At 38.5% G+C, this 72089-nt stretch overlaps 1 long non-coding RNA gene across 1 annotated transcript; it reads right to left on the minus strand.

Moving 5' to 3' along the window:
• Nucleotides 1-19999: 19999 nt before the first annotated feature.
• On the minus strand, nt 20000-51825 carry LOC309605165. The gene is made up of 2 exons (XR_014231265.1): nt 51719-51825; nt 20000-26393 (listed from the first exon to the last, which is right to left on the minus strand). It is a non-coding gene; the product is annotated as an uncharacterized lncRNA (long non-coding RNA).
• Nucleotides 51826-72089: the final 20264 nt, after the last annotated feature.

The following is a 72089-nucleotide window of genomic DNA, read 5'->3' on the forward strand; positions in this document are numbered from 1 at the left end:
AGTGGTGGGGAGAAATTCCTGAAGAAGAGCTGGCCATTCTCAATGCAGAGGCTAAGGGGGATGGGATTTACCTTTGGCTGCTAATGGCAAGTGGGAGAAAGACAAACAATTAGTATAAAGGAGGAAAGAAGCCATTAGGGACATTTTTTTGAGAGAAGCAAGAGGATGATACTGTAAAGTGAGGATCAGTAAGCTTTGTAAGTTCCTGTTAGAAAGCCAGGAAACTTGCCATGAAGCCGGGACAGAATAATGGAAGTGACAGACAATGCAGCCAGGGCACAGAGGGGAAAGAAGAAGGTTTTTTTTTTTTTTAATTACAGAGGTAATATAGAATAACCCCAAAGCAGGAAATCAAGGTTACTTATTTTATAAAGATCTGATTGATCAAACAATTCCTTTCCAAGACAATGCAGAAATACTGTGTGTCGTAGGTGTTATAAAACCACTAGAATTCCATGTGCAAAGGTTAAATAGAAAAAAGTGTATATCGGATGAACCAATAATGAGTAAAATTGCACAGAGAACAGCTTTTATGTTGCTGCTAAAAGAGACAGATGCCCAGGGAGCCCTAGAGTCTTACCCAAGGTCCCATAGTTAGGGGTAGATCTTTCTGACCTAAATCTTTTTGTCTTTTTGACTCCAAATCCTATGACCTTCCCACAATGTAGCTGTTAACTCAACCAAAAACTAAGTTAAAACTGATCAAATTCCTAATGCCAGTTGTCTTAAATAATGCATTCAAATATTTTCCACCAAGTGGGGACCCATGCTGTGTCTCTGTAGCATAGTAAGGTGAGCTTAGGAAGGAGTTCCCACACATTCATGCACACACAAGCAAGTGCAGGCACACAGGAGTGGTAGGAATAACCACAGCAAAAAAAGAAAAAGAGTATCTTCTTAATAATAATGAGGGGAAGCAGAACTCATCACATGTACTCTGGTGAAAAATAAGAAATTTTTGATCCAGGTAACCAAAAGATTGTTCTTCCTTTTGCTATTGTTGTTTTTTTTGTTCTTTGGTGTGTGTATGTGTGTGTGTGTGTGTGTGTGTGTGTGGTACGAAGGTTTGTGAGGGAGATGTGGGGCAGGTTTAATGGATATAAAGCAGGAAAACAACAGTTACAAAAAGAATTATGCAATCTTACAAAATGAAAGTGGAAAGAAGAAAAAGAGAATCACTTCATGGGAATCATACAAATGTAGAAAAGAGCACAGAAAAGAACTGAAAGTAGAATATGAGGTTATGAGGATAACCTACTTTGGAGAAGAGAAGAATGAAATCTATTTAAAAAGATATTAGAGAGTCTCAAGAAATTTCTATTTTCTCTGGAAATTTTAATGGGCTATTGTGATGGTGAGGCAAGAGTTGCACATAAATTAAAAGTATTTTTTTAAAGTAAGAATTAAAATGGCTGTCAAATGAGATGATTTATGTGAAAATACCCTAAACATTATGAAATGTTGTTGTGGTGCCAGACATCATTGTAGCTATTACTGCTGTTGTTGATAATCATATTTGATGGTGTCTCCTATGGTACCACCCCTGTCTCACCACCCCAGTGATGTACTGAGCCCCATCATATTTGGGGGCTGTGGCTCCTCTTTATAGATAAAGTCCTGCCCATCCAGCCCTCTGGAGACAGTAGAATGGATGGTGCGACTGAATCAACCACACATCTTACCATGAAAGAAATAGTAGTGGGCTGGCTCTTCCCCACTTTCACCCAGTATGAAATATGAAGAAACGGTCATAAATTACAACAAGAGAGATTTAAGTTTGGAATAAAAAAATAATTTCCTGCTGTTATGCATGGAAAAAGGTTACTGAGGGAAGTAGAGGTATCTCTTTGCTAGAGCTGGTAGAAATAGTTCCCTGCCTGCCTTCGGGTGTTCAGAAGGAAAGCTCTTAGAGGTGGGGCAGGTGTTGCTGAAAGGGGTGATTCCGGGGATCTGTTCAAATCCCCAGACTGTGTTATTATAAGTGGTTGTCAGTTTATCAAGTCAAGATGTGCTGTTGATCTAGACACTTACAGTTGTGCTTCAATTCCATGTATCCTCAAGTAGCCTTAAACAGTTAACGCAATTTTGAAAATATTTTCAGTTCTGGAAATTGTTGAATACACTGGGAGTGAAAACATTGAAAAAAGTTTCAACTATTTCAGGTGATAAAGAAATCAATGTTGGATTTCTCTATTTTGACTTGCTATTTCATTTTTTTTTGCTCTCACCCAAACGATTCTTTGGCCAGGCTGAGGCAAACTCGTTTGCTTTATTCACCCAAAATATAGGATTTGATGTTTCCTTCCGTGTACAACTTCCTACTCACATCACCTATCTTCCCAAAGGCTGTTGAAGGCGTTCTCTGCTTCCTTATCCTTTCAACCCGGCCCAAAGGGTTGTTTCCCCTTTCGTTAAGAGGTATAAAAATGTCAGTGCCGCTGAAAATACAATATCTTTATTCTCATCGTCTAGGAGACAGGATGCGTGTGAAGGTGTTAAGTGTCAGCCATGTCAGATTTCACTTCCTGCTTCATAATCAATCCAATATGGGTCGACCAGGCCCCTGTTATGCCCCAGCCTTTCCAAGGAGATCTTGCTTCTAATCTGACCTGGGCTGCTCTCACTTCAACTACCCAGGGACAAAGTTAAAAATACCTGGCAATATCCCTCTCCTTCATCCACCTCCTGGCCCCTCTTCTATCTTCAGGGTTATAAAAATGAAGGAAATTTGTTACGACGGATTCCCATGGCTTGGGAGTTGCTTGCTGAATGATTTCACAGTCTAGCTATTAGCTATGAAGAAACATAATGCCATCCTTACATATCTGGTTTGAGTTGGGAGGGAAAGGCTCAAATGAAAGCCTCAGAAGAGGCAGAGGGGAATGAAGAGAAGAATTTAGCATTCTGGGGACTCGGTCTGCTGATTTTAGGAGGGTGATTAGGTGGAATATTTATGGCACTAATGTTGGAGTTTGATTCCCCAGTTTCTTACTTGCAGTGTATATGCCAGGGTAGAAAGTGACCCTGGGGAACTACCATCTTAGTCCAGGTGGACGGAGCCCATTGGGAGGGAATGAACAGCTTTTTGACTGGTTAATTTCTCCTGGTGGAGTGTCTAATAATGACTCTGACATCCAAGAAGCCAGCGCTCTTGGGGTTAGGTTCCATTACCACACAGATAGGTGGTCTTGAGGCAAAATACTGTCATGATTAAGAGGTTGGCCCATGAGATCAGGCTGATGAAGGCTCAAACTTTGTGACTTTATGAAAAGGAACCCCATATCCTCAGCTTCCTTAACCATAAAAGGAAGATAATAATTGTATCTAAATGAGAAGATGGGTGAATTGTGCTAAGCGTAGTGTTTAACACAGGAAAACTGCTCAAAATGAGAGACACAAGGACAATAAGAAACGAAATAGACAAGTATCTGAAAGAATTCCTTGATTCAACAAATGTTTATTGAGCACCTATTATGAATCGATACATGCCCATGGTATTTTGAAAGACAGAAGGGCACCCTGAGCACAGCTTCTGCCCTGGGTACTCCTATTCTCATTGGCCAGACAAAATATAATTGAAATCTCAAGCTATTTAAATAATGAGAGCTTAGGAATTCAGGAAAGGGGATAACTATTATAAACTGGAGTAAAGAATCTCATGAAATATTTAAAATATTTAGAGAAAATTAGAGGATATTTTGTGATATTTCATGAAATTATTAGAAACTACAGTTACAGAGTAAAAGAAAAGGTAAATCAGAAGATATGGACTCAATTCTTTCTCACCTTCTCACGTGTGATACTGGGAAATCATTTCACCTCTCTTCGTGTGAGTTTCCACAGCTGTAAAATTAATATAAGATTCAGCTCATGGATTTTGTGAGCATCGGGCAAAATAACATATGTTAAAGTGCCTGGATTTGGTTTTGCTCTAGGGAGCATTTCAAGGGGTAAATATGAAAAGAATGCAGAGTCAATGTTCACTCCCTCCACGTCTCACCCTTTCTTCTTTCTCTGAACAGAGCTACGGCTCCTCTCATTTGATTCCTTGACTTCCTATGCTATTTGAGAGGAAAAGAACAGATTTATCTGGTTAAAAAGTGGTTATAAGTCTGCCACAGTGACTCGTCAGACAACATGTTACCCTGTTTCTCCTGCATCAGTCAGCTGCCTCCTGAACGCTCCTGGACCAGAGGTGCCGGCAGTGATGGTCCAAGTGATGGGGCCCGGGACTCGCTGCTCAGAAGGCCTGACTTCTGTTCCTGACTCTGCAAGAATTTCACTAACTGACCCTGGTTAACTCACCCTCCACCTCTCGCCTCAGTTTCCTATCACAGGGAAGCCACGAAGATGAATTAGCAAACTCCAGAAGTTGGAGATCCTATTGCATGTACAGCCCTCTATTTCTTTACTCTTCCTTTTTGATTATTTGACCAATTCCTTCATAAGTGTAATTAAAAATTAATTCATGTGTATCCTTTCCCTAAAACCAAAATGATGTCCTGAACATGTCCCAGGTGAGAACTGGAGAACACCAGAGGGGAAAAGGTCCACCGCTGCATACAGCTGGTGAGAAGGCACAGACCAGTCACTCTTTCTAGGCTTTTCTTTTCTCCATCTCTATCAGCATTTTCCCCAGTGGAATCAAGGAAAACATTAATGAAAGGAAATACAACCATGTGAAGCAAAAGCACAGCCATATGGTCCCTACTTTACCGACCAAAGAGACTAGCAAGGAAGGCTCTGTTCTTCATTCACAAACACCAAGGAGGAAGGATTGACGTGAAGAGAAGAATCATATATAGAAAGTCCATCTTTCAAGGACAACGTGATGGTTCCAGAAAATAAAAAAGACTTAACCAGGTAAAAAGAGGACTAGAGTTCCCTGACAATGACTGGGAGGTGTTTTTTCCTCTGTTTTCCCCACAGGGCATAACATGATGCCGTGCACAGAATAGTTGACAATGTTGAGGGTGGTAATAATTATAATTATGACACTGATGAGCACCTGCTCTATGTCAGATGTTGAAGCATCTTACGTATATTTTCGCAACAACTCAATAAGTTAGCTGTGTGTAGGTGCCTGCATGTGTGTGTTATTCCCATGAGGAAACTGAGGTACAGATAGTTTAAGAAACTTGACTACGGTCACCCAATTAGTAAGTAGCAAGGACAGAATTCAAGCCCGTATCTGCCTGATCCGGATTCCTATAAATTACCCATTATGTCTCATAGATTCTGAAAAGGTATTTACTGAATAAATGGATAAATATTTCCAAATACCCATTTAAAAACATCTAGGGAAGAAAAAAAAAACATAAGTGAAAAAATAAAACTGTAAGTGGAAAAAATAAAAATATAAGTGAACAAATTGTTTAAGTGAGGGAGAAAACTAACCTATCACTTATGTATCTATTGATAGATTAGAATCTAAATGCAGCTACATCAAAAAATTTAATGTATATTTCTACAGGCTTTTGCAGCTGTGATTATAATTAGTAAAGATTCAATAGTAATAGCTTCATAAATGCCATCTCCCACCTGCTCCCACAAAATCTCCAAAAGCCTTCAAAATCTAATCCAGTCATTTCCAGGAGTGACTTGGAGGGTTGTCACCTGTGCTTACAAACAATCTCTTGGGCTACAATGGCCACATGGTATCAGTGAGATTCTTCCTCTCCTGCCTCAGTACCCTCTTCAGTGTCTGCTTCCTGGTAAGCCAGTGCAGAAGGCCACACTCTTGCCCCTCCAACAGTGCCCACCACGGAGCATCTCTATCCGTGCCAGAAAATCTGTATGGCCTCTTGATGCCAGAGTAGAGCTCTTACTTCAGCAAGCCTATGTTGGATTTTGCACAAATTTCAGTAGAAGCTCCTCTCCTAGACTGCATCACCAGAGGATTGATGCAGAACTCATGCTCTAGAGCCTGCAGGAGACCATGACATTGTGCAAACAGCTTGATTATCTTATACCTTCACCTTGTCTCCTATAGGGCTCAACTAGGAGCCGCTAATTCTGGTTCAGGGAACTCAGTCCTCTGGACATTTCACACCTATCCTTCCTCCTGTAGGCTCCTTTCTCACATTCAGTGAGATGCCAGAGCCCTGCCTGTCCCAGTAATTTGCCAGTCAAATCCAAACATACCTGAGTCCCAGTGGTGGGTACAGCTCAGGCTCAAGCCGAGACCACTTCTACATCATTTTAAAAACACTTACATTATTTTAGAAATTTGATCAGGTATTTTTCTGTATAGTTTGGTGCTGAGAGAGGGAAAACATGTCATATTCTGCCAAATATAATTTGAGAATTTCAGCTTAAACATTTTTTATCCCCCAAATGCACCAGTCAAATAATATTAGGATGATGGTTATGAGACAGCTTATAAAAACAGGAAAGTACCAGCTGCATAGAGATGGAATGTTTTTCATTGTTAAATAAACACAAATTTGTGTGTGTGTATGTGTATGTCTATGACTAACAAATTTAAGAAAAAGGGACAGACCAGTGATTAAGAAATAAACTCAATGGCAAGGACACACAAATCAACACACAGATTAAGAGAACATCATTATTGTTAGTTTTAACCAACTAATATGTATTGATTTCTCACTACTCCCAAGGCACCAGGAATATCAAGAAAAATGCAGCATGCCATGTAAATTAATAATTGCAATTCAGGAGAACATATTTATAATAAGGTCATGGGAAAATTATATTTGGGGTCCCCCCCGAACAGAGTGATTGAATTTTCCCAGGGTTGTCAGAGATAGATTCATTCAAGATGAATCTTGAGCTGGTACCCTTTAGGAGTTATGCAGTTTCACAAGGCAGATCAAAAGACACGGAGGATCAAATCTTTAACTGTGGTCATTTTTAAGTCTTTTGTCATTTACAGACAGTTCTGGGTGTACTCTGATGCTTTTGCAAATATGTTCCTATAAAAGGGTTTCATCTTCAAGAAATTCATGGAAAAGACTCTGACAAGTACAGGTTTCTGGTAACTGACTGTACTGCTGAACTGAATGAATAAGCATTTTCAGAACTCTAATGAAAAACTGATGAACTCATAAAAGTGCTAACAAAAGATCAAGATGAAAAAAAAAATTAATTACATGGGACTGAGTGAACTGATGAGGATGAGTATAATTTTTGTGACTTTCTGTCTGAATTAAAAAAAAAAAAAAATCCCACAAGGACTCAGAGGCAAAGAATATACAAATCAATTTTCACTGCAAAGTAAAGGAGCTGCTACAGTGGAGGATTACTGGACTGAATGTCAATATTATGACATAGTATGAGTGTGTTTCATGTTTGGTAATTGCAATCATTGTTGCTTTTGTTGTGGTAATCCATGTACAATGCTTGGTGTCAGTCTATTTATCTCTTGTAAAAATAAAATACAGTGTGTGTGTGTGAAAAAAAAAAAAATAATAAAAGACACGGAGGTACCAGTGACACTAAGTTACGAAGTCTAAATAACAAGCATGAGACATAATGGAAGGGAACTCTTTCTGAAAAGCGCTCTTCTGATGCAGGTGGAACCTCAGATTCCGCGTGGTTTGGCTGGGTGATATGTGCTAGCCCTGCCTTCCCAGACCCGTTAGCTGTTTGCCCCAAAGCTGTCTTCTTAGAGATTCAGCTCTGCCCACTATCTGAGTCCATTATCCACAGAGCAAGGAATACTCGCCAACCTACCAGCTGGTGGTTCTAGGGCTGGTTTTATTGCTGGAGCCCCACTATCTGTGTACACAGTCAACCTTAACTTTTTAGCCCAGCCTGCTCTTCTATCTTGGTCTGTTGTCCTTCTGTTCAGTTCCTGCTGAGCCCAGAGTTCTTACTCAAAACAACCTGCTTGTCTAGGCCTGAGTCATGGGTCTAGTTCTTGCCACTTGACTCTTCACGCATAATCAGAACCTTAATGCTATCTCCCAGCCTGACTCAGCATCTGTTACTTTCTGAAAACTCCTGCTATTGGGGCGTCACCATCAGAATGGAAAGCCATAGCTACCAAGGTCACTTAGGTCTGAGCTTGCTTTGCTTTCCTTCCCTCAACACTGAGTAGTGAAGTGCTGACTGTCCCCTTCAGGGACCTCCCTATGTCCCAGTTCCATCTCCCCCTATTCTCCACCTGCCTATGCAACGTCCACCTCTCCTTTGCACCCCAGGCTTAACCAACAGCTTCCTGAATGCCTCAGTTTCTGTGACTCACAGTTTCCACAAACTTAATGCACTCAATTTAAAAATTCAAAGATGCTTTCCACCCACTACCCCATAAACCCCAGCTTCTCCCTTTATATTGCATTGCATGGTTTCTGCATAACTGCCTAAGCCAGAACCTAGGGAGCTTTCTCAATTACTTTTTCTCAATATCTACATGTTAGTTATTAAGCATTGTTGGGTCTGTCTATTAAGCTTCTCTTATTTTCACTCACTTTCTCCACCCCAGATCCCACTGTCACGGTTGATGTCCTCAATATTGTGTTCCCAGGCTCTAGTTATATCTTCCTCTCTAGTATGGCATTCTGTCTCTTCTTCACAGAAGCCAGAGTCTACATTGTGAACTGTAATATCCGCAGAGCACATCTGATTCTGCATATCTGTTTAAGCCCTGGGATGATTCTCTGCTGTCTATAAAATAAAGGGCAAACTTGTAATGTGGAACTTAAAGTCTTTGTAATATATTCTCCAGCGACCCAAATTATTGAGAGTTTCCCCCAAATGACTGTGCTTATCCCTCATTCTTTCTATTGCCGGAGTTCTTCCTTCTGTCACCACGGGAAAATTCTATTGAACTTTTAGGACCCAGTTGTATTATTATATGCCCTGTGAAGCTTTCTTAGGCAATCTCCTTTATTCTCACACTTATTTCCTCTGTACCTCCTAACTTGAACATATTTTAATTGCAGCAATTAACCATATGTACTATTGTCATATTTTTGTTGTCTATCTTTCCTTCCTCTAGACAATGAACTGTTCGTGACATCTTTGTTTATTCTCCATCTTGTCATGGCTTTCTCAACAACGGTACTACTGACATTTTGGACCGGTAATTCTTTGGTTTTGGTTGGCTCTCGAGTTAACTGTAGAATGTTTAGCAGCCCCCCTGGTCTCTACCTACTACATGCCAGTAGAACACTCTCTCTGACCTATCTATTTGTTACAACTAAAAAGGTTTTCAGATATTTCCAAGTGTTCTTTCTGGGGGTGGGGTAAGCAGTGGCAAAAATTGACCCCATATGAACCACTGATCTAGATCAGTTTTGCATATAGTTTAACTTGACAGTTTGATGAAGGAAGGAAGGAAGGGAGGAAAGGAGGAAACAGATGAAGAAATATATACGAAATGTTGGATAGAGAAACATCTAACATACAGATCTCAAAAAAGAGAGCCAACATTGCACCCAGGCAAGGGTCAGTTGCCTATAAGCCCAAGATTAAAGTATGTCTACTGATATCACAGTAGTGATAAGACACAGAAGGGGAAAAAAATGAAAGAGGAAATATGTCAGAGATAGAATAACAAAAATAATGAAGAAGACAGAAAGCAGAGGCAAGAGTTGCACTGGTTATAGAAATTCAAGTACCACGAATAGCATTTAAGGTATATTATGTGCACCAATGATATTATGGTTATAAGAGCACCGGCTCAAGAACCAGGCATCCTGGGCTCATGCTTCACTGTACCACTTACTACCTAACTTCAGATTCATCATCTGTAAAATAGAGATAACAAAACTGCCTTATCTTGGACTGTTATGAAGGATACATGAGGTACTCTAGGTAAAAGATTTAGAAGAGTGTCTGGCAAATTTTAAGTGCTTCATAAATGCTAACTATATGTAGTCCCTTCTTCTGTATTTATATCTTTTGTGTAGTGTTATGCACCCAGATTTGGACTAGAAGGATTTGCACTCCCAAATGGATGATAATGTAAGAGAACGATAGATCTGGAATATAGTTGTAGAGCCACCAGAAGTCTAAACACCCCTTGGCATTCACCCTGTCAATTACTCTGCTTTAGTGTTTGGATAATACATTTGTATTTTCAGGCTATGTATCCTTGTATTTTTAATATCTCCATGTAATGTCTATCTTGGAGGAAAGTTTCATGTCAAGACTTAAGTCTCTCATCCTTCCCTGTTGCTCAGTCACACTGGGTTCTCATAGAAGCCATTAACCAAGAAATACTCTGGTACAAAGCCCAGAAGAACTAGAATCGGGCTGGGCCTCAGAGAAGCTGCTGCTCTTATTGCTGTTGACTTAGTCATGAACCTCCCACCACAGGGATTTTCAGGAGCTAGAGGCTGGGGACAATAGGATGGGATGGTGAGGGGGGACGAGGCTTTTTGCAGGTGCTCCTAAAAGGAGGGTGGAATGAAGGGAGGTCAGAAGTTAAGGCTGGCTGATGTCTGCAGTGTGTGCATGAAGGGGGTGCCACAGTCCTATCGGGGTGCAATATCAGAACTGGGTTCCAGTGCATATAGTTTAACTTGATAGTTTGACGAAGGAAGGAAGGAAGGGAGGAAAGGAGGAAACAGATGAAGAAATATATATGAAAAGTTGGATAGAGAAACATCTAACATACAGATCTTAAAAAAGAGAGCCAACATTGCACTCAGGCAAGCTCTCATGTCCCCTAAATGAAAGTATGGCCTTTACCCTTAGAGAGCTCATGAGCTGATGCAATACCAGCATCAGATTGATATAGGAAAGAAAATCTCAGCTGCTTATTTCCTTTCTCATGACCATTCCTTCTGGTTTAAAGAGGCTAAGGTTGGCTGACCTAGCACGGTTCAGTAGAAAGAGTGTTTTTCAGCATTCTAGTCCTAGTTCTGCTAAAATCAGTCTTTTCAAAATTATCATTTATCTTCACTAGACCTCAGTTTTTTTCATTAGTAAAGGGAGATGGTTGGACTTTTGAATTTTTTAAATCCCTGAATTCCTGTGAGTTCTACTGAGAGTAAGGCTACAAAGAATTGTTCCATAACAAGGTGGTGATTTTCTCTGCTGTCTTTGGAGCCTAGATTGACTATAGTGACCACCTGAGGAGGGAGTGGGAAGAAGAATAGTCATCCACAGCTTTGTCCCATCATTTTATATAAACCTGCATATACTCTAAATCTTTACTTATCCTGTGAAATTAAGCTCAAAATTATCCTTACCTAATATCCTCATTTATTAATCTGCATCATTAGAACATTTCTCTTTTTCCATTGAATTTTTATCCCACCTGCATCCTTCCAATGAACAGGTACTAGATCTTACAATCCCATACTGTGTGCATGTGTGTGTGTGCATGTGTGTGTGTGCATGTGTGTGTGCATGTGTGTGTGTGCATGTGTGTGTCTGTATTGCAGCTAGAGCAACAGGAGTAGCAGAGAAGGATAAAGGATCATGTTACGAGTGCCTCTAGGGTGAAGGAACAAAGACATTAGAGAACCAAAGAAATCTTGCATTCTGATCTTCATTGTTCTAGATGCCATTAAGAACATTCATGATTCATGGGAAGAGGTCAAAAATGTCAACTTTAACAGGAGTTTGGAAGAAGTTGATTCCAACCCTTATGGATAACTTTGAGGGGTTCAAGACTTCAGTAGAGGAAGTAATTGCAGATGTGGTGGAAACAGCAAGAGAACTAGAATTAGAAGTGGAGCCTGAAGGTGTGACTTAACTGCTGCAATCTCATGATGAAATTTTCACGGATGAGGAGTTGCTTCTTATGGATGAGCAAAGAAAGGGGTTTCTTGAGATGGAATCTACTCTCCGTGAAGATATTGTGAAGACTGTTGAAATGACAATAAAGGATTTAGAACATTACATAAACTTAGTTGATGAAGCAGGGGCAGGCTTTGAAGGGATTGACTCCAATTTTGAAAGACTACAGGGAAATCATTTGTAAAAGGAAGAGTCAACTGATGCAGCAAATTTTATTGTTGTCTTATTTTAAGAAATTGCCACAGTGACCCCAGCCTTCAGCGCCCACCACCCTGATCAGTCAGCAGCCATCAGCATGGAGACAGGGCCCTCCACCAGCAAAAAGTTTATGACTCCCTAAAGGCTCAGATGATGGTTAGCATTTTTCAGCAATAAAGTATTTTTAGTTAAGGTATATACATTTTTGAGACATAATGCTATTGCACACTTAATAGACTACAATATACTGTATAATAACTTTTATATGCACTGGGAAACAAACAAAAAAAGTCCATGTGACTCGCTTTATTGCAATGTTCTGGAACCAAACCCACAATATCTCTGGATACTGCCTCTAATGAAGTATGTATAATATATGAGACACTGTTCTGAGTATTTTACATGTGTTTTCTTTTTCAATTCTCATGACAACTCTATGAGGTAAAACTATTATTATCTCCACTTTAAGTTGAAAAAATATGTCACATAGAGAGGTTAAATAATGTCCCCTAAGACACAGAGATGGTTAGTGGTGGAGTCAGAATTTGAAACTAGACATATTCTTCCCCCATCTACAATGATTCCTAAATATCGAGATAATCCTGAAAAAGTAGCACATTAGCTATTAAACACTTCCTTATGAGCTGGTGTAACACAGACTTACAGACCCCCAGGATCTGGGATAAGAGAAAGGTTAAAAGAGCAAGGTAAGAAAAAACTTGTAGGATTGAATACAAAATTTCTGTTATCTTTTGAAAAAAAGGACAGTGAGAGCAATAAGAATTTCTTTATCAGTGGTTACACATAGACCACAAAATTTTAGGTAACAACTAAATACATAATCAACTGGTTTCAATATACTCTTTCTGCCCACATACACAGATGCTCATCAGATGCCAATGGAATCTGAAATGGAATGAAAACAACAAAACAAAACAACATCAAAAGCAAGAACTTGCATATATGGTTGGTGGGAATGTAAACTATAGTACACATAATTTGGAAAATAATTTGACAGTTTCTTGAACAGTTAAATGTACACTTACCTTATAACCTAGCAATTGTACTCTAGATATATACACAAGAGACATAAAATCTTATGTTCACGTGAAGAATTGTTCATGAATGTTCACAGCAGCATTATTCATGATAGCCGAAACCCAGAAACAACCCCAGTGTCCAACAACTGGTGAGTGGATAAACAATTATCCACACAATGGAATACTACTAGGTAGCAAAAAAAATGAAATTCTGATACATGCAACAATATGGATGAATCTCAGAAACATACTAAATGAAGGAAACCAGGCACAAATAGTATATATTGTGTGATTTAATTTTTATGAAATTTGTAGAAAAGGCACAACTACAATACACAAAGTAAGACTTTCAGGTGATGAAAAAGTAAGATTTTCAGGTGATGAAAATATTCTAAAATTGGATTATGGTAATGGTTGCAAACCTGTATAAATTTACTAACATAACTAATTGCTCTCTTAAAGTGAGTGAATTTTACAGTATGTACGTAAATAATAACTCAATAAAGCTGCTTTAAGAATATTTGTCTTCCTCTAGACTTACTAAACCAGTGTCCCCTGGTACTATTTTTTAATTGTGGAAAAATACACATAACATGAAATTTACCTTTTTAACCATCTTTAAGTGTACAATTCAGTGGCAATTAGTACATTCACATTGTTGTGCAAGCATGACCACCATCTCTCTCCAGAAGATTTTCATCATCCTATGTTGAAACTCTCTGCCCATTAAACAATAACTCCAAATTCTCCCCTTCTCCCAGACCCTGGCAACCACCCTTCCCCTTCAGTCTCTATTAATTTGGCTACTCTTGGTACTTCAAATAAGTGGAATCATATATCTGTCTTTTGGTGTCTGGCTTATTTCACTTAGCATAATGTCTTCAGGGTTCATCTATGCTGTAGTATGTGTCAGAATTTCATTCCTTTTAAAGGAATGTATTTTCTTTCCATTGTATGTATATACTACTTTTTGTTTATCCATTTATCCATCGGTGGACAGTTGGCTTGTTTCCACCTTTTTGCTATTGTGAATAATGCTGCTATGAACATTGGTGTATCTTGGTACTGTATTTCTTCTTTTGGGAGAAGGGGATCCATGGCTTTAATTATATTTGCAAAGTCTGTGATCCAAATGTTAGCCATGTGGCTGACTAAATAACGCATAAATAAATAAAATCTTCATGACTTTATTTTCCTGAGTGGGAATGAGTCTAGCAATTCAGAATGGAAAATACACTTACTAGATGTGAGCCAACAGCATAGAGATAATGATCATTATCTTATTAACCCTTCATTATGCACCAGGCTCTGTACCAAACACTTTTTATTCATTATAGCATTTAGCCTTTAGAACACACTTCTGATCCAAACCTGTGAAGCAGTGAGAAGCAAGTAATTTACTCAAGGTCAGCAGAGAATTTTTATTCACTCAGCTTTTGTTCTGACCCAAAGGCCATTTTCATAACCACTCTACTATATTGCCTCTGTAGAGAAAATTCCTTGATTCACATGAGGAATTTGAAAATGGTTGGCACTGATTTTAGGAAAGACTGGTGCTTTGATTCAAGAAACAAAGCAAATCTCTCTCACATTTTGGAGTATAATTAGCAGAATCTGATAGCTAGAAGGAAAGCCTACAACTCTAGCAGTGATTATGCTTTAGATCTGATTTAGGACTCTCTTATGCAAAAATGAAGCCATTTGGAATCAATCCAATGCTATTTAAACTACATCTTCTTAAACTTCCTTGTATTTCCTTTCCCATATCTGCCGCAGAGAGGAAAGGCCATTTTACCATAGCAACAAAGCTAAAAGGTTTTGGCCGGCCCTCTTTTTCAGGAATCCTCTCTCAGTGGCTCCTGGGTAGGTGTCAGGAGGGGAGGTGCAAGTAGCTGTGTGTCGCTACCCTGAATTCGAAGCAGACTTTCCCACCGAAATGTTCACAGCAGCCTGCAAGCAAGTCAGGCAGTTCTTTTAGAGATGGAGATTGTATTCAAACATAAATAAAAGTCTTCTTGGGATACACTGGTGTTCCTAGCTCTGACTGCGGTGCCCTAAGCTGGGTTTTTGAATAACTCCCTTGGCTACAGCTTAGTGAATTTCCTATGAAAATGTAGACACCTGTCTATTCCTTCCCGGAGCTTTGTTCTCAGAGCTTCAGTTTCTATTAATAGGGACTTTGGGGACAAATACCAATAGGAGAAGAAACCACTCAAGTATGAGGCTATCTTGTTGCCCACAGATCTGATCACAAGGGTCAGTTTAGGGAGTAAAGCAGAACAGGGGATGAGTAGAAGTTATGAGTTATAAAAGCAACATGGCTCACAGTGGCTTGCCAGAATTGTTCTGTATTTGCATGCCATTATTCTAAGGCATGCCTGCTGAGTTTAAAGATTGTGACATCCAAACTAGAAGCTACATTCTGTAAGGGAAGGAGTTGTGTTCCTGTCATCTCTGTATCCTATTCATCCCCAAACACACGAACTATATTTTTGGCATTAATACTTCAAAGGTGTTTCTGTTTACCTTTTACTACATTAGCAGGAGTAACATAATATGTAATTTCCCCGCTTTTAGTGATTTAAGATTGATAAGTAGTGTATTTTTTTCTGCCATGGACTAATGGCATAGGCAAAAATATCTTAAGAGGGTAACTTTGTGTTGCTGAGGTCTGTGCTTCCCACAGACCCATGGGGTTGTTAACAGAACCTTATTGCTTTAATCCTAGACTTATGAAGAGGATTGGGATGGATGTTCCCCAAGAGGAAAGGGATGTAAACTTGTGCTATTAGAGGAAGAAAGGACTTGTCAGAGGTGGTACCCTGCTCACTGGGAAGGACAGGCTATAGGACATAAAATGGCAAACACCTGTCCTCCCTTGCACACCACCTGGAGGTGCCAGGGCCTCAGCTTGTGGACGGTTCTCTGGAGTTGTGGAGGCTGGGCACTGAGCATCATGTCCTTGAGAGCTGCGGTAAGGATCCACATAATGAACTTGATTACGACCAGCATCTCTGTGTACTCAATGACCTTGAGGAGCCCTGACCTGCTTGACCAGGGCGTCGTGTGGCAGAAGAGTGACGACTGGGATGAGCATGGATTAACAGCCATATGACTCCTTGCTCATCCTCACCTGGACCGCATAATCCCCGAGTCTTTGTGCCACCATGGAAAGAAGAAGGAGCTACCAAAGTGATTGGTATTAGATATCTTAAGGATTTTGGTGAATGAGTCCTTGGAACCAGGTTTGACTTGACATTGGGAGTTGGGAGGCATGAGTATTATAGCAAACACTTCACGGTGCTTACTATGTGCCAGGAATTGTTCCAAGAACTTATATTTACTAACAAAATGAATTCTTACATTTTACATATGCAGAAACTGTGGTAAGGAGAGGTTAAGTAACCCATCCAAGATAGCAGAACTAGCGAAGGCAGGGCCAGGATACGGAACCCAAGCAGTGAAGCTTCAGAATCTGTGCCTCTCGTTTCCATGAGGCAGGATTTACATCCATTAGATGCTTAAGAAAAAGAAAGAATGCACGAATGTTGGATGAGACTCCCTCCCCTCCCCCACAAACCTTTTTTCAGGGAATATGTTGATGATGCTCTTGATTTGCCCTCAGGTAATATTTGGAATTAATGCTCAGTTTGACAAATATGTACTGCATTGGAGGAGGTGCAACAAATGTCATTGTTGTACCACTCAGAGTTAGAAGGAGCAACTTGGAGATACAGAAGAATCAAGTCTTTCTTATTTCTCCTCCCTTGCCCCCATATCTCTGTTCTTATTCCTGAGTCCCTCATCTGCCCTCTCCTAGTCTAGACAGCAGAGAATGGCAGGTAGATGTGACCCTATGCTCTACACTTCTTTAGCTTAGTAAATTCTGAAAACCATGCATGTTTTGCAAATAGGGTTTTACTTAGAGGGATCAGATCATGGCAGGGCCTCAGTCCTGTTTCTCTCTTCAGGCAATACATGTATATTTCTTCCTCCTACTCTTTCTCACCTTCTTTCTCCCCAGATTTCCTGAGTAGAAGCCAGTTCAGCCCCCAAACAACTCAGCTGTTTCAAACACCCTCCTGTTCTCTCGCAAACAGCTTTACGCTCAAGCAAACAGCACAGCCTGGGAGGTTTGTGGTGCTCGTGGGTTGCCGCTGGACCCTGTCCAAGCCCCAAAAGCCTGTGCCCAGGCAAGGTCTAATGGGATATACTGCCAGGCTGCATGTGATTTATCACACCTGCGCTTGCTTAGAGCAAGCGAGGCATTCGTTTTTCCTTTTCTCCCACCCTGTGATTTCCACACCATTCCTATGCTCAGTTTGTGGGTTCTAACTAAAAGAAGAGTTGATGCCAAATATGGCTAGCAGATGCAAACTAGATAAAATAGATAAGCAAGGTCCTACTGTAGAGCACAGGGAACTATATTCAATATCTTGTAATAAACCATAATGGAAAAGTAAAAAAAAAAAAAGAATAGTTGATGAAAATGGATAGTGTTTTCTCCAAACAGCTCTCAGTTCTCCTTTTATCTTTTCTCTCTCCTCCATCTTGCAACCCTTTACCCTTTTTCTTCTTCCTCATTATGTTTTTTCACCCTCATTTTAATTTTCTTTCTTTCCGCCCGGGACCTTTTCTTTAGACAGACTACTGTATGACTAAACAAGTGCCTGGTAAAGCCTTCAGTTTCTTCTTCGTTTTAATGGTCATCTCAAATTAAAAAATGTATTTTTAAGAACTGGTTTTTGAAGTGGTTGTAAGAAGAACAGATTTGAGGAGTGTCTGAGGGGAGTCAAGAGATCAGCTCTAACCCAAGGAAGAGGTGATGGTGACTTGAGGAAATGGGAACTGAGAAGCCCAGATACGATTAGATAAGATAATGAGGCAGGTCATTCTGTAGGAGAAACCGTTGCTTAAAAAACACGCACAAGTAGCCATTCAGGGTTGCCCGTTTCTATAATAAAGGCAATCTAATTAGAGCTAGTGTCATTCCTACTCAGTAGCAAAGAGCAGTAATGCCAACATTTTCATGCAGGTGCCTTCTGGAGGGGTAGGAAAAGGCCAAACACAGCACACATGAATAATGTGACAAGGTATTCGTTCCAGAGGCAAAATAAATTTAAAATTTTAAAAACATGGTCAAGAGAGAAATATTCTTTCAGCACTACAGGATTATAATTTGTTGTCTCTGGGGAAAAAAAAAATAAAGCTTGATTTTCTTTAGGTACTTATTTCTCGAGTGAGTAATAAGGAGGACCAGGCAGGCTGAGCTCTCACTGGTAGTAAGGCAGAAGTTGAATTATAACTCACATAGGACAAAAGGTCAGAGGAAGAACCCCCCTGCAATGTCAGATCTCAAAACAGAGGGAAACTAGCCACCATGAGTGACAGCCAAAATAATAAACAGCACACTTTTACCTCCAAGAGCCTCATATACTGGAATAGTTGTAATCAAAATCAAAATAGTTTAAATAGTTTAACAGGGAATTTAAAACACAAATAAATTATAGAAAGATTTAAAAATAACCATGGAGGAAATTATAGTAATGAAAAATTTTATTTCATTGAAATTTTGTAAAATCAGCGGATATTTCAAATAGCAGATTAGACAATATTTCAGAGTTGGTGAACTGAAAAATAAATCTAGGGAAATTATCAGAATTTTGTACAGAAAGCAAAATATGAAGTCTGACTATAAGGTAAGGAGATGAACGAAGGAATGAAAAGCATTAACAAATAGTTGGTTAAAGATCAAGAAAGAATGGAAGAAAAGCAATATTTGCTAAGAGAAAGACTGTCTAGAAAAGAAGGAAGGAAAAAAAAAAAACCCTCAGCTTTGGGAAGACCAATGAATCCTAAGAAGGATTAAAAAAAATGAAAGTTAAAGAGGTGATATCATAGACTCTTAGAATAAAAAACAAACAAACAACAAATTGCCTATGAAGAAATGACGGACTTGGAGAAGACTTTTCAACAGCAAAGGTGGAAGGAAAAAGGCAGTAAAATAATGATTTCAAGGTTCTGAGGGAGACTCAACTAAACTATTACTGAAGAAAGAGAGTAAAATAAAGACATTTTTATTAAAACAAAAACTGATAGAATTGACTCAAATGACTTTCATATAAATAATTTCTGAAAGAAATGCTTCAGGTAGAAGGAAATAATTTTAAAGGAGATTTTGAGATATAAGAAAAATAATAAATTGGCTTACAAAATAATAACAATCATGTCTAATTTGGGAGATAAAACATAGTAGCATTAAAATATTGAAAAATGCTAAGATGGTGTAATGGAATTAAAGTTAATGTTATATTAACCTATTTTGCAGAGGCAATGACTAAAATTTGATTTTTTGTAAAATACGCATGTATTTAGAAACTACTCAAAGAATGGAACTAGTGTGTAGTTTATAAAACAGTACAGTGGCAAAATGGATTATAAATGTTCAATAAATGCACACAAAGTCAGAAATGAAAGTAATAAACATAAAATGAGGGACATAAAGAAACCAAAATAATATGATAGATAGATTAAACTTTCCAATTAAAAGAGATTTTTTTCAAACTTGTTCAAGATAAATCCAGCTATATGCTGCTTATAAGGAATTCTAAAAATACAAGGGCACAGAAAAGTTAAAATTAAAAAAATTGAAAAATATATATCAGATATATTTTACTTTAAAAATGTAGTGTTTTACTTTTAGAAACAGGGCTTAACTAGTTTTAGACCTTAAGGCCAATAATTTACTGTTCTACAGATAAAAAACACACTAACAACAACAATAAAATTTGGAGTGTCAATTCACCAGTATGTATACAAGTACATAGAATGTATGCATGTAATAAAAAAAAAAAACCTCAAAATACATAAAGTAAAATTTGACAGAACAGCCAGAAGAATTTGACAAGTTCACTAATACCTCTCCTTAATACCTCTTTTAATAATTAACTGATCAATTAGAGAAAATAAGTAAGAATACAGAACAAAGGTGGGAACTCTGGCCTATAAAACCAACCTGCCACCTGCTTTTGTAAATATAGGTGTGGTTTTTAAAAAATTTTTAAATTAAAAGAATATTATTGAGGTATAATTGACATATAACAATATATTACTTTCAGGTGTAAAGCACAATGATTTGATACTTATATATATTGCAAAAAGATCACCAGAGTAATTTTAGTTAACATGTAAATACAGTTTAATGGTGCAGAGCAATGCCCATTGTTTACCTTTGTTGATGGCCACTTTCTTGCAATAATGGCAGAGTTGAGTAACATAGACAGTACTGCCATCAAAGCCTAAAATATTTAGTAAATGGCCTTTTTTCAGAAAAAGTTTGACAATGACTGATATAGAAAATCTCCATTAATATATTTTTTAAATCTTATTGGGTTATAATTTATATACAATAAAATACCTAGGTCTTAGGATTTAGTTTGACGAGATTTGACAGCTATATACACCTGTGTAACCACCACCCAAAACAAGATATAGAACATTTCCATCATCCCAGTAAGTTTCATTTTGCCCCTGTCTAGGCAATTTTCTTACCTTTCACCCTCAACCCACATATCCAGAGGCAATGACTTTCTTATTTCTATCACTATAGGCTAGTTTTACGTATGGTGGAATCATATTGTATATACTCTTTTCTGTCCGGTTTATATCACTTTACACAATGTTTTTTAGATTCAACCAGGTTATAGCATTTCTTAGTTATTGTCAAGTAGTATTACATTATGTGATGATTCCACAAATTTTTTACCTATTCTCTTTTTGATGGACATTTAGATTGCTATCAGTTTTTAGTCATTATGAATAGACGGGTATGAATATTCTTAGGAAAGTCCTTTTGAGGACTTTCTTGAATAAATATCCAGAAGTGGACGCTGAGGAGTAGAGTTAATTTTATAAGAAACTGTCAAACAACTTTCCAGACATGTGCCACCCTCATCAGCATTATGCAAGGTATCCAATTGCTCAGTAACCTTTGATATTGTCAGTCTTATTGAATTCAGCTGCCACTCTAGTTGGTATGAATAATATCACATAGGCACTTAAAACTGTACATTTTCTTGTACATTTCCTTGTTTTAGCTGCATCTCACAAATTTTGACATGCTGGCTTTTCATTATAATTCAGTTCAAAAAATATTTATTTTTGACCTCTTGATTGTTTCAACAATAGGCTGCTTAATTTTCAAGGATTTAAGGATTTTAAAAGATATCTTTTTGGTTTTACCTTTAATAATGTTGTGGTTAGAGAACATATTCAATGATTTCAATCTTTTAAAATTTATTGGTGTGTGTGTTATGACCTGGTGCCTGGTCTGTCTCGGTGAACACTGCATGCACACTTGCAAGAAGTGTGCATTTTGAAGTTTTTTGATTTTGTTTCTTTGTTTCTGTAATGCCAGTTGGGTTGAATGAACAATTTGGTTGATGAATATTTTTTTTCAAATCTTCTATATCTTTACTTATTTTTCTACTATTTTAACCAAATAGTGTTAGAATCATCTAATATAATTGTGTATTTTTCTAATTTTCCCTTTAATTCTTTTCATTTGTTTTTATATCTAAAGAGTTATGTTTGCTTCATATGTACATATGATTGTTGTATCTTCTTGACCATGTCTCTCTTTATCTTTGGTATTGCCCTTCATCTTGAAATTTACTCTTCCTGACTCTACCATAGTTATAAGAACTTTCTTATGATTAATATTTATATAAAATATATTATACATTTTTCTCACCCTTGTGTTTTCAAACTGTCTGCACTTATATTTAAAGTGTGTATCTTGTAAACAGCATTTAGTTGGATCTTGCTTTGGTATCCAGTCGGATGAATTTTGTCCTTTAATTGGCATATTTAGTCTATTTTCTTTTAATTATTGATGTGATTGAGTTTAATCTTACCATCTTGGTATTCATTTTTATTTGTCCAATCAGTTTCTTGATCCTCTTCCTTTTGTGCCCCTTTTTGAATCAGTGAGGATTTAGTATTTACCCCTTTTAGCATTTTTAGCTATATGCTAAAAATATATTATTATTTTTAGTGATTGCTCAATAGAATACCTTATGCACCTTTACCATAGCAACATCTACCTTCAACTATTATACTATGTCACAGTGTAAAAATCTTAGTTACAATTGTCTCCCACACACTGTAACCTTGTTGTCATGTATTTTGCTTCTACATATTTATATACCTCACAGAATATTGTGGTGTTTTTATATTTAATCTGTCAATAATCTTCTTTAGGAATGTAACATTATATTAAAATAAGGATAGAATGTTTTCTATATTTTCCCAAATATTTAACCTTTCTGCCATTCTTTATTATTTCTTGCCAAAGTGAGGAAATTTCCTTCTGTTATTTCCGACTCATTTGAGGTTCTTTCCTATGTCTTTATCCAAATGGTTAGTTTCATTATTTTCACCTTTTTTTAGGTAAGAATAAAAGTATCTAGAAATATGAAGATTTATCTTAACATTTCTATGTCTGCATTCTAGATGTTTTGATAGGCACTTAAAATATTGTTTCCTCACTGGTATGTATTTCTAGAATTGTTTTTCATTATGATCCAAAGATACAAGGACAGTATTTTCTAAGGTCTAAGTTTGCTTTGGCTTGTTTTTCAATGTTTCTTTCTAGTTTGAATTTATTGTGCTCAGAGAAGATAATATTATTTATTTTGGGGAATATAATGATTTTTTAAAATTAAGTGCAAGCATTTTGTAAATGCTCTATGAATGTTTGGGAAAATATGGATGTCTACTGTAGGCACACATATTTTCTTCTCTGCCTTTCAAACATATTAAATTCATGAAAGCCCTGTAATAGGTTAAGTATCTCAGGTCAATAGTATTCATTTCAATGGGGAAAAACTGCATTCCACAATTCCCATATCAATGCTAATTTTTGTTAAATTATTACCAAATCTTATTAAATGGACATAATTCCCTCAACAGTCAAATAAAACACAATTTTAATAGATACTTTTCATCTAATTAAGTACTCTATCTTATGGCTGTTTTTCTCCTTTCATTGGTAGCTATCACTTACCATACTCCTAAGATCATGTAAGCAAAATATAATGTATAGTACCCATAACTTACATTATTCAACCTTTAATACAAAAATAAAATAATAAAAACAGAAAGAAAAGAAATAAATGAAAAGGTCATATTTTAGGAACTTGATATATGAAATTATTAGAGAGTGATATGTGACGTGATTACTAACAAATCATGGGTACTGTGAGAGCAAAGTTAAACCACCATGTTTCAGTATAACACTGCAAACATGATTGCATAGTTGTTTTATTCTGCTCTCAGTTTTGAGCTCCTCTGTGAGCTGCACAAAGTTGAAATAAGAATGCTAAGTAAAATTCTTCATAAATCAACATCCCATTATCCAAATAAGCATATCTAAGAGTATATTTCAAACCACCTTTTTAAAAAATTTTTTTTAATTTATTTTATTTTTGGCTGTGCTGGGTCTTCGTTGCTGTGTGCGGGCTTTCTCTAGTTGTGGCAAGCGGGGTTACTCTTCCTTGCAGTGCACAGGCTTCTCATCACGGTGGCTTCTCTTGTTGTGGAGCACGGGCTCTAGGTGAACGGGGTTCAGTAGTGTGGCTCGCAGGCTCTAGAGCGCAGGCTCAGTAGTTGTGGCGCACGGGCTTAGTTGCTCTGCGGCATGTGGGATCTTCCCAGACCATGGCTCAAACCCGTGTCCCCTACATTGGTAGATGGATTCTTAACCACTGCGCCACCAGGGAAGCCCAAACCACCCCTTTTATTACTTTCCTACTTGATGTGACAAAGAATGAGAATAATGTACACCCTCCATTATAATTACAATTTAGCTAAATCCTTTTATTTCTCTTTACTTTTGCTTTTTATAAGTTAGCTCTTGTTGAGAACATAAAAGATAATGGCCACTATAGCCTACTATATCTTCAAAGTATATTAGTGTTCAATAAAAAATAACTTTTTTAAACAACTTTATTTCTTTGAATTTGATTATGGATGCCATTAATATTACCTATTTTCCTTTCTTTTTTGGGTGGACTTGAGGTTTTGTTTTTATTTATTTTGTATCTCTTGTAAATAGCACACAAGTTTGTGGGGCTTTTTTTTGTTATTTTGTTTTTGTCTTTTCTCCCAAGTGGGCCTTGCCTCTATTTGAAGAGTTTTTAATTAAATTATGTTTTTGTTTTTGTTACTTGCGTGATACCTTGCTTTTTAGGTTTTGCTGATGTCTTCTCTTTTTTTCTCCTTTTAATATTCATGTCATTTATAACAGTGTTTCCTTTGCTTTTTACTTTCCTTTGACATTTTCAAAGTTATTTAGTGCATTGTTTTTAAAATTCTATTAAAAGTTGGTTTTAAGATTTTAAAAATATTTTCAAACTTACTGGTTTCAATTTGTAAAATTATATTTGTAAAAAATATATTGACTTCTGTTTATTTGAAGTAAGAATTCAGTAATACATCCAACTTCCCTTCCACACCTTTTCAATTTTGGTTACTACCACCTCTTATTTTAGATCTTTCTTATTATTTCTTTATAATATATATTTTATTTTAAAACTTTTGTTTGACACAAATTTCATTATTGTAGCTGTATTAACAGCAATCATTTACTGTTTTCTGGTACCATTGCTCACTATGAATACTATAATAGCACAACCTCCCCATTATTGAGTTTATTTTAATCCATCTCTTAGTCAACAAAAGTAGTTCTTTGAGTAGTTTTGATTTAGAAAGTTCCAGAATTGAGTAGAATACTTTCTCAGAATTATTACAACTTAAAATTCTTTTCTCTGCCCAAATTTATGCACTCAATTCATGTAGAATTTTTGTGTCATCTTCTTTCTACCCAAAGACCTATGGGTATCATTACTCCATTGTTTCTGAAATAACATGTTGCAGAGAAGAGTGATATCAGATGAATTTTTTACATTTATAAGCGTAGTTTTTTTCTATTTAAATTCTTAAAGATGTTGCCACTATTAAAAATTTCACATAAAACCTCTAACACTTCTATTTTTTTTAAATCTGGGTTTTAGTAATCCACTTTATTATGAAAACTCAAATCTTTGGATTAGGAAAGTTTTTTTTGTTTTTGTTTTTTTTATTTTAGAATTTCTCATTCTTTATCTGCTGTGCTTGTTTCTTTTGAAATTCTAATTTTATATAAAATATCCAAAAACAAATATACACTATATAGCCTCTCATTATCTTTGCTCCTATTTTTTTTTTCTGAGTTTTGCAAGCATTTTTCAAGTTATGCTTATGTCATGTGTTCAGTTCTAATCAAAATCCAAATTATTGTTCATTGAATCAATTACAATTACTGAATGTAAAAATTTTCCTTTTTCATCTCCCACAGTCTCTCCTGACAACATTCCTGTTAAACATTCCTGTTTAACATTTAATTCTGAGACAAAGTCTTCCTTTCCGAGTGGACAGTCAATAACCAGCCAACTCTTCCACTGCAGTTCAATATTTATTACGTTGCAAGCAAATGTTTAAATTTTCTAGGATCAAGATTCTCCTTTTTCTAATCTTCAGAATGAAGGTCAGAGTTTTTCTTTTTTATATGTATTTTTTGGTTACTTTGATGAGAACTGTGGACATGGACCTTTAGATGTACATACTCAAGTAACCTACCATCCCCTCCATAGCCTAGAGTGTAGTTTTGCCATTATTTTGTATTATAAATATTATGTCACTGCCCTACTTAAAATTATTCAGTGTTTTCCCGTTGTCTGAAGATAAAGTTAAAATGATTTACCATTGTATGCAAAGCCTTTTAAAATCAAATCATTAACATGGAATCACACACTGCTGATCCACGGACTTTATCTCCAACCTGCAGATACTTTGTTTATGCAGTTCCTTGTCTATTCATTTGACTATAAATGCTTTTAGCCTGGCTTGCAATCTCCAGCTGCCATAGTTCTCATTATTTCCCATTCTTTTATACCGCGCCCTTCATATGTCTAAATTTTCCATTTGAGCATGGAAGGCTTTTGAGTTTGCCATTTCTCTATTTCCAACTAATATTTCAACCACTGTAGAACTATTTTCATTTCCCTACCCTGTGATTTATCTTACTCCTGTATTTGTGCCTCTCCTAGGAATATCTTTTCCTCTCTCACTCATTCTTTTCCTTGCCACTACTATTTGTCCTTCAAATTTTGACTTAGACCCCCACTTTATCTTAGAAGTCTGCCATGATTCCCCAGGATGGGTAAGACGTCTTACTGATGTACTGTCATAGAAATCTTTTCGTGCTTCTCATGTAGTGCCCACTACACTATATTATAATTCTATGTTTACCTGTTATTTTCTCTCTCCAGATATGAACTCCTTGAAGGTGGAATTGTACCTTTAATCTTTGCGTCTTCTATATATGCCATGAAAGACATTCTAGAAAAAAACGTTAAAGTCATAATTATATGAATGTACAAATTTTTCTAAAAGGGATATTTAAGTTTTAAAGAATATACATAGTTTGATCAAAACTTTGACATACATTTATGGTATAACTAGAAATAAAAATGGCCTAACTACTGATTTATTTCTGCTTTTTTTTTGGAAAGAAACATATGCTTTATTTCTTGATGAGTTTATGTGTCACAGGGTTTATTCATTTATTCAATAAAACATTATTAAGTGTTTGATGTGTCAGGAACATAATAATGTCTGGGAATACTTGTGCACAGTAATACACCCTACTTTCACATTGGGTGAATACTTGCAGTATTTCCTAAATAACTGTTCAAATTTCAGAAATGTATTTTAGTTACTGGATGTGTGTTACAGGACAAAAAAGTATGAAATAGATTTGTTTCAGAGTTTTTGTAGAGAAAAAATAAACTTTTAAAAATGTTTCTTTTTTACCTTTTAAGAAGACTCACTGTGTACCTCAAAGATTTCCTCCAGAAATCTTTCTTATTAGAAAAAGATCACAAGAGAGTCCATGTGAAATTCTCCTATTTAAAATGAGGTAAATGGTGATCAATGTGAGAGGGAGTTCCTCATTTACCCCAAAATAAAACTCAATACAATGCGATTTCCAGCAACATATTATGAGAGTGGGCTGCCTTTGGCTTTTAGATTCTCTTCATTCTACTTCCTTCCTGATTCCTTAATATTTAATCCAGGGCTAACACTATGCAAACTTCAACAGAGAAACCTGTTCATATATTCTATTTGAAAATTATGAGTTTTAATAGAGTGTGGTTTGAGCACCAAAAGTGGTAAAGATTTTTACCTCACAAATATATTACTTGCTTTCTAGTACTATGTGTAGCCTCTGAACTTCTATAATTTTTTTGAGGATACTTACACTTTAAAAAAAATCACTATTTCATTCAAAGGAAGGTAGATAGGAGTTTAGTTTAAATTGGTTTTAGTTTTTTTGTTTGTTTTTGTTTTTTTAATTAGTGGGCCAAATGTTTGGTTTAGTAAGTGAGAAAAATGTTTATATTTTTTGAGTCACCTAGAATATTGAGGCATATTTTTCAAGGCAAAATTTAACCTCTGAGCTATTTGGTTTAAACCATTTGTTTATCAGTGGTTAGCACTGGAGTCTGGTTTCCAGTAGCTTCAGGGAACACGGTCTGACGTTTACTCTTGATGAATTTACCTTCAAATCCAAACCTGAAGATGACTTATTAAAACAGTTCACCAACTTTTCAAACCAACCTTGTTTCAGTATTTTCCAAGGAGTATAGAGGGAAGAAAGATGTTTCAGTGCACCTATAAATAAACCTTTCATTGGGTTGGAAAACATTTGTCCTGGGTAGAGTTAAGACCCAGCTGATTTCACTCCATTTTCTTGTCCAAGGATGTAGTCAGAGGTTAATATCTTGGCCAATATCTATCTGAATAGCACTAAGGGGAATGAAACTATTCTCCCTGGAGCAAGAGATCTCTGGGTCTAATATAACTTAGAGATCTAAATGATCACTGTGGAGTTATCAGGAGCCTGTAATGTCTTTTGAGAAGAAATTGTATCATTTTTATTGCATGTTACACAATACTCTTGGAGTTTATGTTTTAAAGAAGACAGTAGTCTATTAAAAAATAGATTATAACATAATCTGAGATAATGATACATACTGATCATGTACTAAGAATGTACAAAGCAAGGTAAGTATGTACAAAGTTAGTAAAAGCCAGGTTACTGGAAAAGAGAAGCAGAGCATCAGGAGTGGAGGGGAAGCTGTATGTTAAATAAGGTCAAGGAAAAACTCTAGAGGAAAGCCTGGAAAAGAATCCTCTACAGAGAAGAGTGTAGCCATGCAACGATTAGGGTTGAATATACCAGACAGAGAGCACAACAGAAGTGTAAAAGCTGCAAAATGGGCAGAGATTTGGCGTATCCAAGAAAAATCCAGAAGGTTAGTGTTGCTAGAACATAATGAAGAAAGGAAAAACTAGGAGATATAGGTGAGGGACAGGCCATATAATGTCTTCTAGGCCCCGGTGAGGAATTTGCATTTAAAGTATAAGGGGAAGCCATTGAAGGATTTTATGAAGGAAAGAAACATACATGATATTCATTTCTAAAAATAGTTGCGTCTGCTCTGTGTAGAAAGATCTGTAGGGAATCACTAGCAGGGTCAGATAGGCCAGAGAGAACCAGGCGAGACAGCAGCCGCTGGAGGAGAGACCAGGTAATAACAGAGCAGCCTGGCCTAAGACCCAGCTGTAGAGCTGCTAAGCAGTTGGAGACATAACTCACTCTGCAGAGAGAGCCGACAGCACTTGCTGATGGATTATATTCAGCGAATAAGAGGAAGTTTTTGGCCTGAGTCATTGGAAGGATGAGGGAAGTGTTTCTTGATTTGGAAGCAGTAGAGCAAAGAACAAGTTTAGGAGGGAGAAACGAAAGTTTTGTTTCTGTAAGACTGGTTTGATATGCCTAATTTGACAACCAAATGGAGATGTCAAGGAGGTAATTAAATTTCCAAGTCTGAATTCATGAGGGAGTTTAGGGCTAGAAATGTCATTCTGGGATACATCTCCATAGCGATGGTTTATGAAGTCAGGCTGCCGAGGGAAAGAGAAAAAGCATATAAAGAGCAGTAGACTAGGGACTGATCTGGAGCAGTCCAGCTCTTAGGCGTCAGGGAGAGAAGGGGAGGCAGCAAAGAAAAATGGAAAGGAATGGAGAGCCATTTGGAGAAGACCCAGGGAAGTGAGGTGTTCCCAAAGTCAAATGAAGAGAGTTCTTTAAGGACAAATGGTCCCATGTCAAATGCCGTATAGAAATTGAGAAAGCGGAAGAGAGAGAGTGGATCATTGGATTTGATGAGATGGGTGTCTTTAGTGACCTTGACAAAAACAGTTTCAATACCGTGGTGGGAAGAAATTTTGATTAGAATGGATAAACGGGCGGCAGTATTTTAAGGAAGTCATGGGAATAAACATGGACAAATCATTCAAAGATTTTTGATGTGAAGTAGGGAGAGAAATGAGACAGGATGGGGTTGTAGGGTTTACTAGGAGTCAAGGGAAGATTTTTTTGTTTTTGAGATGGAAACTATTACAGCCTGTGTACTGATGGAATGCATAATTCAGAAGAGAGGGGAAAAGTAGGCTGTTAATTTGGGGAGCAAATTCTTTCAAAAAGCAAGAGTGGAGAGACTGAGAGAGGGAAGGACTGAGTCCAAGAGCAGAGCCAAGGAATAAAAACCAGGAGAAACACTCCACATGAGGGGCAATGAGGGATAAGAGGGGGCAAGAGGGGGTCCCAGCCATAGGTTCCTACCTTTTTAGTAAACCAAAAAGATAAACCAACTCCAGAAACTAGAGCAAAATGGGAATTGAAAGGACATCTGTTAGGAGTAGGTAGTGTAAGGGAGGAAAAATAAACTTTTCCCTGTAACCTCTTAGATTCTCTAACTAGGGCCCTGTAAATCAGACTGACAAAAGACAGATTAAGAAGAGAAGAACAAACAGAAGTTTATTAACATGTGCATCATGCATACACAGGGGCTTACTCAGTGATAGGTAAAGGGATGATTAAAACTTGGAACTTATATAGCACCTTGACAAAGATAATAATTTTGTAGAGGAGTGACAAGACAAAGGAAGGAGGGTTTAGGCTTTTCGGTGGCAAACTGTGGAAAGGTAAATTTATAGGGGAACTCATAGAAGATAAGGCCTACTTTGTAAGGTTTTTTTGGTAGATTTCTCTGCTGCCATCTCTGGGTTGATAAGGGTCTATAGTTGTCTCCAGTGATAAACTTCTGTCCTTCCTGGTAGAGAGGATAGGCGGGACACCTTTACAAATTTATGTCCTGTATTTAGGCAAATAGGGGGAGGGCAGAGAGTTTGACTCTATTTCTTCTCAATTGCCTTCAGTTCAAAATAATCCCTATGCCAGAGTGGCATGATTTTTTGAGGTGACACACTCTGAACCCGTTTAGTAAAAAAGCTGCACTTCGGGAATCTAGCTGCTTCCTGTCTCTGTTGATAGATCATTCCCAGATTCCTGGTTAGGCCAGGCTCCCCTTGGAGCAGACGCCTGAGCCTTCCCACTGCAGGGCTTCAGTGCAAGTTGGCAGAGGGCGTAGGACAGACGTGACTCAATAATAAGGATTTTTTGGATTTATAATAACAAATCTTTCACGTTGATTACTTTATTGATTGGTATAAGAAAGATTGTGAATATTATCTTTTCAGTTGGCTAATGGGTAAACGTCAGGCATTGCTTCCAGCATCTAAACGTATGGGAAACAGCATGGAAGTATACCAGTTATCAAGGATAAACCAGCTGGAGAGCAGAACCTCATAAATCATTCTAAGGATGATAATCACATGAGAATAACTAAAAACTAGCTTTATGTGTAATATACTTTTACAAAATAACAAGTGCTATTAAACATTTTTAAATTTTGACATTTTAATTCTTTTCATTTTCAAAATTTAGAAACACAAGATAATACAGAAATGTGAATAAAACACTTATATACTGTTTAACAAATGGTCGTAAGTGTAACTCCACAAAAGGTAAGAAACAACACTACCAAAACAACTCAATTCCCTTGTCCTATAATCTTTTCTACTCCATCTCCCCTAGAAATAGCCACTATTCTGGCTCTAGTTACAATCACTGATATGCTTTTCTTTGTAGTTAATCATATCTAGAAGTATCCCCAAAGCTTTACACACACACACACACACACACACACACACACACACACACACACACACACTCCAAGGTACTTCTGTGCCCTTCAGCTTTCTTTTTTTGTCCCCATTTCCCCCTGTGGCTATGGCCACCTACCTTTACATCTTAAAATAGGAATTTACAGTAACTCCTCCTCAGGGTTATGTTTCAAAGACTGGAAGGGCAGAAATGAGTATAAGGCAATATCAACCAGGTGCTTGTTCAGATGTGAATCTAACCTCTATCACTTGAAGAAAGTCATCAGAGTACTGTTTTTGTATGAACATACTTCCCAAGGAACCTTAGACCTTAAGCTATTTGTTTTCCTAGACTAGCCCCGGAGAAACTGTGGAATTAATCTCTCTGCACCACTCACACCCTTAGCCTCTCCTTTTGATGGCTGGTGCCTTCATAAATGTTGCCTGACTCTCTAACAGGTGACCAGTCTTCCTTGAAGATTTTTGAACTTAACTTTCCAAACCCCATTTCCTTCAAGACTGACCTACACTGTTTCCCATTCCTGAACTGCCTGATAATCAGAGATAATAAACACATGGCTAAGGTCTACTAAAAATTTTTACTATATTTCAAGTATCTTGCTGGGTGTTTTACGTGTTTAAATGCATGATCTTGACATTAATCTTACAAGATAGATCTTATATTACCTTCATTTTACAAATGGGAAAAACTGAAGCTCAGTATAATATACCTAGTAAATGTCAGAAAGAATTTTCACCTTGGTCTGGTTTATTAGAATATACAATACTCTCTCTAATCATAACATATTCTACTGCTTTTCATTAGCTAATTCAAGCTCAAGTGTTACTAACAGGTATTGTACAAATGGTAGAATTTGAGCATAGTAAGTTGGCTAGTGTCAACTCAAGTTACTAAACACAAGTAGGTCACTTTAGTCAATCTTTGTCTCATAGTAGTTATACAGACTATAATAAGGAGAAATTGGTGGTTTTATGCCTAAGGGTTTATTGCCTTCAGTTATCTTGGATTAATGCTTCACCAAAGGTAAATTTAAAAATATAGATAGAAATTATTATGTAAAATAAAAATTTACCAAATAATATTTAGTAAGGTTATAAAATGAAGAGATTATGGAAGCTGGCCATTTTCTACAAGTGTAGGGAGATACAGACGTTTCCATTAATATACACAGATCAGAAACTCTGATAGATCTTCCTATAACAATAAAAGCAGAGCCTAAATAAATTATAATAAACAAACTTCTAAAATAAAAATGTGTACTCTCAAACAAGTAAGGAAAATATACAAATGCAACAAAAGAAAACAGAAACCAACCACCAACAACAACATCAACAGAAACTAATAAGCAAATGCAAAATCAGGAATTGACCTGTAGATAAATGCCACTGTTTATGCCTAAATGGAAAAATAAGTTCTAGCTCTCTCACCATGGGTGGAGAATAGGGACTCCCACATTAATCCTTTGTCCAATAAGAAGGTAAACCAGTCCTGGATTGGTACTATCCCCCCCAGCTCTTGGGTGAGTCAAATGAAAACTGTTTCTACAGTAAACCATTCAGAAATTTAGCTCCTAGAATGCCAAATTTGAGTTAATACTCATCAATTATGAGGATTCCAAAGAAACAAGGTGACACTAATAGTTGGCAGAAACAAATATAACATCAATTTAGACACTTAAGAACTTAAGATATTGAATTATCTAGTACAGGATATAAAATGTATGAAATGTTTAAAGAAATAAACAATAAAACAGCAATTAAGTTAGAAGAACATATAACATCCTTAGATTTTAAAAGAACTAATAGAACTTTTATATTTATGTTAAATTTTTGTTTATATTAACATTCTATTCCTATAACAAATATAATTTATAATAAATTTATATTAAAACAAAATAGGAGGGTTACAAAAAGAGAAAGTTTAAAAGAGAGTTAGTAAATTAGAAGGTAGATCCAGATAACTGACCATAATGGAACACAGAAAAACAGGGAGAGAATATATAAGAGGGAAATAGACACAGCGAATAAAATAAGGAAGTTTAACATACCTAAACTATGTCCCAGAATGAGAACATAGACCGAATGGAGGAGAGGCATTATTTGAAGAGATATTAGCTGGGAATTGTCCAGGTGTGTATAAAGAAATAAAAAGACAGCTGTCCACTCTTAGGCATATTTTAGTGAATTGGCAGAACAACAGTGATAAACAGAAAATCTAAATGCCTAAAGGAGAGAAAGAGAGAGGTACATTTGCAATTAAATGACAATTAGACAAACAGTATAGTAGTCTCCCCCAGTGGATGCCTGAAACCACGAGTGGAATGTGCAAGAAATGTTCTGCCCCTCACCATCCCTGTCCCAAGGCTAAGGGAAGAAAAGCAATCTCAAAACTTGGCAATGAGTGAAAGGAAGAAAAACATTCCTCTAAGAATTTGGAAAAACTAGCCTCATGCTGATTTGTAGTCCATATGCACACACCCAGGTAATATACAGAATCGCAAACTCAGCATTTAGTGATTTGAGACTGTATAGTGTCAACAAGTACCTAACAGAAGTGAATGAAATCTACTCTGAAGGAACCAAGAGACAGTTAATGTGTCAAAGAATTTGTATTAAAATATCTTTTAGGGAAAATAAGAAGTTCATGGTCAAAAATAACTAAACTTACAAGTAAGTAAAGTATTTTTGAGTGAGACTAGCCAAAAAATTAAAAACCAGCAGAAATAGATCAGTAAAAATTTCATAAAATGGAATCCTCAGACACATACTCCAAGAGATGGAGAGAAGGAGGGAGGGGGAGAGAGAGAGAAAGAGAGAGAGAGGGAGGAAGAGGAGGAGAAGGGAGGGAGAGACTATGCTTAATATTTTAAAGAAGTAAAAGGACAAGTTTGAAAATATATGCAAGAAAAAAGAAATATAGAAATGGATATGAAAAATTGAAAGGAGCCTACTGGAATTTTAGAAATAAAAACATAAGTATTACAATTTAAAACAGTATAAGTTAAACTAAAGTTTAAGCACAATTGTTGAATTAAACGAAAAGAGAGAGATGAAGAAATTGTCCAAAATCCTGTAAAGGCAAACAGAGAAATGGGAGTAGAAAGAGAGATTACGAGACCTGAATGAGAAGGTCTTATCAAAGACCAAGAATAAGAAGGGAAACCAAAATAGGTTGGAGACAATATTTGAAGATCCGTTAGCTAAAAATTTTCTCAAACCAATGAAGGGTACAAAACAACAGATTCAAGAAGACAGATGAATCCAAATCAGGATAAATGAAAAAAAGTGCAAAACTGGGCACTCCACAGTAAAACCATAGAACTCCAAAGACAAGAAATAGATAGGTAGACAGAGAGAAGAGACAGTTAGTTGAAAGTTGATTCCATATCAACAGCAATGAAAGCCAGAAAAGGAAGTAGTATTTTCAATATAAAAAAGGAAAATAACTACCATCCTATAATCTCTACCTAGTGGAAATATCTTTCAAGAAAAATCAAGTAGATAAAGTCTGAGAAAGTTTGCCATCAACAGACCTCACAAAAGGAAATTCTTAAAAATATTCTTTAAGCAGAATGAAGTGTTCTGAGAGGAACAGTTTGAGATATAAGAATGAATATATAGCAGAAAGGGTGATAAATACATGGATGATATAAAGAAAACTGGATTAGAAAAAAATTTTTCTAGTGGGTTTTTAAAAATGTAACTGCAAGATATTAGAATACAAAGCAAGGGAAGGTGAATGAAGCTTAAAATGAACTAAAGAGGGGGTCAGGATTTAGGAAATGATAGAATAAAGAGTTCAATAGACCCTCTCCCCAGCAAAACAATTTAACTGATGAATTTGTTTTTAAAAAATATTTAAAATATCTGGAAATTGTCTTAAGGACATAGAATAAATGGAAAAATTCATTCAAGAAAATCTACCCAGGGGCTTCCCTGGTGGCGCAGTGGTTGAGAATCTGCCTGCCAATGCAGGGGACACGGGTTCGAGCCCCGGTCTGGGAAGATCCCATATGCCGCGGAGCAACTAGGCCCGTGAGCCACAATTACTGAGCCTGCGCGTCTGGAGCCTGTGCTCTGCAACAAGAGAGGCCGCGATAGTGAGAGGCCCGCACACCGCGATGAAGAGTGGTCCCCACTGCCGCAACTAGAGAAAGCCCTCGCACAGAAATGAAGACCCAACACACCCATAAATAATAAATAAATTAATTAAAAAAAAAAAAGTAGAGGAATTTAAACAAAAACTCCTAAAGAAACTCAAGATTTAAAAAAAAAAAAAAGAAAGAAAATCTACCCAGTGTCGGGAAGAACGATGCCAGTCTATTGCATTTGAGCCATGTCCTGCTCTCTTACTCCTCCCTCCCAACGTCTGTGTTATAGAAGCTTTACCTGAGCCCTCTACTCTGGGCAGGTGAGACCCACGAGACAGGAGGTCTCTCTCCCTGCAGATTACAGTCTGGGGCTAACATATTCACCCCAGAAAGGTCAGGCTGCCTTCATTTCTCATTTCCTCCAGACCCATGTTGCAGAAGCCCTATTCCAGGCAGTGATGGCTGAGGCTGAAACCAAGGGCAGTCATCAGTCAGATCCCTTAAACTATAACTTGCTTAATAAATAATATCCTGTAACTTGCCTTCACTGACCAAGCTTGCTTTAATTGTTCTTACAAATCACATACCCTCCAAGCTTCATGTAGCTTAGACAATACAACAAAAGACTCCTTTGACCACCCCCTGTTGGTAACACTTCTGACTGATGAGTCACTATAGTAAGGATCTCTTATGTTGCTTTTCAGGAACACGGAGTTAGTCCTGACCAATTAAAACTGGTCAAGGCCACGGACCATTCAACTGGTCCTGCAAAGTGTCCGATGGATGACCTTTTGACCTCAGAGGGCCAAAGCTCCACCCTCACATCAGGTTAATGCCACCATTCCTATCAAAATCCTTATTAAAATGCCTGCTGGTTTTTTGAAGAAATCAACAGTGTGATCGTAAAACTCATAAAGAAATACAAGGGGCTCAGAATAGTTTAAATAATGTTAGATAAAGAAGAACACAGTTGGAGGATTCACATTTCCCAATTTCAAAACTTAATACGAAGCTCTAATAATCAAGACAGTGTGGTATCAGCAAATAAAAAATTAATAAATAAAGGATATGAATAGATATTTCTTCAAAGTAAGTATACAAATAGGCAATAAACACATGATGAGATGTTCAACCTCATTAGCCATTAAGGAAATGTAAGACAAGACCTTAATGAGATACCACTTTACACCCACTTGGATAGCTATCATCAAAAAGACAGATAATAACACGTGTTGATGAGGATTTGGAAAAATTTAAATGCTCATACACTGCTGGGAGGATGTAATATAATGCAGTCTTTTTGGAAAACAGTTTAGCATTTCCTCAAAATATTAGCATAGAGTTACCATATGCCACAGCCATTCCACTCTTAGTCATATCCCCCAAAGAAATGAAAACATATGTTCACACAAAACCCTATACATGAATGTTTACAACATTCTTTTTTTTTTTTAATGTCTTTATTGGAATATAATTGCTTTACAATGGTGTGTTAGTTTCTGCTGTATAACAAAGTGAATCAGCTATACATAAACATACATCACCATACCCCTCCCTCTTGGGTCTCCCTCCCACCCTCCCTATCCCACCCCTCTAGGTGGACACAAAGCACCAAGCTGATCTCCCTGTGCTATGTGGCTGCTTCCCACTAGCTATCTCTTTTACATTTGGTAGTGTATATATGTCCATGCCACTCTCTCACTTCGTCCCAGCTTATCCTTCCTCCTCCCCGTGTTCTCAAGTCCATTCTCTGCATCTGCGTCTTTATTCCTGTCCTGCCCCTAGGTTCATCAGAATCATTTTTTTTTTTTTAGATTCCATATCTATGTGTTAGCATACAGTATTTGTTTTTCTCTCTCTGACTTACTTCACTCTGTATGACAGTCTCTAGGTCCACCCACCTCACTACAACTAACTCAATTACGTTTCTTTTTATGGCTGAGTAATATTCCATTGTATATATGTGCCACATCTTCTTTATCCATTCATCTGTCGATGGACACTTAGGTTGCTTCCACGTCCTGGTTATTGTAAATAGAGCTGCAGTGAACATTGTGGTACATGACTTTTTTTGAATTATGGTTTTCTCAGGGTATATGCCCAGTAGTGGGATTGCTGGGACATATGGTAGTTCTATTCATAGTTTTTTAAGGAACCTCCATACTCTTCTCCATAGTGGCTGTATCAATTTACATTCCCACCAACAGTGCAAGAGGGTTCCCTTTTCTCCACACCCTCTCCAGCATTTATTGTTCATAGATTTTTTGATGATGGTCATTCTGACCGGTGTGAGGCGATACCTCATTGTAGTTTTGATTTGCATTTCTCTAACGATGCTCACCTTAGTCACCAAGAAGACAGAAATTAAAATCACAGTGAGATTTCACTAGTACCCACCCAAATTGCTGAAATAGAAAAAGATGGAAAATAACAAGTGTTGATAAGGACAGGGAACAACTTGCCTCCCTATACATGGAATTCACCCAGTGGAATGTGAATTGGTAGAGACAATTACATTTTGGAAACTGGTGTGACAATATCTGTATACTTAAGCTAAACATGCATTTTAGAAATTCCACTCCTTTGTATACACCCAAAACAAATGCATGTAGTTGTTTACCAAAGGTATGTACTAGCATGTTCATGACAACACCATTTATACTGGTTTCAAAAAGGAAACCACCAATTGCTCATCAACAGTAGAATTTAGATATAAATTATGGTATATTCATACAATGGGAAGTGAACAGCAATTAGAATAAATGATCTTCAACTACACACAGCTATGTAATTGAATATCACCAATATAACGTTGAGTGAGGTCAGATACAAAAGAATATATACTATATGATTCCATCTATATAACGTCCAAAACCAGAAATCAGGACAGTGGCTATCCCTTTGAGAGAGATGTGGTGACTGGGGGAGGGGCTCTGGGATGCTGTTCTTCATGCTGTTTTTGGATAGGGATGCCATTACATGTGTGTTCATACGCTCAGACTGGGAAATTTATCAAGCTGTAAGTGCATTGTGGTGTACTTTTCTGTAAGTATACTCTACTTCAATAAAATATTTTTAAAAATCACTTGTATCAACTTGTATCAAATGGATCTGTGATACAAATTTCAGGATGCCACCACTCTCAAAATGCCTTTCAACATCCATGAAGTTACTAACTGCAATGCTACTGCAGGAAAAAACAAAACTAAACCGAAATGTCACAGCATCGCCTATGTATCAGCAGTAACATCAGAAACAACAGCAAGCTATCCCCACCTATCTCCCACCTGCCAAATATTGTGCAAGTTCTTCTAATGAGTGGGACAGGACATGATTCACACCCAGGAAAATACTGCATACGGGTCCCAGCCTCCGAAGTACTGACAAGCAAACCAGAAGAGGATTAGAATGGATGCTGAGTGCCAGCCATCATGCCCATCACAAGGAGTGAGGTGCTTGTGCTCCAACACATGGACATGTTCTGGGGGAAGTTACAAACATCAGTCTTGAGTTTAGAATAGAGGTGGTGTCTGGACTTATACCCTTGGGGCCATCAGCACCTGGGAGAGGGCTAGGAATATTGGAATTGATTATCTCACCAAAGAAAAGTAGACAGTAGGGGAAGAAATAACCCGAAAATGAGATCTTGGGCAGCGCCAGCATTTCAAAGGAGCCAGAGAAAATGATCCAGCAAAGAAGATTGAAGAACACTCCAAGAAATAAGAAATAGACCTAGGAAAGAAAAAAGTCAAAGAATCCAAAAAAGGACAAACATTTTAAGAAGTTCAAATATGGAAGAAGAGCCCCTGGAATTTGCTAGCGGCCAAATAGAATATTATATTTGGAAGATACTTTCTAAGTGATTATTTTCCATCTCTTCACTACTGAGATGAGGAAACTTAAGTCCCAGAGGAGTTAAGTTCATATTGTGGGTGAAAGCGTGGCAGGCTGCAAGAATCTGAAAGATTTTGGAATCTATTGACAAGCTGACCACTCTTTCACCTCTTTGAGCATCTATTTATTCAACTATAAAAAACAGCAGCTTGGTGGGAGGTTAATAAGACAGTTTTACCAAGCCCCTAGCAAAAAGCCGTCACATTATGCCCTTAAAGGTTTGGTTTGTAATTCCTTCTTTATAAGTTCCTTGAGGGCAGGGACCACTTCTGCTTTATTTCCTGTTGCATCCCCAGCATTTAGCACAGTGCCTGATACATATAGGCACTCCATAATTATTTCTTCAATAAATTAAGGAAGTGTTGATATTGTAGCTGATTAACCAGGGTTGCAACTGACGTTTCCCTTATCCCAGCTATTTCTTTGCGGTTTTATTTGTTCCTAGAGTCCATATGGACAGAGCAGGGTCTTCTCCACCAATTTAAAATGGTTGTAGCAAAGTGGAATGCCATCTTCTCATCTCCTAAGGCCATATGAGTGGCCCCATAAAAGTGTAGTTTCATATATTAGCTGCCCCCCTGTTCAGACCACACTGTTATTTTTCCCACATCTGTTTGCAATCACTCAGGCCACTATTCCTTGCAAGCCAGCAGAGGCTAACTGAACAAAAGGCTGCAGGGTAGTATGTGGTGTAAATTCCTCAACTCCTTGTGCTTTTCATTCAGTGAAGCATAACTCAGCCCTTTAAAACAATGCAATTTCCTGATGCTCCATCAGAATTTGTAGAGACTGTTTTGAACAGCCTTGCTGCCCTCCCCCACCCCCTTGAAAACAAAATGAAACAAGTGTTTAGTTCCAAATGGCTTGCATGTTGGAGAATTTCATTTGTTTTTATTTTTTGTTTGTTTTTATGGCACGCAAAGGCCAGTGGGAGTTGTCCAATAGGACACACCTAGTCTCAGGTCTCGACCTCATGGACCTATCATGAGCCCCATTCTCACCATAAAAGAAAGCTGAAAGAAGAATGTCTGAACAGGATGAATTCCGGCTCAGAAAGCCACAGACTTCCAGAGTTAGAGACAATCCACAAGATTATCTAGTGGACCCTCTTTTCCCTACAGAGTAAACACTGAAAACAAGTGACGTGAAGAACTTGCCCACAGTCTTTTGAGGCTGAACAAAATTTAGCATCTCTTTGATCTAATGCTTCTTCCTTTCATTTAAAAATGGTGTAGATTTTAAGAGAAATATAATCCACATGCTTCTGATTGAGTTACATTCACTGCATCCAAAAATCAATTTGTTTGAGCCTGTCAGGACTCAAGCCACCCTCTGAGCTTCTTTGCAGGCATTTCAGACTCTTGGAAGTGTGAAATGGTATTTTTGCCACGGCAAAGTAAAATCCCTTGGAACTAGGGCTTTTGTAATGTGTGTGTGAGAGAGAGAGAGAAAAAGAGAGAGAGGGAGAGTACTAGCTAAGGAAAAAAGAACAGAAAGTAGAAAATAAGAATTAGCACCTAAATATTATCTTTTTCTAAGGTTAAGCTATGTTTTCTTGCTCCCATTGACCACTAATAAAGCCTGGCATGAGCTGCTGTGCCTCCCAACTCAATGTGAGGAGAGGAGATTCCTAAGAGTTGGAATGTCCATTCCCAGATACACCTGATCAGGTACAAATAAGTGACCATTTGATTACTGGAATATGTTGATGTTGCCACAGCCCTCTATGGAATCCTCTCCCTTAGAACCTGGGCTCACACCATCACTTCTTCCCTCTGAGTTCACTTCTCCATCATCACAAACCCTGAGTAGGCTCCAGAGATAAGCAGTTTCCTCTATCTGTCCTTCTGGAACTTAGAAACAATCAGCCCAGCTGAACCGTGTTTGTTCTATTATAAATAGAAATGGTGGTCAGCCCCTCACAAGAATACACAGTCTGAAGCAAGAGATTGACTCTGTGAATTTTATTAGATACAGTAAAAGCAATTTAGAGGGGCCAATCACCAGGAAAGATGGGCATATGAAGGGACTTGTGTCAGGAGATAAAGTGAATCAGGCACGAAGGGACATTACAGTGACACCAACACCATGCTATCCTTCCTGCTGTTGAACTCCCTAATACCATATTGCCTGGCGTGAACATTTGTTCATTAACACCAAGCTATCTAGCAATGCCTGGGGTTGAGAGACCCACTTCCAAGTAGTATGTGGCCTTAAGAAAAAGTGATTGGATTTCTCCATTTCATCCACACACTTCATAGACATGACCATATCTCGGCCTCTTTTCCTCTTTAAAGTCCTCCTGATTTCACCTGGACACACATCTAAGTGTGGGGAGGGGAGGGGAGAAGAAGGTGATGTGATGGGTGCCCAACATCTGCTAGAGTGGTACTTCTTGGAGGTGGTTCTGTTCAGAAAGGGAACTATGGTTCTCAGGTGTAAATGGAAGAATAAAGACTAGCTCAGTGAGAGAGCCCACAGGTGAGGGGTTACATCACTATGGCTTTATCTCCACGGGGATGAGATCATCAGTGGAAAGGTCAGCTCTAAGGCAGGTCTAGCCTCCAGTTTCAAATGAGGGCACAGGAGATGCCAAGCACACAATAAAGAAGAGGGCTCCACGGTTCCACAGGGGCAGCTGGGAAGGGTCCTCCATCTCCCATTTCTTTACTTCTAGACTACTATTTGGTCCCTAGTCAAGCAGTTTTCTCACTCTGGACACTATTGACACTTTGGGCCAAATAATTCTATGCCTGGGGGACTGCATTGTTCATTGTGGTGTGTTTAGGAGCTTCCCTGGCCTCTATCCAATAGATGCCAGTAGCAAAACCCCTCAACTCTATGACAATCAAAAATGTCTCCGGATATTGCCAAATGTACCCTGGGGAGTAACATTGTCTGGTGGAGGACCAGCGGCCTGAAGAGTTCACGTGTATTTTATAGGGTCCACCAATGACCTGCAGTCTAGACCAAAAGCTGCAGTCTGCACCTTCAGACCAAAACCAGTTCCGACCCCTTCCTATCATTCCCGTCATGCTGGAAGTTCACCCAGAGCCCAAGCACATTCATGCCAGAGCTCTCACTCTGCTCTCTCTTTGGAGAATGAAACAAACAGAGATGGGGAGAAAGGAACAAGAGAGGAAGCAAAGTATTTAAAAGTAAGTAGAGTCTGGGATGAGAGAAAACACGTATTCCTTTCTCTCTCTCTCTTAAATAAAGCTCCTGGGCTTTCTCAAGTCAGCCTCCGTCTGAATCTGGTTTTCATTTGCACACCCCCTCAACCATGAGCCTAGCTTCTTCTCATAGATAATTTGACTTGATTACTTTCTGAAAGGGCAACAGAGCCGGAGTAGCCCTGCGTTCATTTACCTGTCACTCCCAGCATTGCCTTAATTTGGGTTGAACTGCACCTCCCCCTCCCAGGAATGACCGTGAGATGGGCTCAAACTTCCCTGGGGAAGAGCTGCTGGGAGGAGCTGGGCCGTCATCTCTGCCCAGTTAGGCAGACAGGGCCTTGGACATAGAGTGCTGACACCATCTGACAAAAAAAAAGACCGATAGTTTAACAAAAGCCTGAAGAAGCAAATTCCCCACTGGGAAGGATTTGGGCTTTTCTCCTTGATATCACCACCAGCTAGAATATAAAATAAAACTCAGGGATAGTTAAACATCAAATTGTTGGGCTTTCCTGGTGGCACTGTGGTTAGGAATCTGCCTGCCAATGCAGGGGACATGGATTCGAACCCTGATCCGGGAAGATCCCACAGGCCGTGGAGCAGCTAAGCCCGTGCGCCACAACTACTGAGCCTGTGCTCTAGAGCCTGCGAGCCACACTGCTGAGCCCGCGTGCCTAGAGCCCCTGCTCCACAACAAGAGAAGCCACCGCAATGAGAAGCCGCGCACCACAACGAAGAGTAGCCCCCGCTCGCCACAACTAGAGAAAGGCCGTGCACAGCAATGAACACCCAATGCAGCCAAAAATAAATTAATTAATTAATTAAAAAAAACCCATCAAATTGTTGATTTTGTGAACATAAGAACTCTGGGCTGTACTCTTTTTTTCTCTTTCCAATATCTGGCACAGCACTGAGCACATAAAAGTGTTCAATGAATATTTGTTAATTTATTGTCATAATGGGTAGACTCTATTCTGATGAGACTGCATTGTGAGTGGTGTTACTTTTTCCCGAAAGATGATTATATACATTTTGAGATTATTCATATTTTCTTATATTGTACTAAAATATTATTGGGCCAGATACTTTGAAAATACTAAATGCTCTGTGATCATTGCACTGTATAATTCTATAATTCTGTTTATATCAATTCTACCTTTCTTAAAGGGCTTACCTCAAGGTTCTACATTTCTGTGTAGCTTTCTGAAAATCCTGGTTGTCAATTAATTCTTCCTTTCCTAATTGCTAGCAGATTTGTTTTCTACAGGAGAGATGGAAACCTGACAACATGTATTTTTCGGTCAGTAGATTGGTTTATGTTTTTACTTTTATTTTTATTTTATATTAATACCTTTTCTCAATGACTGTCCTCTCCAGGTCTTCTCATGGCTACAAATCTCCAAAGCCTTTTGTCTAATGCTTCACGTACTTATATTTCCTGCCTGGCTCTTGTTTGAAATATCCTGGTTTGGTGCAAAACATAGAATGCTTTGGATATATAAATCCACATTAAATTGCCATTTCTGTTGTTAAAAATAGTCAACAATCAGTAATTTCATGCAGTTCAACCTGTAATATACTGTTCCTTCCTCCTTTGAGACTAAGAATGGATTCTATTAACTCTTTGCTTCATACCTAGGAAGTGGCTCGATTCAAGATTCACAACAGGTGCTTAAGCGTTATTGCTTGATTAGGGCTTCAATGTCTTTTAGCTTTAAAAAAATTTTGGTGGATTGAGATTTTAAATGTGGGCATTTGCGTGAGAAGGAGTAGAAAAGAGTAGCCAAGAGCTTAGGACTTGGGACCAGACATGTTTTGATTTGAGAACCAGTTCAAACACTGTGTGTCCTTGGGTAAGTTATTTGGTCTCCCTGTGCTTTGGTTTCTTCATCTATAAAGTTCAAACAATAACAACAATATTGATCTCATACAGTGTGTTGTATGAAAGAGCTTAATGCAAAGCTTTGCACATAATTAGCACTTGTTATATGCCAGTTGTCATTACCGTCACCATAAATATTACTATTAAGACTTAATTATGAAATAAGAAGACAAATAGAAACATATAATGGAAGCAAAATCTCTGTCTCTTAAAAAACCAAAAAAAAGAGCGACAAAGAATAATACATCCTTGTTCCACAAAGCTGTGAGTATGTGGTGTTGTGAGTGTTTATTTGTATGTCTTTACGTCTATCTATGAGTGTGTGTGTGTGTTTTATGTTGGGAGCATATGTATGGGAGTGGTTTCTTGCATTCATATTTTAGTTTTACATGTTACCTCAATTTGACAACTGAAAAGAACCAGTGAGGTTAAGTATTATAAGGAGAAGGAACTCATGGTTGAGAAATAGCCAGCCTTTGTCACATTCTGTTGGCTCAAGTTTGTGAAAATTAAGTACAGGAATGTTGCTTTCCTTTTTTTTTTCTTCTGGCACATGGAAAGGCCAAAGCTCAGAACTGTTGGAAGTGACAACCCAATTAATCAGTCTCCGTGCTTCAAACTAGGTGTTGAACCTGCCCGTGATGGTGAAATTTTAAAATTACCCCTTTGTCCTCAGTAGCACCAAAGTGAAATTCTTGTAGGATTGCTTGCTTCTTTGGCACTTGATATCTGACCAGCAAGAATGTGGGCAAAAAGTTCTTTTGAACGAGGCCAACCTGTGTATTTGTTTCCTCTGAAAGAAAATATAAAAGATGTAATGTTACAGAAACACAACCAGTTTATCAAACTATATGCTCCTGGCAGATATCTCTCCACAAACAAGTCAATCTAAGTAGACTTATAAATGTTGACTCCTTCTTTACAATGGTGGCAGAAAGGAGAATTTATGATATTCACACACTCTTCGAATGGGGAGCCCTGAGAAATCTTAGAATCCTATTCAAATCTCCTTCCCTTCCACTCCCCAAACTTTTTACCAGATAATAAAATGGAGAACAAGAAGGTAAAACTACATGTCAAAGATAACATAGACAGATACAGTTAGAATGAGAACTGTGATCTCTTACTTTCCAGCCCGAGATCCCTGCATCTTAATGGAGTCTCCCACAGCAGAGACCTGTGAATTCTCTTTCTCCATTTCTATCAACTTAAAGCTACATCCTGCCTAGTACCTCCAAGCACTTTATCTAATTTTTTCCTGACTACATTACTGTGAAATAGATCGGACAAATATCACTGGCATTTTATGCATGAGGAAGTAGAGATTCAGAAATATTCAGGGGCTTCGTCCATAGGTGCAAAAAGCTGAGCCTCCTACTCAGGTCTCCTAAGTCCAAATCTATTTTGTTCTAGGACGGGATGAAATTATTTCAAAAGATACATGACAGATAACAGAGCTGTTAAATAATTTTTCTGAAGTTATACAGCCATCTCAGATTAAGCTGCTTTTCCCTGGAACATGAGTGACTGATAATCAAGGTCTTTTATTGTCATTTTAAAGAAAATATCAGCATTGATAACCTGTAACTTGAACACCAAAGAAGGCAAAATAAGCCTAGCCTGCCAATGACGTGCTCCCTGAGTTCTTGTCATTTATATATACTTGAGAACCTTGCTGGCTATTTTATGTATATTTAAAATTTATCCCATTTGAAATCTATGAGTTAAATAACACTAATCCAATTTTTCAGATGAGGAATTGAAGCTTTGTGAGAACAATAAACTGCTCACATCATATTGCTAATGAGCCAACGTAGAGCATAAGGCAAGTGATTTGGGACCTTGTAGCTATTTATGGCTGTGTACATATGGCCGGACTCCAGGCCTGGTCTGGGTGCAAGGCAAAAGAAATTCAAGAAAAGCAGAATTAAAACCCAGATCTGTCTCCTAAAGTCCACACTGTTTCTTCTTCTGCCAATTCCTCCACAGTAAAGTTTCCTCCTGACCTAAAGCTTCTGCTCTGAATAGGAATCACAGGGCCCATTTTCCAACCTGTTGACCATCTTTACAGATAGTATATGTTCATGAAATAATAGTTACAACCCTCTTGAAGACATGTTGCCTTATTACTGCTACACTCTTGACATCATTTATTTAACCTCTCTCTAAACTGCATAATTTGCCTTATTTCCCACGTGAGCATTATAGTGTTAGTGTAAGTAGAAGTTAAAAACAACACAGTCCTCTGTAGGATAGTGAATTGGATCATCAAAGCCCAATTTAGAAGGTAATTTTCCTAAGACATGCTTTCTTTAAAACCAAGAAAGGAACCTCTGCTGTGAATAAATTCAATGGCAAAAAAGCACCTTCTAATCCCAATGAGATAACCCAGGAGCAATTTAGCTTCCCAGAGACTCTGATTAACCTATTGGCTTTGTTTTCTCCTGGCAAAGTGCAGAAGCAGAGCTGGGTTGGGTCAACGTCTGCTTTGCCTTAGTTCTGTGGTCCTCTTTGACTCATGCCTGGTTCACTGCTTTCTTTCTCTAACTCCCTCCAGGGCAATAGCCCCTAGACTGCTTTCCCAGCTGATCTTCTTAATAATTCTTGAGTACCTGATGGAGAGCCCCTGGTGCCCTGCTCCATGCCCGGCAAAGTCATCTTGGTAGCTCTGCTACACTGTCTCATGACTGTCCTTTGTAGCATGTTTGACCTCTCCCCACTACGTCTCTAGAAACATGAGCAAAGCATCATTCCACATGGATATAGGGTAGAATTTCCCCAAGTGGCTACTCTGGATACTATCTCCATCTACGATCACCTTCTCGGTCAGTATTCGAGAAACACTACATACTCTACTTCTTGTCTCAGAGATTAGCACTACATACTAGCATATTAAACGATATGAGAAATTCTGCAGTAGAGAAATCTGTTTGGTTTCATTCAACCCATTTGAATTCTCAACTTCCTTGACCATGGCACTTGTGTTTTCCAGCGAACACTAATTGACATCTTTAGCATTGGTTGTTCATGGAACATACTCTCCAAAAAATGCCAGATGAGGGAATTCCTTGTTTTACCCAAGAGCTCTCTTTATTCCCAAATTTCAAGTGCCTTGACTAAATTGAAGATGCCCTCAGAGGCAACAAAGTCCCAGATGAACCCTCAGTCAAAGCTCTTACAAACTTACATTCTCTTTGCTGGTACCACCTCCAGTGTGCTAACACTAAAATGCCATTCAGGTCTTGGTTCAAATATTTAAATCCACAATGAGCTCTTGCCTGATACCCCTGGCTTATGTCCCATTATTAGGAAAAAAAATTGCTGCAAAGATGTAGTAATATACACTGAAATGGGAACAGTCTTAAGATTGAGTGGGATTTATATTGTCTTATTTCTTTCTGTGTTTTCAGAATTTTCTATAATTACTTTTGAAACAGAAAAAAAAAGAACCTCTTAAATAAAAAGAGGAAAAGAAGTTTCCAGAAAACACTTGTTGATCTCTTTGAAGTACTCATTTTTAACTTCTCCACTGTCTCCATATATCTTGCCTGTCCCCTTTCAAAGCCAATCCATAAACTTTATGAGTTTCATTGCTTTTTAAAATTTTATTTGCTTTTCATTCCATATAGAAAAATCTGCAGATGTTTTAACTTTGCACACTTACTCATGCCATCTGGTGTTCTAAAACTTCACCCAAATGGGGTCTCTTGACCCAAGGGATTATTGTCCTATAACCAAGCCAGCATTGCCCTCAACATGCCTTGCCTCAAGTAAAAACAAGGTATGGTTTCTACCTGCATCTCGTGTTTCATTTGTTGTAGTATATGCCTGCTCCTCATCTGTCAAAAACAGAGCTGTGTAATTTGACTTGAGGTGAATTTTTAAAAGTTCAATTCATTACAACATACTTATTTAAGTTGAATATCCCTCTACCAAGTTCTGGATTAAAAATAGAATGTTCCGGACCATTCACCAAGTAATTAAGTAACCACATGGCCCTAATAGTAAGAAGTCCAGAAGTTCAATATATCCAAGTATAACACCCACAATCCCACCCCCATTATGTGCTCAGGGTTTCTATAATGCTTACAGATGTCTTAAGCTTGGAAATTAAATCAGATTCAATCCTCTTTTCATGATCTTTATGCAGCAGCAGAGCACTGGCTGGTGAGCAAACAGTGGCCATGGTAACATTAGCAACATCTTTGTATCCTGTACCAGACACGTGCTACCTCACTGCTATCCCCACAGTACTGAGTCTTCACTTAATGAAAGACCCCACTTAGTGAAGGTGCTTTAGCTGAATGGTTAGACTCTGAACCTAGAAGTCCAATTTCCATACCTTCAGAGAGCTCTCAGATTGTCCAGGGCCCTCCTGGATGAACTTTGCTCAAACTGCTGCCCCCAAATTGGAGAGACTGGTGGAAACAGACAATCATGGCTTACCAGAGCAGCCATGGAACAGACACTTACCTCTGGAGTGAGTACCATGGTGGGAGAATTTATGCTGTTATTAATGCATTTTTAGAGGCTCAGTATATAATCTTCAAGAGTTAAAAACTCCAGGTGCTCCAGTCTTAGGGGAATCACCACACGTTCATGAGTTTTACCTCCAGGTGCCCCACCAGGCTGTTAGGGTGAAGAATTGAGAAAAACCCCCCCGCTGCTTCCTTCAGGAGGAAGAGTCAAGTAACCATTTTGAAATAAGCCTAGAGCATACTGTTTTCTTTATCAAAAGCCTGCCTTCAAGGGCAATTGTTTCATCAGAGCCTAACCACTTTGTGCTTTACAAGAGCCTAACCAACCAAAGGAAAGGGAAATACCTAACTTAAGCCAACTCTAGCATTCCACATGGGGAACTAGAAACACCCAGCTGCATTCCTCTCCAGCTTCCCTGTGTCACTGAAGGAGGAGAAAGACTGAGAAACACTGTGAAGATCACAATAGGCCCACAGGCTCACTAAAAGACTGAGACCTAATCACAGGACTATAGAAAATTTCTCATTCCCCGCATTTACTACCATATCAGTAGGGTTCCAGTATAGTAACAGGTATTGTAAATAAAAGAAGTACAAATCTCAGAACGTATTTAAGAAAAAGTTCCCAGGAAATCCCAAAGACATAAAAAAGAAAAAAAAAAAAAAACCAAGGACACCATAGAAAAGTTTAGCCTCTGACACCTATAGCTACAGTAAACAGTTAACACAGTCTAACTTCTAGCCTCCAGAACATAAGACCTCACAAATGCAGGCCTATCTCCCTCAGTTCCTTTTACCCAACAATTTGCAGCCAGTAATCAACAAAAATTTACAAGGCACACTAAAAGACAAAAAACACAATTTGAAGAGATAGATCAAGTATCAGAACCAGACACAGATATGACAGAGATTTTGAAGTTATCAGAAGGAGAACTTAAAACACCTATGATTCATACGTTAAGGACTCTAAAGAAAAAAGTGATGAAAAAGTGACATTCAAGAACAAACGAGCGATGTAAAAAAGACAAATGGATACTCTAAGAAAGTGTCAAAAGGAAATGCTAGAAATCGAAAACACTAAAGAAATGAACAATGCCTTTAATAAGTTCACAAGTAGACTAGACATGCCCTAGGAAAGAATCAGTGAGCTTGAAGATATATCAATAGAAACTTCCCAAACTGATAATCAACAAGAAAAAAATGTTTTAAAAGAGGCAATATCCAAGAACTATGGGACAATTAAAATTAGGTAACATCTGTGTAATGGGAATACCAGAAGGAGAAGAAAAGAATTGAGAAGTTATAATGGCTGAGAATTTTCCAAAATTAATGATAGATGTCAAACTATAGAGGCAGGAAACTCAGAGAATATCAAGCTGGATAAATACCAAAAAAATAAATAAATAAATAAAGTACACTTATGCATACAATATTCAAATTGCACAAACCACAAACAAGGAGAAATCTTCAAAGGAGCCAGAGATAAGGGTGGGCATACTTACCCTTGGAGAAAGAAGTTTAAACGTTCCATTGAACTTTTTGTTTAGAAACCACGCTAGCAAGAAAAGCATGCAGTGAAATAGTTAAACTGTTGAAAGAATTTAAACTGTAGACCTGCCTTTCAGGAATGATTAAAAGTTCTTCAGAGGAAAGGAAAATGATATAGGTCAGAAATTTGGATCTACACAAAGAGAATTCCAGGAAAATAAAGGCAAAATAAAATCTCCTATTTAACTTATTCTTATTAGTCTAATAAATGCTTGCTTAAATTAATAATAGCAACAATCTAGAGTGATTATGGCATACATATAAGTTAAATAAATGACAGTAATGTTATAAGGGATGAAAAGAAACAGTAGGATACTCAATTATACCCACACTACAAACGAAGTGGACAGTGTATTAGGAAGTGGACTTATTGTAAATGTATATTGAAAACTCTAGAGCAATTTAAGATTTACTTTTTAAAAAAAAAATGTAATCGATATGCTAAGAGAAGAGAAAAATTGGAATAATTTTTAAAAAGTTCAAATAAAACCAGAGAACTCAGAAAAAGAGTGAAAGTTTGAAAAAAAGAGTAACAAATAGGAAAATAGTAAGCAATACAGTATATATTAATCACTATATCTATAGTCACTATAGGCAAGATCAATATATAAAAATCAGTTGTATTTCTATATACTAGTAATGGACAATTCAAAAATAAATTAAAAGACCAATTCTATTCACAGTAGAATAAAAAAGATAGAACTACTTAGGAATTAATTTAATTAACAAAAGAAGAACAAGATTTGTACACTTACAACTATAAAACATTGCTGAGAGAAATTTAAAAATCAAAATTATTGAAATTCAGAAATCAAAATTCCATATTAATGAACTGTAAAATTCAATAATATTAAGAAGACAAAGTCTTCCACTTGATTTATAGATTCAATGTAATCCTTATCAAAATTCCAACAGGATTTCTACAGACATGGACAAGCAAAGGACTCAGAATAGCCAAAACAATTTTTCACAAGAAGATCAAAGTGGCAGAACCTATAATTCCAAACTGTAACACTTACTATAGTGTCACTGCAATTAAGACAGAGTGGTACTGGCATAAAGATATACAATTATACCAATGGAACAGATACCCACCAATAGAACAGAATTAAGGGTCCATAAATAAACTCTTACATTTATAGTCAGTTGATTTTTGACAAGGTTTCTATAGCAATGAAATAAGTAAAGAGTAGTCTTTTTATCAAATGATGTTGGGACAATTGGATATTCATAGGCAAAAGAATGAATTTAGATCCTTACGTCAAAGCATACATAAAAAATTAAATAAATATGTATCTTGAATATGATTTAAAAGTATAAAACTCTTGCTGTAAAACATAGGAAAAAAGTCTTTGTGACCTCAGGTTAGGCAAAGACACGAAAAGCAACATCCATAAAAGCAAAACTAATTAAATGCATTCATTCATTCATTCATTCATCAAAATGAATTGTATTCTAGTTATAAGGAAGGCAGAAAGAGAGTGGAGGGAGAACTCCTTACCTTGAAAGGTACATTTTTACTAGGCTTCCATTGGAGGAAGTGAAATGCATGGCCGCACCTAGCTGCAAGTGTGGTTGGCACATGTTGTCTTTGGCAGGGAAGCTTTGTGCCCAGATAAAACTCAGAGATCTATTTACTGCAGAAAGAAAGGGAGAATGTATTTATTTGTTCTAAATACTTACTGTTCCTCTCTACTGGACTCATCCCTACAGAGTTTTTCCCTGCACCATTACAGCTGACCTGACATATGCTTTGTTTGAGCAGATGCTGAAACACACTAAAGCAGATGCTGTAAGGTGCTTGCCCTAACACATGAGGTGTCTGGTCTCTATAGGGACTGCTCTTTCAGTGTGGGTCCTGAAATGAAGACATGGTACAGAGCCAGTGCACAGCAGAGCTCATATGTATGTGAATAAGAAATTAATCATTTTTATTACAAGCCACAGAGCTTTGAAAGTCACTTGTTTCTGCAGCAAACTAAGACATGCTACATTATGCTTAGACTGCTGTATTGACAACTAGCAATCTCTGCCATACTCCCCAAAACATAAACTTTAGTTTGTTTTTTTGTTTGTTTTTCTTTAGCTAGCAAACATTTATCAAACATGAACTATGTGACTGGTATTTTGGGGCACAGGAAACTATATGCATAGTAGATATGTAGTTAATAAACAATAATCATAAAAAGTATTTACAAATAAGAGAAAGATTCATTCTCCAATAGCAAAATGGATAATATACATGGAAAGGCACTTAAAAGTAAACAAATAAATGAATAAAGAAGTAAATAATAAAAGCCAATGGTCTGGGCTTCCCTGGTGGCCCAATGGTTAAGAATCCGCCTGACAATGCAGGAAACATGGGTTCAATCCCTAGTCTGGGAAGATCCCACAGGCATGGAGCAGCTGGGCCCGTGTGCCACAGCTGCTGAGCCTGTGCTCTAGAGCCCGCGAGCCACAACAGCTGAAGCTCGCGTGCCTGGAGCCCCTGCTCCGCAACAAGAGAAGCCACCGCAATGAGAAGCCCATGCACCCCAGTGAAGAGTAGCCCCCGCTCACTGCAACTAGAGAAAGCCCACACACAGCAACAAAGACCCAACTCAGCCAAAAATAAATAAGTAAATAAATAAAGCCCCCCCCCCCAAAAAAAAAGCCAGTGGTCTATAAGTTTATAATGCATGTTTAACGGTAAAACATGTAAATTATCTCAACAATATGTGTTTTTTCAATCAAATTAGTGCAGTTTGCAGAGCCATAAATTAAATAGGAATGTCTGTAATCCTTTAGCTCTAGCGAGTTTAACTAGAACCCCCCCCCAGGGTCTCGTAATAAAATGCAGACGATGGAATTGTGTCGCTAGCAGTAGACCTGGCAAGCCTCCCTCCTGCTCCTACTTCTGCTTTATTCCAAGATGCCGTTTTCTTAGGGTTGACTTCTTAAATTATTTCACCAGTTGTTTAAGAGTCAGTAGCTTCCAACAGAAGTGCTTAGATAGTTTTAGTTAAAATTCCTTGTTTCCTCTCATTCTCCCTAGTCAGAAACATCATAAATTCCTTTGCCACTCTGTCAAGGATAGGTGTACAGACTTGGTGATACAGATCTGGGACTCACGTACAAAACATGGGAATTGATTTGATAAATAATCTGGCCCTTACAGCTTGATAAGTGGAGCTTGATAGTAAGGGGAAGTAAGGCCATTCCCAGCAATGGCTGACACACAGTGTCTACAAGCACTCTGGACATCTACCTATGTCCCCCATGGCAGAGGCTGGAAACCAGAATACTCAGAGTGATTTGGAGCTAGAGAAACTTCAGAGGCAATATCCACAGATATCTGAGATTTTGGAGGGATTCTGGAGCAAAGATCCATGGCTGGGAGGATTCTATATTACACCTCAAAGGAAACATCCATCAGTTCTACGTAACCATCATCCTCCTAGCTCATCCTTCCCAGCTGAATAATTATTAAATAGATATTGGAATGTTACACAACGAACTCTTCAGAAACATCATTTATTTTCAACAGAATGGAAAAGACCCCTAAACTAGACCTCTAACTTCTTAGGCAAATAGGTTCCCCTCTAAGGCATCTTTAAAATATTTATGATTATTTTGTGATACTTACATGGCAAAGGTGAGTGCTGAAGAATGATTTGAGGAATCTGGGGAAATAAGCAGAAAGGGGAATTACAAAATTATTTGGAGTTTAGTAGAATTCAAGATTACTCTAAATCATTGCAAACACCATGTTTACAGTTTGGTAAGGTCTGTATGTAGATTTGAGGAGCTGATATGCACCCCAGGGAAAGTATTTTCCAAGCTTTCCACTGGGCGTTACAACAACCATGGTTAACTGACCAGCTTTACCTCTGTGGTTTTTAAGATACCTCAGTCCTGTATATTTCTACTGATAATTCTTCCTGAGTGCTCCATTTCCAGGGTTCTGTGCCTCCAGTTTGGTTCTTACTCATCCATCCATCCATCCATTCATTAATTCATTTAGCACTCAATAGACAGTTTAGCATAATAGATAAGATCTTGGACTCTGGTACCAGATTTCTTGGGTTCAAGTTTTGACTCCAGCATTTATAAGCTCTGTGACATTTCACTCATTACTTAATCTTTCTGTGCCTCAGTTTACTCATTTGAAAAATGTTGATAAATTGCTTACCTGATAGAATTGTTATGAGGATTAAAAAGAATAGTACCTGGAATACAATTTTTACCATAGAAGCATTAATTTCATTGTGAGCATCTACTCCAGGAAATGCCCTGTAGAGAGAGACACGGAGGACACATAGATAATCAGCTTGATCCTGTTCTCAGGGAGCAGTTGTAGAGAGAAGATGGGAACACACATAGATGTAACATTAGGTAGAAAGTGCATATCACAAGAGAGATATAAATAGGGTAATACATGGTTAAGAGAAAGATGAGGTGATTTTCAGCTGGGACAGAGAAGCTCCATGAACAAATGAAAAGGTGATGTGGAAAAGAACAATTTGGCCTCCACATTCTCCAAACTCAGCTGTCTAAGTGGGTTTCAGAGACCTCCACTGCCCAACGCACATTCAAGTGAACAGTGAATTGCCTTTTGTGATGAGAATGGTAGGAAGCAAGGTTTTCCACCTTCTAAACTCAGGGGTTCAGCACACACACACACCTAGAAAGGTTGACCAAGGAGCTGGACTGAGCACAGCTCTCAAGGATTCTAGTAAAGACCCTGTGTGAGGGGTCCTGGAGGAAGAGGGCAAGCCTCCCAGGGGTCAGCCATCCTGAGCCTTTTGCTTTAAGCGTCTCAAACTAGGCTTGCTTTTTCTCCTCGAGGCATTCTCACAGGTGCCAAATGTTCTCTCCCTTCCTCTTCACCAGGCCAACTATAACTCAATTCACTTCATCCTGGTCCTGGAATCCATCTCTTCCCTGGGGTTGGTGCTCCTGGACCACCCAAACTTTTCCTTCCATAGTGCTTACCTCACCTGTTGTTAGCAATTATTTAATCCCCACTCTTCCCCACTTGAATACTAGCTACATAAGGGTAGTAACTGTCTCCCCTGTTCATTCACTCTTTGGCGCTCAATAAATGCTTGTTAAATATTAACGTGATGAGTGAGTGCAAGACAAAACAATCTGGCAATATTCAGGTGTTTAACCTTTCATGCTGGCTGTCTGAAGATTGTTGAAGAGTGGCCATTCTGACTATAGAAAGGGTGGGAGTCGGGGGGCATGGGACCCAGACTGCTAATTATAATATCCCTATTCCTGTTTCTATGAGAATTCTTCCTGGTAGTTTTCTGCTGGAGAAAACATCTTTCTCATTTGACTGTGGAGCATTAAAAATATAATCTCAGAGCTGAAAGAAGACAGAATAAATCTATCACCAGGGAGGGTGGAATAAGAAGTAGGGAGGCAGGAAGAGGAAAATGGTTCAGATTCTAGTTTTTAAGATCTCTGAAAGCTGTTCTGTTTTTTTGATTCATCCCTAACATCCTTTTTTTCTCAAACTGGTTTGTGTTGAGTTTCTATAAAGCATGTCTGAAAGAGCCCTAACTGTAAACACATTCAGTATGACTTTTTGCTGCATAAAGATACATAAATCTCAACTATTTGGCTACAAAGCCAAATCCGTGGTGGAGAGAACAGAACCTTTAAAAACAAATACAGTTTAGTTTGGCTGAATCCATTTTTTGAGCTCTTTCATTTACCTAGGTTTTCTGTTTTGTTTTTTAAAAACATCTAATTATTTCAAAAGAGAATCCCACTACCAAATACAGACTCACATTTAGATGCCAGTAGGGGCAGCAGTGGCCAGAGTATAGACTACAGACCAGACCTGTGATGTGGGAAATAAAAACAAACCCCACCCAATTTCTTTAAGGGTATCTAACACAAGATTTGATACTCTTTATTAAATTGCTATTTACTAAGAATTCTCAGGCTTTTTTGAGCAACAAGACTGACATGGCTTCAAACCAGGTACATTAAGAAACTCAAAGAAATGTGAGACCTTTGCTCTTCAGAGATCCTCACAATTTAGTTGGGGGAGAATAGGCCACAAACACGGGGGAAATTAAACAGCCATAAAATAGAAATACTAGTTCAATAATACAATTAAAGGGAGAGGGCAGCGTGTATCACTGCCAAGAGACTAGGGCAGGTGGCATTATAGGAACTCAGGAGATGCCAAGTCACCTCAAGCTGGATCAGGAGAAGAAGCTGGGCTTAAAGTCAGAGGAGGCTGGAATGGGCAGCTCTAGACCTGACTGTCAAGGAGTACGAGTCTGTGGGGATGCATGGCTCTCAAGGAGTACGAGTCTGTGGGGATGCATGGCTCTCAAGGAGTACGAGTCTGTGGGGATGCATGGCTCCTAGGAGGAAACATAATAATAGTAAAAACAATAAAAATGACTAATAATGACTAACATCTTCAGAATGCTACACAGGTACTACACTCTGCTGACCACTTCCCACGCATGCTTCTTTTATTCTCACAACAGCTGTAAATGGCATATAGAAAGATCATCTCACTTTACAGATGTGAAAATTGAGTGTCTCTGGGTTATCCAGTTTGTGAGTGAAATAGTCAGCCTCCAGCCCAGGTCTGCGTGACTCCAGGACACATACCATAGGCTATGGTGCTGGAGAGCACAGGTTTGAAGCCGGGCAGATCTGAATGTGAGTCCAGATCCACTGTCTCTGAGATCCAGTGGTAGTCTTGGGCAAGCAGCTTGCCGTGAGTGGGTGTGTTCATACCTGCCTCCCAAAGGAGCCAGGTGGGTAGAGTCAGGGATGCTCACGGGAGCGCCTGACGTGCAATCGGTACATGACACATGCAGGGCTTCTCCATGTTTGTGCATTGCCAGGTCTCAGGCTGATCCTCTTTTAGCCAAATTGACAATGTTTTTAACTTTAACCTCCATCTGGGGGGCCAGCCTGAGTTGTCTCTCAGTGCTCCTTCCAACCTGTTAGGGTTCAGGCTTTGCGTCGTCATCTGGGTGGGGAGCAGGCAAACCTCAGAAGACTCATTTCTGGACTGGCTTGCCTCACCCAGGCGACCCTTCTGACTGCGTATTTGGGGGATGCTTACAACTCCTTCCCTCTTCTTCCTCCCCATCAACATGCCAGCACACCTTTTAAAATGCCCTCAAATCCCACTCCCACCAGACAGCCTAGCAGCCGAGCTAATTAATGATCTGTCTGCCCCTTTGCAGTCTAAGTGTGCACTCCCAGTGGTTTAAAGGAATGGGGAGTGGGGAGGACTTAGGGCTTCTGGGACTTGACCCCGACGCTGTCTGAACTTCAAGAGTCAAAGCAAATCCCGGGGAAAAATGGCAGGTTCTGTTCTAACATCAGCCCCCAATCAATACGGTACAACTTCATAGCTCATTATTCCTGTGCCAGGGCACAACTGGGGAGGGGCTGGGGACAGTGATGGAGGCTGGGGGGAGGGGCCAGGGGAGAATCATATGGAAGCAATTAGTGGAGCCTTCATTCAAAAAAGCATTAAGGTGCTTGTAGCATTGAAGCCCAAGTGACCTCTAGGCTGGGACCATAATTCACCAACACTTAATACCATTTACCCTGCAGATGTGCATTTTATACAGAAATATCAGCTTACCACTTTGAAAAATTAACCTATTGAAGGCTGTCAAATACTGACGCCCTCATGGGGGTATTATATAATGTCTGCATAGCGCTCGGTTTTGCCTTTTACCCGCAGAATCAAGGATGCCTGGGTTAACTGGGAAATGAGGTGACTAACAGTGGGTGGAGAACAGTAGAGAAATGAAGACAAGTAGAAATGTGGGTTTTCCTACGGAGAATACAGTCTTCTTTTTAGTCCCCAAACACAAGGTTTTGGAGGGAAATAACCCTCTCCTGACAAACACACATACACACACTCCATATGTAGGAGTTCTAAGTCAGAAAGTCCAGAGTTGATGAAGGTGAAGGTAAAAGAGAAGCATGAAGAGACAGTGCAGCTAAGTGTGTCAATATGTCTAAATTATGATTTAAGCAAAAATTTGTGATTACAATGGGATTGATAAACCTGAGATTACTGTAGAAATCCTATTTGGTTAAATAAAGGGTTTTTGTTTTAATTTTCTAGGAGAATGTGTTGCTAATAAAAATTTCAATGGGCACCAATTTTCACCTATCCAACTGGTATTTAAAAGTATTGATAGTCAGTGTTTTCAAGGCTGCCAGAAATGGGCACCCTCTGACAATGCAGGTGGAAAACTAGTTTAACAAAATAAAAACTCCCTGTAGAGGAATTGGGTAATAGGTGTCAAAGACCTTAAAAATAGGCATATGTAAGATCTAGCAATTCAACTTCTAAGAATTTTACTTTAACATATACACACTACTGTATATAAAACAGATAACCAACAAGGACCTACTGTATAGCACAGGGAACTCTACTCAATATTTTGTAATAAGCTATAAGTGAAAAGAATCTGAAAAAGAATAGATATATATTTATCTGTATAACCGGATCACTGTGCTGTATGCCTGAAACTAACACGACATTGTAAACCAACTATACTTCAATTTAAAAAAAATAAGTAAGGATGAGGAATTTTATGTAACCTTCATTGTAACTTTGTTTTATAAAAAGTACATCTGGATAAAAGCAAAAGCCTTACAATAGAGAACTGGTTCAGTATGGCACACACATACAGTGTAATAAAACACACTCCTTAACAATCACGCTTTAGAAAAATATTTATCAACATTAACAAAAATTCCAGGTTGAATTACTGATAGATTACAAACAAACAAACAAACAAACAAAAAACCAAGCTGCAAATCAGTATCTGCAACAGGTCTCCAGAGTTCGCAAATCTATTATGGGTGTGTGTGCATAAATGACTAAATCATGTTAACAATATCTTCGCTAGTGACAATAATGTTTTCAAGCTTGTGTTATTGTAGTGTTTGTTCTTTTTTTGTTGTTAACTATCCTAGTCCAAGAAGGAGGCCTTATGCCAAATTATGAAGTTGGCTTCATTGTCTTCAGAGCCATCCTTTCTTTCCAGCTTGGCCTCATTCTCAAGCCTCTTTAGCTGTTCCCCTACCCATGGTGGTTCCAGCCTCTGTACCTGACTTACCTTAACCCCCTGTTGATGCCCAGTTTCCCCTCCTGATCTGTCTTTGGACAGAAATCTCTAGCTCTCAGTGCTATACTAGGTCAGACTTAAGTAGGAATCGCAGCTTTACAAACTTTGGTGAACTGTATTATCGCTCTGAACCTCCACGCCCCCTCTATAAAATAGAAACCAAATGGCTGTCTTACTAAGTTGCTGTGCTCAAATTACATAAGAAAATGCATGAAATGAGCTTGGTCATAGAACAGATCAATATTAATTATTAGATCTCTTTAATGAATGACTAAATTCAGGTTAATATCTACTGATTCCATTTCAGCAGGTGTCATTCCACTGACTCCAGATGGTGAGAAGTTATTACATACTTCATGCAAAGTTTCCCCACGACCAGAGATGCTGCTTTCCTGAGTGTGACCAGGACGACCGATAACCATGTGAGGACAAGCAATTGACCTGGGGCATTTCACAGTTACAGTGTCCTATTATGCTTTTCTTTCAGCTAGAAATGTCTTCAGACTACAGGGATGGAGTGGGAAGCTGTGGCCGGTTTCTCACTTCACACCTGCAGGCGTCCATCAGGAATTCAGACCAGCCTTTCCAATGCCTTTAAGGCACAGAAAGTAAGCATAGGTAACTTACAAAGCTTAGATAACTAATTAATGGGCGGGGAAGGGATGAAAGAAGCATAGGAAGGAATATTTTGGGAAAACGAATTCTTAGTGTCTTTCCCATCTAATAATCATCAGAAGGAAACTCTCTCCTGAGAAGACTCAGGATGGCATCCTCTTGAGAAGATTAGAAGTGTGAATGGGCCACCATAGCTACTTGTTCTAGAATCTGCATTGCCCTGTATCATCAGCAGTTGGCAAATTTGGTCACACATTGGAGTCACCCAGGGAGCTTTAAAAAATACAGATGTCTGGATCCTGTACCTGGAAATTTTGATATAGCTGGTCTAGGTACGTGTTTCTCAAAATGAGATCCCTGGACCAGCAGCACATCTTTATCTAGGAGTGTGGTAGAACTGAAAATCCTCAGACACCACCGTAGACCCACTGAATCAGAAACTCTATGGTGGGTTCCAGAAACCTGCTTTCAGAAGCCCTCCAAGTGTTCCTGATGAATGCTAAATTTGGTCAACTATCAGTCTAGGCTGGAGCTTGGGCATCTACAAGTTTTATAAGCTCTGCCGATGATTCTAATTTGCCTCCAGGTTTGAGGACCACTATTCTTGACCCTTTTTTTTTTTCCCTGAGAATTCCTGACTCTTTCGTGTCTCCAGCCTCACTTTCATATGAATCAATGGCTTTTCCCTATGTTCTTATGGCTTCTATGGAAATAGTTTTCTCTTATTTCCAGGTAGGGAGACAAGGTTTGCCGTTGCGCTAAGGGATGTCAAATTCTCTGAACCACTGATAAACGGACCAAAGCACTGCCCTCCAGAGCAACTGCTGGTAAGTTAGCCAGCCAAGCAGCTCAGTCGGGGCCAAAAGAGGGATAAGTCAACGGAGCCAACAGAAACAGGAAGACCGATTAGAAGACGATCAGCTCAGAATATCTGCAACAGCCTTGAAATACAAGGGCTGTAACTTTGCATCTAAGCCCTTTGCTTTCATGCTAGGGCATCCATAGTCGGTCCGTGGCTTATTCAGTTTATATCCAACATGTCTTTGAAGGACAACACAGCAATCATATTCCTGGTGAGAGAAACTGTATGTTTGACTGGAAAGAACCCAGCCCAGGTATCTCAAACCTCCACTGAATTCTAGTGCTGGCTTTGCTGTTAAAAGATGCACCAACTTGAATAATTCTCTTGTTTTGGGGGGACCTCAGTTTTGTCATCTATACAATGATTGCTAAGGATCCTTTTCCATGTGGTAGGGCTTGAACAGACTTCTACAGTATCTTTAAACAAAATTCGACTGGCTGGGAGCTGGATAGGAGGACAAAGATGATGCCTGACTTTCTCAAACCCTTTATAGGGCCTGTTTCCTAGAGTTGGTGCATCGCACCCTGAGTCACGATGTATATATTTAGGTGATCAAACTACCTTATATTTATACTTCCCACTTATAAAGCGTGTCTCACAGGCTATGTCACTAACCCTCACAAAAACCCTGAAGTAGGTAGATGGCCCGATTTCACAAACGAGGAAGCTGAGGTAAGAATGAAGGGACATACCCGCACACCATATGTGAGCAACGAAGCACCGTAGAAAAGTTAACTTTGGAACTCACGTCTTCTTTCTCCCTTCCAGCTGATCTATTATCTCTACCTTGTAAAATGCAATTCCTCTCCCCGTAGCCAAAACAAAACTGCATTTGGAAACCAGAATCACAAGCTTGGTGATAGTCTGTCAAATGTTTCCTAAGTGATTAAAGGAGAATCAGGCCTCCCCCACCTCCTGGGCCCTCTCGTTCCTCTCTCAGATCCCTTAACACTTAGTATAAATTATCTGGCATTAGGATAGAGATCTTTTCATTAGTGTGCCTTTGAAAAACATTAACGTACAGGAAAGAAACATTCCTCTTCATGGGGACAAATGTAATCTTATCAGAAAGGAGCAGAACAATAACAGGAAGAGGGAGGGGATTCTGGAATGCAGGGGAGGGCGGGACTGGAGGGAAGAAGACAGGCTACAAGGGAAGGCCCCAGGGAGCCCTTTAATCAGAGCCTGGCAGCCATGATGCTATTGTGAGCTAGAAGCATGGGCAGGGAGCCATGGCTCCCAGAGCTGGGGTGGGGAGGAGCACATCCCCAAACAGCTACCCTGGTGTCACTGTGAACCGGGTGCTGGGACTGCACGTGGACAAAGACATATTCACGCAGAGCTCCTTTTCCTAACTGATGATCTCTAAGGGAAGCTCCTGGCCAGTAAGATGATGAAGGCTGACCCCTAGGCCTGAAGTGGGAGAGAAGTGACCTTCAAGGACACTGAGTCCACCTCCCACTCTGTCTTGAATCCCCTGTAACATCCATCCCTTTCTGTCACAAATCCAGACACAGCCCATCCCACCAGTGACTGACTCAACTGGAGGAAGGTCTACTCTGACCCCCACTCGCCTGCAGGTTCCTAACCAGACTACACCCACCCCTTCCCATACCAGAACCAGCTGTTTACACCCACCCCTTCCCATACCAGAACCAGCTGTTAACAAAGAGGAATTCCCATTGTCTTTGACGCTCAGATCTCAACCCCCCAGGGTCCAAAATTACCTTCTCACTCTCCTCTAGCCTCTTCATACAGACAAGGAATTCCCATTGTCTTTGACGCTCAGATCTCAACCCTCCAGGGTCCAAAATTACTTTCTCACTCTCCTCTAGCCTCTTCATACAGTTTAAGCTTATTTACTTAATTTTGTCCTCAGGGGAGAGAGAGAACAGCTGGCCAGCCTCCTGGGAATAATAACACTTTAGACACTTGACGGAAACAACGGAGCCAACAGGAGGGACCACCCAGACATGTAGCTCTGTCTCTCAAGAAAAGTTGAGGACAGAGCCAATATGCCAGGACTGGCATCATTCTGCTTCTCTAATTATGTCTTATACAAAACTATCAAAACACTCAGTTTAGAAATTTGATTTTTGTCTTGAATAGCCTATTTAACATGGTATCCTTGTCTTTACATATAGCCACACACACACACACACACACACACATACACATACACACACACACACATCTGTTCGTGGAATTCTTGCAGAATAACTTGCTTGTCTTGCCACTTTGTCTTTAATTGTTGTCATGAATATAGCCTTCCCTACCTCTTCCCATGATGCTCCTCTCCCTTCATAAAAGCCTTTAATCTTCTTTGTCCCTTACACTTTCTGAAGTTAGATGATAAAGTGGATTGGGATGTCAGTCCAGAAAGCCCAGTGCGCTGAAAATCTCAGACATACTGCCTGGGAGATGGGTCTTCAGGGACAATTAAAAGATAATGTCAATAGGGCCGGACAACGTGACACGCTAATGGTCTCCTGCTGCCAAAGAAGAGGCCTCAGAGAAACTGAGACGTTATTTTCAAAGCCGGAGACCATTATCCTGTCACAGCACCATCCTCCTATGACTTGGCTGCTATTATGCCCAGTGATTAGAACAATAAATAAAAAAGAGGCACTGAGGAGGAAGTGCAGATTTCTGCAGCGAACCAGCAGCCCTACTGATCTAACCGGCTTCGTGTAAAAGTGAACATGAGCATGTGCGTCTGAATCACTGAATCCAGCCAGATGGCCTTTTTGTTCCCATCTCTGACTTTTCTTGCAACCAAGATTTTATTTTTTCTATTACCACAACTGGACTTATTTCTGCCACCAACTTCTACCCATCCTTCAATACGCAACTTAGAATTCTCCTTTGAGAAATCTTTTCAACCCTTCTTGTCCACAGGTAGCCTCCTCTAAAGCCCTGCCTTTTCTACCTGTCGTGCTCCTTTGTTATTATCATCACCAACTTGTACAGTGGCCTACTTCTCTACTGTTGCTTAAATTCTCAGGAACTGCTGTTTCTCCCAACTGGATTGTAAATTCCTGGTCACAAGAGATTATATCTCATACATATTTGTATACCTTAAAACTCCAATAAATGCTCTCAGTAAACATCTATGAAGTGGTCAAGCTTTTGTGATCATTTCTCTTAACATTAGCCATGTCCGGGAAGGTATATTCTGTGTTAGGGCATGATGTCTATCTTACCAGCAGGCAAGGAGGAGCAAACTGCTGTTGTCCAGCATGTGGTCGCTAGAAAGTGAGATTGGCATAGAGTAAAACAATCCTTTGTGGGTAGCTGGCTCAACTCCCATCCTTGTGTGTCACTTGCCAAATATTCCATCACTTTCTGAAGTGATATGACCCTATAAGGGGTCCTGGGCTTGGTGTCCAAGTTATTTTATGACCGACCAATTGATTTCTGATGTAGTACTTCTATAGAGGATGTTGTTTCCCAATATTTCCTCCCCATAAAATTCTTTGTGCAAATAATTTGCATTTGAACTTCTGGGGCCTTTCCCCTTTTATTTATATGTTTAGTTAGTGAGTTAGCTAGTTAGTTAAACATAGCCTTGTCACACAACACAAAGATAAGCATATATAGACACCTGAGATAGAATTTGCTAGCATATGTTCACAGTTATTTCTAAACTTTAAACCAATTTTGATTTTCCTCTGACATTTCAAATTACTTCAAAAAATGTGGAATTCTTTGTTTTCAAAGAAGACTGTATTGCAGGACCAAGTTTCACCTAAGATCAATAGACTGGGAATCAGAATACTTGAGGTATATTTCCTTCTACCACTGATTTGCCGTATCATCTAGTTTTGGAACACTTTTGCTCATTTCTTACCCTAAACATTCTAAAAAGGATCCACAATCTATATCATGGTGTCTCTTTGAGCACTTGATGAAGAAGGCCTTTTTTTGTAAGCGATTGATCAGCTTAGAATCATCCTGCCTCAGCAGTGGGTACACGAAGGCAGAGAAATAGAGCAACTGTCCAATGTTACTTGGAAGTATTGACAAAACCAGGCTTCATGCTTTAATCCTATGCAGCCCAGTGTTTTGCCACTAATGGTCACTATCAGTGAGTTATGAGGGGATACGTAGGCTGTTGGAACAGCAATCAGGCCAGCAGCCCTTAATTCAACACCACCTGCCTTTGTTTCTCTGTCCTCATTCTCAACTGTTTTGAGAAAATGGTTTAAATTTAAGTCATATGATGTAAAAGGTTGATAAAGAATTTTTGCTATTTTAGTTTCAATTTGTCCTCAAATGCCAGCAGCAAGAACATCCTTGTGAACAACTGGCCCTAGGACTTAGATGGGTCACCAAGTAGCTGGGGTGAACCAAGCTGCTATGAGGATTCTTGGCCCAAGGAAAGATGCAAAAACCTACGCATGGTAGGTTGAAACTTCAGAGATGTCTCCCAACCCTGAAATGGTTTGCAGGTGCTTGTCTCAAAGATGAGAACAGATAATGAATAAAACATGCCTGGAGCTTTGTGTCCAGAAAATGTGACAAGCTTTAATCTGATGACTTCAGGAATAAGATGAAAAATGAGTTTGAGCTCATCTGCAAAGCTCTTAACGAATCCAAGATGCTGTGGCTGGTACGGCTGCTTATGGACTACAGTTTGCCCCAGGTTTATGCGGGGACAGGGAGAGCAGTGGAGGTGGAAGAATCTGGAAGAGAAAGGAAGAGGAAAAAAAGAGAAAAAAAGCACAAACTGAGTTCTGGCTGGGGGTGGCAATGTGGAGCTTCAAAATGAGAGTTCTCCCCAGCAATCTCATTGAAGACTAAATCTGACCTTTCCTTTGAACCAGAAGCAAAGAGACACAGACTACTCTGCAGATGAGTATATTTTATAAATAAACGCAGATTTGTAGACGCCGATGTTTTTGCATTTGTATATTATCAGTGATTCCACTTTTGCTTTGGGTGGTAAACATAGAAGCACCCCTTACTGTATTTTGGTCTCAAATTGAACATTTAATGTTAAATCATCTTTCTGCTACATAAAAAGCTATGCTTACACATGTGGAAAGTAAGATAACCTTTTATGACTATTTTTTCCATAGGAAGTTATCTTATTTCCCACATGTGCAAGTGCAGGTCATTAATGAGAAAGATGGATTGGCGTGAAAATTTTAAATGTTCTTAGACTGTCATACTTTCAATATTTCTATTGAGAGTTCAGTTGTGGTTTAGGGAAAGTCCAGTAGGTGTAGCTGCGACACTGCTCTATGCCAGCCCAGCTCTCTTATTGACAAGCTGGTCTGGAACCAATGTGGGCTCCACAGTGCTTTGTGAACCACCCTCTCTGTACTCTCAGTGAAGGACTCTGTCTCATTCAGAACTGTTGCCATCGTCAAAGAAAAGCTAGTAAGTTGGGACCTTAATTCAATTCCTCATATTTTGGAACCTTCAGGGAGGTGTATAATCAAGTTACTAGTTAGCACACCTACTGAAAAGAACAGGTTGTTAATGGTTCCCTCGTGATCTAAACTGGTACATGCAGCTTTGTGAAATGCCAACCCATCCATTCATTAAGACTTTTATTTCTTCAGCACCTACAAGGTGACAGGCTCTGAGGACACCACGATGTATTTATATCACTGGCTCTGTCATTGTGACTCTTCACTTCCATATACTAAAATGTATGACGCTTGAAGAAAGTACCTAATACACAAGTACAAATTTATTACAATAGTGGGATAACTCTAATCTTCACCATTTATTCCTTATGTTATCTTAGGAAACTCACTTTGCTTCCTTGAGCCTTGGTTTTTTTAATCTTCCTAAAAGATTGCAGTGGAGGAAAACAACATGATATACACGAGAGTGTCTGATATCGTGCTACGCCAATTTTATTTTTTTATTAGTAACGTTGATCATGATGAAGAATGGTCTCATGGCTTCTATCTAGAGCTCATCACAGTAGATCAACCTGTAAAGTGAGAGACCTCCCCCCTGTGCTCTGTTCATCAACTCCGTTCCATTCTGTGCATACACCTCTGTAGTTTTGTCAGTCTGTACGTTCATAAATGACTTTTTCTCGTCAGTCTTACTATAAACTGTCATGGTCAGGAACTCTAAGATATTTATCTCCTTTGCCAAAACATCTGGTGTAATGTTTAGCACATTGTAATTGCTCCATAAATGTTTATGAAATAAATATTGTTGAATAAAGCACAATACCACATTTTAAAGAGAATGTTTCCATTCTATTTATCCATTTGTTTCTGGATTTCATCAAACCAGATAACAGGATAATATCCAGGCACTTTGGGGAAATTTGGCATCACTGTAATGCTTCAATACTTTCCTAATTTAGTACACACCAATCAAGACACATTAAATAAGAACAAAATATGCTCACGGTAGTACGTTATATGCTATGAGAGATAAATATTATTGCATCACCATCAAGAATATTAATGCTTGAAATGAGAAATAGTGCTTATAGAGAGGAAGTTAAGTACAAGAAATGTGTGGAAAAGAGAGCTAGCCATCAACCAAAATTCAAGCTTCTGCTTCTTTTTTAAAAAAAATATTTATTTACTTATTTATTTTGGCTGCACCGGCTCCTAGCTGCTGCATGCGGGAATCTTCCTTGTGGCATGTGGGCTTCTTATTTGCGGCATGCATGCGGGATCTAGTTCCCCAACCAGGGATGGAACCCGGGCCCCTCCCTGCATTGGGAGCATGGAGTCTTAGCCACTAGACCACCAGGGAAGTCCCTTCAAGCTTCCACTTCTGTAGTTCAGAGTTGCATTAAGAAGGTGGTATCCAGCCAGGAACTACATTTCTCATCATACTTGCAGAAGAGGCTATGTGACCAGTTCTTTTCCAATAGAATATAAGAAAAATGAAAATTTGTCACTTCTAGGCTGAGGTGCTTTGGTGTCTCTGTTCTATTGGATGGATATGGAAGGCTCTAAGGCCTTGGGGCAAATTGTAGGAGAGTATGATGGAAGGAATCTGGGTTCCTGAATCACCTTTTGGAGGAAAGACATCAAATGGCCATAAACCCATACTATGTCATGAATAAGAAATAAGCTTCTCTTGGGTTAAGCCACTGAAATTTTGGAATTTATTTGTTATAGAGTGGCTAGCATTATCCTCACAAGGCACCACATGATTTTCAAATGAATGGGGCTAATATCAAATACTTTGAATTCAGAGGAGGGAAGAGTCACTGTGCGATCAAGTAGACTAACAGCTCCCTTCGATAGATGAAGTTGGAATTGAGACTCATAGAACAGGAATCATACCCCATGGGAGAAACTACACAAGCAAAGATGCTAAGGCAGGAGATTGAAAATGGACAGAGAAGAAACTGAGCAGATAAATTGTACCAGAGGGTCCTGACTCCTAAGGCTATCACTAAGCCTTTGATCATTCATCCAGTCTTTAGCTTGACTATTGTCTTTAAGTTATGATGGCTATTGTCTTTATGTTCCTATGGGTTGCAAGCTATTAGATCCATCTCTGGCAAGTATCTTATTACAACAATCAGACAATTTATTCTCCCAGCAAAGCCAGCTCTAGATATGAAACAGTCAAATCTTACCAGCTACAAAGGAACATAAAGCACTTGTTTAAAATTTATTTTTCATTTGCAATTTCTGGTATTACTGAAGGTACAATCAGACCTAAGTATGAGAACTCAGAATCACATAGTAAAGCTGGGATGGAGCAGGCACTTCCTGCTCTAGTTTCTTTTAGAGCTCGCATCAAGAGCTGAAAGATTTTGTAGCTGTCTTTGTGGATGTCCTACAACTCTTCCATGAGGACAGAGATGATACATTATTGTGTCTGTATTCCTCTCTAACCACAACCAAAACTTTGACCTTAATAGAAACAAAATTGTAGGTAGAAAGTTAGAACAAGATGGGATGACAGAGCTCATATAATTTAGCATGCTGATTTTGTATAGGGTCATTATTTTCCTCACTGAGAACCAAAGATTTATAAGTGGTACATCCCATTAAAGACTGGAGGAAATCAAATACCAAACTCCTATAAAATATTAAATTAGTTGGCTTTCCCTTTGTTGCAAGTGACAAACTAATTTAAGGAGAAAAAAAAAAAGGAATGAATGATAAGAATCCTAGAATTTCTCTTAAAATCCAGGGAGAAGAGTAAAGCTAGACTTTGAGAACAAGTGAATAATCTGAGTTTTTTTTTTTTTTTTCTCTTTGCCTATTCATCTACTTTGTTCTTTTGTTTTGTCCAGAATTGTTTTCTCAGTTTCCTGGTACATACAATGGGAAATTGCTGCTGCTAAGAGATCTCAAATTTTTGTCAATTCAAGAGAATAGACAGACAATTCTGAGTTGGAATCTCTTAGTCCCTATTCCAAACACAGAGGAAAGAATCTGATTGGAGCAATGGATTTTAGCCAGACAAGCTCATTGTTTGGAGTGGAGTTGGGGCAGTTCATGGAAGAGAGGGAGAGACAATTTCCAGAAATGGTGAAGTTTATTATATAGACAAACCAATGCTAAGTGACTTATGCAAGGAAACACACAACTAGTTAATGCAGAAAAGAGAACAGAATACCAAGAGGTCAAGTGGCTTACCCCAGGAAATAAAGTTCGTTAATGGAACAGACAGGATTAGAGCCAGCTTCTTAATCCAGGGGCAATACTTGTTTATTAAATATTTCTTTCTCATCATTTCAATCTTCAAGGGAGAGTCTTTCTCCCCGAAACCACTCTAGAAAGGAATCTGTCTCAAATGTTCAACTCTTGGCATATATTTCCCCCTGAGATTCTAAGTACCAACCTCCAGGGTCATTTCAGACAATTATTTGTTCTTAGGAACTAACTGTTCTTTCCCTCTCTGTGTTATGTAGACACTGTGTATATTGTTCGACACAGATGGTTTCCTGTCAAAATGATTGTTTGCTAGAGTTGTCAAGGCAGATGCCAAAATTGTACAATTTGGTACAGTTGATGCTCTGGAAGGGGAAAGGCACATTCATCACTAGGTTGAATTCACACTGCCTTAATTTGTTAAAAAAAAAAAAAAAAAAGAATGAATCCCAACTGCTAGTCATAGTTTGCCATCTTTTGGAGTTTGGATTCCCCAGGCCAGTGGTAAAGTAATTGAAACAACAACAACCTAATTAGCAAAACTGACATTTCTGTTTCTGCCCCAGTCATGATGAGTGACACCTTCAAAGGTCTGAACCCAAAAGCTTGCATCGTTACCTTAAATTTTAAAATATCTTCTCAAAATGATTGCATGTAATCTATTGAATTCCATAGAACTTGTGTATTTAAATGATGATCAAATGATTCCTGTAGAGCTGCAGGCCAGGTTGGACCAGGGGTGTTGGTGGTTCTCAGCAGCCACTCTTCTATAACCCCCGAGAGAGACTCAACATTAACTAGTAGCATAATAACGCGATCGCCTCTCCAAAGTCCAATAGCCTCACACAATTGGAATCTGAATTGTCGCCGAAGGGTTTACTTTGATCCTAAAATAATATCCCTTCTGACCAAATTTCTTGATACATATAATTTATTACTCAGTTGTAATAATAAGTGGAATGAATCAAGAGAAAATATCTCATCCGTATTTAATTTAGAGGCTAATGTTGAATACTCTTAACCAACTTCTCTCCGGAATAGATATTTTTGTTGATGTTCTTTTGTATTTTCATTGCTAATCAACAAGTCTTTTTGTATCTATCACTGGACTAATACAGTTAGGTATCCGAACACGGAGGTAGATTGAGGCTAATGTTATTTATATTTTGCAGTTTGAAGGTTTATATAGTCTCTCTCAAATGGAATCTTTTAAAAAGATTTATTTTATGATTATGAAAAAAATATTCATTTTAGAAAATCCTGAAGATAAAGGAAATTAAAACTAAGAAAATTAATGTCACCCAGAATCCCCAAACCCAAGAATAACCACTCAGAATATTTTGAATATTATTTCTTCAATTTATTTGTGTGTGTGTGTGTGTGTGGGTAGAACTTTTCTTTCTCCTCTTCTCTCTTACCCGTGCACCTCCCACCCAGGTGAGAAGGGTTTTGAGTATGATAGCTAGGGGTGGTCAATGTCGACAAAAAAGAACTGCTTGTTCCCTTTGTGGATAATTTATTCTTTAAAAAAAAAGAAAAAAAGCCAATGAAACCTAAAACCCTCCCAAGCAATGCAGTGCTCCCCCTTCAGGATGAGCCAGGTATAGCATCCAGAAAATCAGGAGCCACATGCCATTCCTCTAGGTTGGAGCAGGACTTCCAGTGTGAGAAGAGAAAGATTAAAAGAAGGGATTCTTGGATGTGAATCTCCTACAGGGAGAGTGCATCATAGGACTGCAATATATAAGTAAAGAAAAAAAAAAACAATAAATAGGGTAAGTAAAGTTCTGGAAGTGCTATGAAGAATATATAACAGGGTAATTTTGACAAAGAGTAACTATAACAGGAGAAGTTGTTTCATGTGAGATCAGAGAACTTCTCCTTGAGGAGGAGACATGAATTCAGACCTAAATGGTGAGAAAAAGGCAGCCACGTGGAAAGAGTGTTCATTGTAGAAGGAACCATAAGTACAAATGCCATGATATGAGAATATTTTTGGTATGTTTTAAGACACCAAAAGCAAACATGGATGAGTCAAAGTTAACCACAGGAGGAAGAGCAGGAGATTAGGTTGGGGACGTTGCAAGCCCAGATAAGGAGGTCATAAAAAAGTTTGCTTTTTATTCAAAGTATATTTGGAAGCCACTAGCAACTGTTAAGTAGGGGAGTATGACGATCTGATTTAAGCTTTAGAAAGACCACTCTGGCCACTAAGTGTTGGAGGGACTCTAGGTAAGGGAGCAAATGTGGAGGCAGAAAACCTACTTCAGAGGTCGTTGCAAAAATCTAGGAAGAAATAATCGTGGCTTGGGAAAGAGTGGTTGCAGTGAAGATGATGATAAGAGATTCAGAATAGGGTTTAAAATTATATCTGATTGATGAATTGGTTGATGGGATTGAGGGAAAGAGGAATCTGCAATAACTTCTAAGGTTTTGTCCTAAGCAGTTAAATGAATAGTGATGGCATTTACTTAAATAGGTACTACTTAGGGAAATGAATTTGGGACATTTGGGCAATCAAGTGTTCTGTTTGTGCCATGTTAAGTTTGATATGCGGATCAGACAGCTTTAGATATTGAACAGAAAGTTGAATACGCAGGGGGCCACGGTCTTCTATTTCCTTGATTTCTGATCTCTTTTAAATCGAGGCATAGAAGGTGAAAACAAGCA

The sequence above is a fragment of the Balaenoptera borealis genome (assembly GCF_965194805.1).
Source record: "Balaenoptera borealis genome assembly, chromosome: 11".
Classification (NCBI taxonomy): Eukaryota; Metazoa; Chordata; class Mammalia; order Artiodactyla; family Balaenopteridae; genus Balaenoptera; species Balaenoptera borealis.